This window comes from Lupinus angustifolius, chromosome LG13, assembly GCF_001865875.1.
Source record: "Lupinus angustifolius cultivar Tanjil chromosome LG13, LupAngTanjil_v1.0, whole genome shotgun sequence".
NCBI classification, from domain to species: domain Eukaryota; kingdom Viridiplantae; phylum Streptophyta; class Magnoliopsida; order Fabales; family Fabaceae; genus Lupinus; species Lupinus angustifolius.
Genome location: NC_032021.1, coordinates 17,359,456 through 17,431,544, shown reverse-complemented (window position 1 = coordinate 17,431,544; position 72,089 = coordinate 17,359,456). Strand labels below are relative to the sequence as shown.

Below are 72,089 nucleotides of genomic sequence, written 5' to 3'. Positions count from 1 at the left end.
CTCAAAAAGACTAAAACAAGGTTGCATCAATCTAGAGTAACCTATAAATTTAAATTTTGTTGTCCAATAATCCTGAAAATAAAATGATATATAATAACTATATTTGGAAAATATCATTAACTTCAATATTGTTGTATGCATGAAATGACATGATAGGTTCAAACTATCATTATGTTAAATTTCATGTGCATGACCCATTAATAAAACACACCTATGTGCTTAGTACCACCAATAGTCTTCTTAGCATATTGATATCTGGGGATGGTTTTTGATGAAAATAGAGTACCACCAATAGTCTTCTTTGCATCATCACCTAAATTATCTTCATTATCATAATCACCTCAATCAAAATCTTAAGAATTATCTATTTAATGTAAAATATTATAAATATAATAATAAATAATGTGTTACATGACTATCTATCTAAAACCTGTAAAAGATTATAATATGGTTATGTTAGACTCATATACAGGACCACTAAATAAAACTTAAATGAGTTGTGCTAAATAACACTAGTCCCAATATCAATCCTGTTTATGGTATAACAATATAAAGATTCATTAACAAAAACCTAAATTAGGTCAAATATTTTGTTCAAATTTTGTGTTGGAAAAAAAACGTGGAAACCATAACTATTTTTAGGCATGAAATAAGCTAATAAAGAAAGTAACCCACTCAAATGATTAGCATTGCTTTCTTCATGATGAGCCAAGACTTGGGAAGATAGGAACACAAAGAGGAGAAGGCCGAAGAAAAGAAACTCCTTTGAATTTAACATACTATTACTCATTGGTGAAGAAAATTAACTAACAAGGAGACAATGGTGGAAACACATCGATGTTGTTCATTCTATTTATAGTCTTGGACCCTTGAACAATAAAAAGAAACCTCAACGAATCATGATTCGAAAGATGTATATGGCTAATCTAGGAAGCAAGGGAGCATAAAATAAATTATTTTGTATGGATTAGAGTATTAAGATAAAAATAACAATGATTCAATTAGACATTAATGTAAAAAGTTCTTCTCTAGATTATGACATTAGTTTAATGAATAGAATACAAAATCTAAGTTAGATGCATGAAGATTGTTTATTCATGTTTTCAAACATCTTTATTAGGTTATCCCAAATACATATTCCGATATTTGTAAGTTATGATACTTTCGAAATATTCAAAAGTTTCTTAAAATAATACTCATCATTCTTCTTTAGATTGTGACATTATTTTAATCATTAGAATACAAAATCTTAGATGCATCAATATTGTTTAATCATGTTTTCAAACATCTTTATTAGGTTATCCCAAATACTTATTCCCATATTTATAAGTTATGATACTTTCGAAATATTCAAAAGTTTCTTAAAATAATACTCATCGTTAGCCTTACTAAATGTGTTCTTTAAAGGAAGCCAATAGTCAAGGAAATAGTAAGACCAAAACACGTGGCGGTTTCATGAAGATTAGACTAAAAAAGTTCTTATAAATAAAAAATTATTAAAAAAGTCCTGATTGTAAGGGAAAGAGTGAGTGGCATTCATGATTTTATTTTCAACTAATAAATATATAACAAAATTTTTAATACATGTAAATGTAAAACTCTCACTTGTTTAAATTATTAACTCAGAGAAAAAAGTAAAACTCATTTACACTAGTATGCATGCCAATTAAATTCATACCAAAGTTATTATTTGCTTAAGTTTATATATTTTTTTTATGGGCAAAAGATGATTTGATTAAAGTCCAGAGGTATAAGAAGTTACAAAATGATTCTATAGGAACACAAAAATGCGGCTACAGAGAATATTAAGTACAATAAGATGTCAACATCCTGTTCAAAGTATGACATTATAATTTTTTCACTCTTCCCTTTAATTCACAACCAAGATTTCACATTTTGCAGTCTCCACAATTTATTGGGTAGACACCTTAAAAGAATTTAATATAACCTCATTCCTTGCAAGCTAGATAGGCCAAATTGTCGAGAGTCAATTAATGCCCCAAAATTTACTACATTTTTTATTGGTTGATAGACTCATGTGCATTGAGAAGCTTCCTCTCAAGTCTTGGTGAAAGACAATGTCAAAATAAAGCTAGTGATAAATCTTTTTTTTAAGGAGATAAGTAAACCTACAAGATGAGAAAAGATGACGAAAGGTTTTAGGTTCATTGTTGCAAAAACGACAAACAGTTCCCCTTGAAATTATGTCACCGCTCTCCTTTGTAGAGTGTCCATGGTTGGTAATTTATCTTGAAAAGGTCTCTATGTGAAGACAATTACCTTTGAGGGGGCTTTAGACTCCCACAAAAGGTTGGAGATATTGTGATCATCCTTCTTTTTGTTAACTTAGGGTGAAAGAACCTTGTAAGCATAGTTGACAGTGTAATGGCTAGTTTTTGCGCGGCCATTCCTAGTGGTCCCTAATATCTCTCCGTAAGGTAGTATCTAAAAATCCTGTATGAGATTATCAATTAACCTAAGTTCCCAAATGAGAGGAGGTCTTCTCCAAGATATGGACCACTTCCACTTCCCACTCTACCAACATCTAAGGTTACTTGATTTCGAGTTGATTGGAATCTAACCACATATCATGTTAGAAGCTTGTGTTCTTCTCACCCTCACCTTTCTTTCTATATTTTCCCAAAACCAATAAGTATTGTTAAGGCCCTCTGGATCAAGCTTGTCTAGGTCCCTAAACCATAAAGATCATTTCTTTAGAGGAATAAGTGAATTGGCCCCCATATTTTTAAGGCCCAGTCTCCTATATTTAGACTACAAAACTCTACATCAAAGACTATCTCTCTCAGTAAGCGATCTCTATTTCCATTTTCCTACGAGGGCTTGTTAAAGAGTATTATATCTTTCATCCTTTATCTTCACTCTGCTTTTTGTTCTACACACTTTCGACTAATCAATTTTACTTACACCCCCGATCCCTCTCGAAAGAAACTCTCTTTGAATTTTTTGAATAGATTACACGATAGTGAATTAGGCTTTGTAGAAGGACAGGAGGTAAACATGTAGAGCAAATAAGACAAAGTTAATTAGAACAACTCGACCTCCAAAAGAAATGTGTTTCCTTTTCCAAGGTGATAACCCTACCTTCAATCTCTCAACATAGGGCGTTTAGACCTTAACTTTTCGGTGATTGACTCCCACCGAGATTACCAAGTACAAGAAGGATTGAGAGTTGGCTTATAGTTCAAAAATTAAGATAGAAGAGCAATATGGTCAGAATTGACATTTAGTCCCGCTAATTTGCTTTTTCTATAGTTTACCTTTAGACCATATGAGATTTCAAACAAAAAAAGATGTATTTATTACCGATATATTTTAGTCTGAACATTTTCCAACAAGAATAGCATCATTGGAAAATTGAAGTAATGAGACACCAACCTCGTCAAAACCCACCTTATAGGGTTTGAATAGTGCTTTTTTGATAGCATGCTTCATTAGTCCGGTTAAGCCTTCTACAAAAATAAGTAAGAGGAAGGGTGATAAGGGATCCCCTTGCCTTAAACCTCTTTGGAGAGAAATTTCTTTGGTGGGACTGCCCTTAACCAACATGGTGGTTGTTAGGTCTGAAAATTACCTTAACTTATAAGGCTAATTTAAAATCTTTTAGTTCTAAATACTAACTTTATGAATTCATATTTGGCATTTTGATGAATTATTGCACTAATCCTATAAATCAAGTTTCCACAATATTTCAGGACTTAAAAGAGCAACAGTGAGGAAAGATTGGTGCCAAGAGGCCAAATTTGACTAAGGTCATGATCAATTGAACTATGCCCAACGCAATAGTCGTGCTAAGTGCAGTTGCGATGAGCGTAGATGATGCACCAAACACAACTTGGTCATGTGAAGAGTCGATCCAAATGAAAAAGGTTGACCTTAGCGCACCTCCCCGACTCTCAAAGCCAATGTAAAATTTCAGATTGATAAAAGGGATCGAAAAATCTTAGAAGGGATTCAGATTTTAGTTTTCATACTATTTTGCTGTAAGTTACAATGTTTTCGCATTCCTTAGTTCCTAGGTTAGTATAGGCTGGAAACAAGATATAAAGGTGAAAGAGTATGATTGATGGAGTTGAGGTATGCTCATGGAGAAAGTATCACTTCTCTTCGAGTTGTATTTTTCTCCATCTTTCTTTGCTTAGTTTTGTATGAAAATGCTTAGCTAAGTTTCTCCTTTGCTAGGATTGATTGTAATATCCATTTGATATATACATTTGGAACTGATATATGTTAATTATGAGATATTGATTTTTATGAGCTATCTTTGTTTTGCTGCTTATATGGTGAATGACGATTCTCCTTGTATGATTTGGAAGTTGAACACATAAAGAAATTTTATAGTTTCATAGCCTAAGCTAGATGTTTATCTTTTTAGTGTAACAATAGATGTAGTTTTATGTTTAATTGACGCATGCGTGCCTGTGTTGATATGATTTCTAGACATATATTCATATGAGCATTTAATAACTCTCAAACTTATTAGTATAGACTACTAGACATAGATATATGCTTAAAAGTTCATATAGCTTAATCTTGTTAATCTAATTGCTAGACATAGAGATAGTTTAACAAGCTACTAGTATGACCAAGACATTGACAATTAGTAGAATTGAAGTGTTGTACTTAACTCAACATCACATGCATGACTACTAGACATAAATGTATATTATACGGGTCATAATTCTTAATCTTGTTGTAAAGTTACTATACAAAGAGTTTTATTGCATGAATTGCTAAGTTGTCTAAGACATTTGATCTTGAGGTCCATTATTGTATAAGAGTCATTCCTAATTTATTTGTGATCAATTTTAGTGCATATGGATAATGAATAGATAAAATCAATCCAACATCTAAAATTCAGGACTTTTATATCATAAGTAGCAAGCCTTATGGATATGACAACCCATTTACTTATAATTATTTGTGAAACTGTTTGGTAATTTTTATACCAATTTGCTCGGTTAGAAATGGTGATGAATTCCATAATCTATATTCTCCAAGTGTTATAGTATCCCAACTGATACGTCATATGTTTAGAGAAGCTCCAAGAAACAAAATCGAAAGGCTTTTAGAATTCTATTATGACGAGAACACATTTCTTTGCATTTTTCTTTACATCATCAATAACCTCATTTAGAATTACTAATCTATCAAAGATGTGTCTTCCTTGGATGAAGGCATATTGATTGTCACCAATAACCTTCTCAATTACTTCATGGAGTCTGTTTGCAAGGAATTTGAAGAGGCATCCAATCAAGGAAATAGGTTTGTAATCTACCATGCTTTAGGGACTATCCTTCATAGAACTCCTAGGCCATTATGATGATGTCATCTTTCATGAGGTACCCAAAGGATTTTAAGAATTTGAAGTTGTAACTGTCTAGTCTAGGACTTTTGCCACTATTGCATCCCTAAATAACATCTTTGATTTTTTATTCATCAAATACTACACTTAACATCTTATTGATAGAGGTTGATAAGGTTTAGAAGGAGACTCCATCAAGGGTTGGGTGGTTCCTATTTTTGTTTAGAGAAAAGATCCTCAAAATGATTCCTCACCTCGTTCTTGTCCTCTTCGAAATCTTCAGTCCATTTTCCCTTGATCCTTAATCACTGAATGTGGTTCTCACTTCTGTTGTTGTTTAAAAGCTCATGGAAGAATTTCGAGTTATGTTAAGTGCCAAAACTACCTTAATTCATAAGACTAACTTAACATGTTTTGATTCTAAATACTTACTTCATGTAATCATAATTGAGTTTTTGATGATAAATTGTAATAATTCTATTTCCTAAGCTTATATATGTGTTTCAGGCTAAAAAGGATGAATTGGGCCAAATTGAGCTAAACTTGCAAAAGCCTCAAATCAGCGCCACTACGCTCAACGTAGGACCTGAGCTTAGTACAGTGGTGTTGAGCATGGAATGCAACACTAAGCATAGAAGAAGCCGAGCGAAGGGTCTGATACAAAAAGAGGTGTGCTCAGCGCATCATTGTTGCGCTCAACGCAAGAGGAGAAACTCAGAAACATAAAAAGAGACCCAATATGTCATTTGAAGATATAGATTTACCTAGAGAGTCAGGAACCAAATTTTTAACAATGTATTTTCTTAGAATGGTTTCTAATCTTCTTAGTTGGTAGATTTATGTAAGTTGGCAATATGATATAAAAGTTAGGAAGTATGAATAATGAGGATATTTGATGTTCATGGAGAAATTGACACTTCTCCATAAACTCAATTTCTGAATTCCATCTTTATCGAGTTATGTATGAAAATAATGAATAGATTGTTTCATAGTTGAGATTGGTTCTATTTATTCATTGATGTAATTTGAACTCAACTTATGAATGAAATTTATATGTTTTTTTTGAATTATTATTGCTATACTTTTAATGCTTACCATGTGTTTGAGGAAATGCATAGTTTGATTTTACGAAAAGAACCTTGAGAAGAAATTCTGGTTCGATAGTCCAAAGCGAATAATTATTCCTTTATGCATAAAACTAGACGTAGTTGCATGTTTAATTGTCACAATAAATGTCTTTGTTCATATGTTTGCTAGACATAGATTCATATTTGCATTGAAAACACTCAAACTTAATGGTGTGTTTCTAGACATAGAGGCACGCTTGATGGTTCATAAAATATAATTTTATCAATTTAGTTACTAGACATACATCTAAGTCAATAAAGTGTTAGCATAGACCAAGAAAGTGGCGGTTAACACAATTGAGTGTGTGCATTAATCTCAAAACATATGCATAGTTACTAGGAATAGAGGTCTACATGTGTGTCATAACCATTGATCTTGTATTTAAGGTTTCAACTTTATTTCATGAGTTTCTAAGTAAACTAAAGTATTGGTTCTTTATGTTTTTTGAGGTCTAATAGTGTGAAATTGTATTTACTTCATTGCTTGACAATATACTAAGATGAATAATGAGCCAATCCCATATCCTAACCCCAACACTTTTAGTACCAACACTTTTCATCAAAACCAATCAACAAATTGTAAAACTCTTTTGGTAACCAACTTAAAATTAGTAATTTGATTTTGAAAGGTTGAGTTAGCAAGTCCTTGTGGATATGACAACCTCTTACCCTTTTTACTTGTTTACGACACCATAGGTAGTATATTTACACCTAATTGCTTGGTTTACCAAGTTAGAGTCCCCTTCTTTTAACCATTTGGATGAGGATTTTTGGAAAGGCAGAATGTCCTTAAAATTCTTAGCTTGTCATAACTCAGTCTAATATTATGACCTTCTTCTTAAGTCATCTTCAAAAAGAGGTTTCAGTTCTCTCTTGAGGTCCAGCAAGTGGATTTGTTCTATAACATTGTCAATTTTTTTATCAGTGGCCCCAAAGTGATCAGTATTTTAGGTATTCAAGGACACCTTAAGATTTTTAAATTTTTCCTTCATCACAAACATGCCCCAACTAGATACGGTTGAGGACTTTTTAATTCCTTTTAACAAGACCTTTGAACCCTCTATCTTCAAACCACACATTGATGATTCTGAATGGTTTAGGTCCCAGTCCTTCATGTTGTTAGAGATAACAACTTAATAATGATCAGAAATGGTTCTCATGAGGCCTTTTTGCACAACATTTTGTCATTTAAGCAACCACTCTTCCAATATTAGAAATCTGTCAAGTTTGCTCATAATTAGTGATTATTAGTTGAACGACCAAAGAAGCTAAAATTGGTTCTGAGACATTAAAAATATTTTCGTGATAAAAATATTCTTATGGAAGTCACAAAGAATATTTATAAAATTTATGGTATCACACAACACATGTGTTATCTCCAACTCACTCATCACTTTACTACTCACATGAGCCTGGTTTCACATAGGTGTTATATGAATCATTGAAGTATCATTTAGTTAGCGACTATTTGAGCTATATGGTTATCTAGGAATGATTTTATCTTCAATTCAGTCCAACCATCTCTTTAGAAAATTCTTGATTCTACTAGGGTTAATTCTTGGCTTTGAATCAATGGGCAGATGAGTAATGATTTAACTACTTTCTCGGACTGGGTTTCTAACCCCATTTTTTGCCTCAATATTGTTTTGTAATGAATTCTCGCCTTTTTATTTCTTCTTTTGAAGTAATAAGAATCCTTGGGAGATTGGTGCCATGGTGTCTAGACTTGGTCTATACCACGGATAAGGAGCTTATATGGTTGGGAGAAGGAGGATTATGAATCCATATTTATTTGTCTTTAGGGTTAATCTTTGCCTAAACTAGACATTGAGAATAGTTGGGTATGGATTCATGATAAGTGTGGGCTATACTCAGTAAGGAATGCATGTCAAGTTCTGCAAAAAGAGGAAGTTGGCATGGGGCATGTTTTTTTCCCAAGAATATTTGGGTAAGTAATGTCCCATCGAAGCTGAAGTGCTTAGTGTGGAAGATTTCTTTGAATGGAGTTCCAACCAGAGTTAACCTTGCCAAGAGAGGAGTTTTAGAAGCTCAAGATGCTCTTTGGTGTCCTCTTTGTGGTGAGTTGGAGGAATATACTAATCATGTATTTTTCTCTTGTTCAAAATCCTACTTGGTGTGGCAAGCGTTATACTCTAGATTTGGTCTTAAATTTGTTCTTCATGCGGATATTAAGACTCGTTTCTCAATTCACCAGAATATGCTATGGATGGAGAGCAACAAGAAAAAGTTGTGGGTGGCTATATGGTTTGTTACTATTTAGAATCTCTGGCATATTAGGAATAAAATTGTCTTCGAAGGTGTGCGGTTCAATCTTGAGGAGGTATTAGATCTTATTTTCTTGCATTCTTGAAGGTGTGCAGATCTTTTGTATGATGGGTGCATGTGACATCCATTGAATTGTATCTTACATAGTTGATCTTAGAGATTTTGTGGGTAGAAGTATCACTTGTTCTCCTACTTTTTAATCTCTTTATTAATAAAGTTAATTGCTGATAAAAAAAGGATTGTTGGATGTTAATGAAGATAAAAAACCTTAGGGTTTGAGCCTTTTTCCCTTTTCAATTTCTTTGCATTTAGAGAAACTCTCTATGGCATCCACATTTAAAGTGATAGCATGTGTGTTCATATTTCATTCCAATGCTGTTCATGGTACTTGCACTATTCACCATCTCATTTCAATCATATAGGTCGTTATAGAACAACCAGCAACATTTTTTGATAGCATTTTCAGTCCAAACATTTATTTCCTCCTATATTATTAAATAGTATACTAGTTTACAAATAATTTCATTTTCTTATTTGGAAAAGCCATACTCATTTAATAATTTTGAGTTCAAAGTTTAAGTAATTAAAACAGTTTTAATTTAATAAACAAAACACCAAGAAATATTCATATAGCATCATACAAGAAAAAACATATATAACATTAAGTATTGTATAAACACATAATATTGCTTGTAACACAACATATGGAATTAATAACATCCAAATTATTAATTTATATAATTCTCACAATACAGATACTAAGGCACACCAAATTATTTATGTAGTAGATTCCATGTGTAGTACTTCATCTTCTATCATTTGCACACTAACGTCTTCCACTTAGGGATTATTATCACTTATTTCTCATGGATTATTATAATAACTTATTTCTAATGGATTATTAAACTTATTTTTTCACCCTTCTTCATCCTTGGACTAGTTTTCATCAAGAATGCCGACGAAGTCTTTCGATCATTTTTTGTAGCCTTTGTGCTATCATGGCTTTCTAGCTCTGCATTATTATTTTAAACCATAATCACAATCAATTACAAGTGAAAAAATTAATAATTAAAATATAAATTTAAAGTGAAAGGAAAACTTAATATTCATTGAAAACTTAGGAAGTATTAAAGATAAAATCCATCCATAATGAGAATGATAGAATCATAGTTATTAGACTTGGTTTGGATTGGCTAGTTAGATAGGCTCAATTGATAACTAGGTCCTTAACCGTTCCGATTGTTTATCTGATCGGTCATGTACTAAAAGCGACTTGATCGATTTAAACATAAAATTGGTGATTCAACTGGTTGAACAAGTTGACTCGACTAGTTCAACAATTTAAAAAATAAATACTAAAACTATGTTGTTTTGAGATGAAAAATATGTTTTTTAACTTATTTGTGATTATGTTTATTATGATTGTTATTTACTAGGTTATGTAATAATACAATATTAGTTGTTTAGTTGAGTTTTAAATTTATTTATTTTGTTTTGATGTGTTTAAAACGTAAAACAAATGTTGTTTAATGATGTTTTTCAACTTATTTATGAAAACTTGTTGTATTAAAATTTTGATTATTGATTGTTTAATTGTGCACTTATGTGATGATAATGTTACTAAATTTGGTGTATAAATTTATTAAATAGTTTTAACAAATATTATGTTTTTTAGAATATATTTAATGTAGACAAAATAAACTAGTAATGAGCCAATGACTAGTCCAAGTTAAATGACACTAAATAGAACACACGAGTTTCAAATTCTAATGTATCACACCAAGATTGCTTAACATTTGGGGATAACAACTAATTGATTAAATATAATAGTCCTTATATAGTTTTAATTATAGTTTCGGGATTCAACACATAAGTTTCAAATTCTAATGTATCTCACCGATTAGGACGAAACTTTGATGGATTGCGTTGAAATGATTGAATATTTTGATCTCTATCATTTTCATCACCAGTTGGACCATCATCACCACCTAAATAATATTTTTATCATAATCATTAATCATAATTATAATTATTATCTATTTTGTGATGTAAGAAATATATAACAAATGTATTAGATAACTATATCCATAAAATCTGCAATGGATGAAAACAAGGTTTGATCAATCTAGAATAACAAATAATATTGATTGTAACTGTAACAACTATAACCTATTGAGTTATAATTATAGACTAATTTAAAAACAGGAAAATAAAATGAAAATGTAAATATAAAAACTTAGTCAAAATTTAATATGTCTCACCAATTCGATTTATCTTTGATGAGTTGTGTTGAGATGATCGAGTATTTTGATATCTAGGATCCTCGTCATCACCTGGACCATCACCTGGACCATCACCTAAATAATATTTTATCATAATCAACAATCATAATTGCAATCATTATCTATTTCATGATGCAATAAATATATAACAAATGTATTATATAACTACATCCATAAAATCTGCAATAGATGAAAACAAGGTTTGATCGAACTAGATTACTAGAATAACAAATAATAATGATTGTAAGTGCATCAACTATAGCCTATTGAGTTATATTTGTAGACTAATTTAAAAACAAGATATTAAATGAAAATGTAAGTTTAGAAACTTAGTCAAAATTTAATGTATCTCACCGATTCGACTCAACTTTGATGGGTTGTGTTGAGATGATTGAATATTTTGATATCTAGGATCTTCGTCATCAGCTGGACCATCACCACCATCTAAACAATATTTTTATTATAATCAACAATCATAATTGCGGTTATTATCTCTTTCACCATGTAAGAAATATATAACAAATATGTTATAACAACCATATTCATAAAATCTGCAGTAGATGAAAACAAGTTTGATCAATCTAGAATAACAAACAATAACTATTGTAAGTGCAACAATTATAGCCTATTGAGTTATAATTGTAGACTAATTTAAAAACAAGAAAATAAAATGAAAATGTAAATATAAAAACTTAGTCAAAATTTAATATGTCTCACCAATTCGACTCAACTTTGATGGGTTGTGTTGAGATGATCGAGTATTTTGATATCTAGGATCCTCGTCATCAGCTGGACCATCACCTAAATAATATTTTATCATAATTGTAATCATTATCTATTTTATGATGCAATAAATATATAACAAATGTATTACATAACTACATCCATAAAATGTGCAATAGATGAAAACAAGGTTTGATCAAACTAGAAAAACAAATAATAATGATTGTAAGTGCATCAACTATAACCTATTGAGTTATATTTGTAGACTAAGTTAAAAACAAGATAATAAAATGAAAATGTTTATTTAGAAACTTAGTCAAAATTTAATATATCTTACCGATTCGACTCAACTTTGATGGGTTATGTTGAGATAATTGAATATTTTGATATGTAGGATCCTCGTCCTCAGCTGGACCATCACCACCATCTGAGCAATATTTTTATCATAATCAACAATCATAATTATAGTCATTATCTCCTTCACGATGTAAGAAATATATAACAAATGTGTTAGATAATTATATTCATAAAATCTACAGTAGACAAAAACAATATTTGATCAATCTAAAATAACAAATAATAATGACTGTAAGTGCAACAACTATAACATATTATGTTATAATTGTAGACTAATTTAAAAACAAAAAAGTAATATGAAGTTTTAAATATAAAAACTTAGTCAAAATTTAATATGTCTTACCAATTCGACTCAACTTTGATGGGTTGTGTTTAGATGATTGAATATTTTGATATGTAGGATCCTCATCATCAGCTGGACCATCACCACCATCTAAGCAATATTTTTATCATAATCAACAATCATAATTGTGGTTATTATCTCTTTCACGATGTAAGAAATATATAACAAATGTGTTAGATAATTATATTCATAAAATCTGCATTAGATGAAAACAAGGTTTGATCAATCTAGAATAACAATTAATAATGATTATAAGGCAACAATTAATTATAACCTATTGAGTTATAATTGTAGACTAATTTAAAAACAAGAAAATAAAATGAAAATGTAAATATAAAAACTTAGTCAAAATTTAATGTCTCACCAATTCGACTCAACTTTAATGAGTTGTGTTGAGATGATCGAGTATTTTGATATGTAGGATCCTCACCATCAGCTGGACCATCACCTAAATAATAATTTACCATAATCAACAATCATAATTATAATCATTATCTATTTCATGATGTAATAATAAATATATAACAAATGTGTTACATAATTACATCCATAAAATCTGCAACAAATGAAAACAAGGTTTGATCAAACTAGAATAACAAATAATAATGATTGTAAGTATATCAACTATAACCTATTGAGTTATATTTGTAGACTAATTTAAAAACAAGATAGTAAAATGAAAATGTATATTTAGAAACTTAGTCAAAATTTAATACATCTTACCAATTCGACTCAACTTTGATGGGTTGTGTTGAGATGATTGAATATTTTGATATGTAGGATCCTCGTCCTCAGCTGGACCATCACCACCATCTAAGCAATATTTTTATCATTATCGACAATCACAATTATAGTCATTATCTCTTTCACGATGTAAGAAATATATAAGAAATGTGTTAGATAATTATATTCATAAAATCTACAGTAGACGAAAACAATGTTTGATCAATCTAAAATAACAAAAAAGTAATATGAAGTTTTAAATATAAAAACTTAGTCAAAATTTAATATGTCTCACCAATTCGACTCAACTTTGATGGGTTGTGTTTAAATGATTGAGCATAGTATTCATATCTAGTTGAAGGTAAGACTTTTCGTGAAACTACAATATGATGAGTGTTCTCCTCTCTATCATCATCTTCTTCATCAAATGGAGTACCACCTAAATGATCATTCTTATCATAATCAAAATAGACATAATTGCAATCATCATGTATTTAATTAAATAAGAAGACATGTAGCAAATATGTTACATAACTATATCCATATAATCTTGAGTAGATGGAAATAAAGTTTGATCTATAAAAAACAATAAAGATTGTATGTGCAACAACTATAACCTATTGCATTTTGATTGTATACTAATTTAAAAACAGCAAAATATAATGAACTATAGTTTAAATTTAAAAGCTTAGTCAAAATTTAATATTTCTCACCGATGCGACTCAACTTCGATGGATTGTTTTTAGATGATTGAGCATTGTATTCATATCGAATTGAAGGTAAGTATTTTTGTGAAAGTGGAAGATCATTACTATTCTGATCTCTAGGATCAGGGTCATCATCAGCTGGACCATCACCACCTAAATAATCATTCTTATCTTAATTAACACAAACATAATTGCAATCATATGTCTATTTAATGAAGTAAGAAGATATATAACAAATGTGTTACATAACTATATTCATATAATATGCAATAATGATGAATACAAAGTTTGATCAATCTAGAATAATAAATAACAATAATTGCAAATTAAACAACTAAAAGTCTAAAACCTAACACATTATAATTGTAGACTAATTTAAAATAAAATAAAATAAAATGAAACTATAATTTTAATTTTGAAAACGTATTAAATTATAATTGTAGACTAATTTAAAATAAAATAAAATGAAACTATAATTTTAATCTTAAAAACTTACTCAATTTCCATAGTTTTGTTTAAAATGAAGAAATGTGCTAAAATTTCCAATATGTTAAGCCTATATAAAATACCTTTTATAAAACTCACATATAAAACTCTCAACCCCTTCTTTTCTTTTGAACGAATTCAATAGGAATAGGCTTTTATTGCCTAATTATTGATTCAAGCATATATAACCTTCTCTTTCTTTCAATGAAGTTCTTGGGTGTGCCGTCACCCTTGTTTTAAAAAAAATATATCTATTAACAACGTTGAATATAATTTAGATTAAATAACATACTTTAAATTTTAAAAACAGCAAAATAGTCTGAACTATAGTTTAAATTTAAAAGGTTAGTCAAAATTTAATATTTCTTACCAATGACACTCAACTTGGATGGATTGTTTTTAGATGATTGAGCATTGTATTCATATCGAATTGAAGGTAAGTATTTTTGTGAAAGTAGAAGATCATTATTATTCCGATCTCTAGGATCAGGGTCATCATCAGCTGGACCATCGCCACCTAAACAATTATTCTTATCTTAATCAACACAAACATAATTGCAATCATATGTCCATTTAATGAAGTAAGAAGATATATAACAAATGTGTTACATAACTATATCCATATAATATGCAATAGATGAAAACAAAGTTTGATCAATCTAGAATAATAAATAATAATAATTGTGAATTAAACAACTAAAACATATTACATTATAATACCATTTATAAAACTCACATATAAAAAATCCTCTGCAGGTATATATCTATTAACAACGTTGAATATAATTTAGGTTAAATAACATACTTTAAATTTTATCTACACCCAAATAATCTAGGTTATCATATGATTGTACCATTTTTATTAGTCCACATGGAATGATTATACCACTAGTGTTCTGAGACTAAAATTCATCAATGTTGATTCTTGTCTTAAGGAATCAATTTTCCTCATTTTTTGCTAAAATTTGGTAAAATGATTATACCATTTTTCCTTATTATTTGACCATAATAACCATATTCAGTTCTACGCAAGGTTTTATGTGAAACTAGAGGATCAACGCTAATTAAGTTGAATAATTCTTAATAATGATTTGGGAACTTCTAAAAATAAAAATCAACAATACTATGTATTGCCTTAAAAACTCATTCGACCTAATTCTTTTTGGGGAAGGATGATAAAATACACAAATCTCAAATTCTACTATATCTTACTCATGTAATTCAACTTCGATTGTGCTCTGGGGATGGATTTTGAAAACAATAAATTACCACCAATAGTCTTCTTAGCATCATCCCCATAACCACCATCACCTAAATTATCTTCATTATCATAATGAACTCAATCAAAATCATAAGCATCATCTATTTAATGAATAATGATATAAATATATAATAAACGTGTTGCATATGAAGGATGTGCGTTAAACCGATCGACTTGCATTAATTTATGTTAGTTATCTAAAAACTATACGTGAATGAGAGTACTACTTATTCTCCTAATTTTATTTCTTTTTATTAATATTTCGGATCAAAAAATAATAAACCGTGTTACATATATATCTATCTACCTCTAAAATCTGTAAAAGATTAACATATGGTTATGTTAGACTCATATACGTGCTAACTAACGCTAGTCCTAATAATAATATGTGTAAGATCAATTAACAAAAACCTAGGTCAAATGTTTTGTTCATATTTTGTGTGTGTTGGAAAAAACATGGAAACAATAACTATTTTAGGTATGAAATAAGCTAACAAAGAAAGTAACCCACTCAAATGATTAGCATTGTTCTCTTCATGATGAGCCAAGACTTGGAAAGATAGGAACACAAAAAGGAGAAGGCCGAAGAAAAGAAACTCCTTTGAGTTTACCATACTATTACTCATTGGAAAAGAAAATGGTGGAAATACATCGATGTTGTTCATTCTATTTATAGACTTGGACCCTTGAACAATAAAAAACATATTAAAACCCCCTATATGAATCATAATTCGAAAGATGTATATGGCTATTCTAGGAAGCAAGAGGGCACAAAGCAAATTATTTTGTATGGATAAAAGTTATCAAGATAAAAATAACAATGATGCAATTAGATATTAATGTAAAAAATTCGTTAATAGATTATGACATTATTTCTATCAAGAGAATACGAAATCTTAGTTAGATTCATCAACATTGTTTATTCATGTTTTCAAACATCTTTATTAGGTTATCCCAAATACATATTCCCATATTTATAAGTCATGATACTTTCGAAATATTCAAAAGTTTTTTAATATAATACTCATCATTAGCCTTATTAAATGCGTCCTTTATAGGAAGCCAATAGTCAAGGAAATAGTAAGACCAAAACACGTGGCCGTTTCATGAAGATTAGACTAAAAAAGTTTTTATATAAAAAAAGTGAGAGTTACACTTACTCTAAAAGTAAGTTAAAAATCTTACTCCACATTTTAGTCATTTATTCTATAAAAATCTAGTGATTCAAATCCACTCATTACATCAAATCATTAGATTTTTCTAGAATGAATAACTAAAATATAAAATATTTTTTTTAACTTACTCTTGGAATAAGTGAATCAGTCTAAATAAAAAATATTAAGAATTTGATAACCCTCATTGTAAGGGAAAGAGTGAGTGACATTCATCATTTTATTTGTAATTAATAATATATTACAAAATTGTTAATACATGTAAATGTAAAACTCTCACTCGTTTAAATTATTAGGCTCATAGAAAAAAAGTAAAACTCATTTACATAGGTATGCATGCCAATTAAATTCATACCAAAATTATTATTTGCTTAATTTTATATTAATACCATATCAATTATTATTTTTTCATGATTGGCATTTTGTTGTTGAACAATATATTTATCATGGTTGAGATTTGAGAGTTTTAGATTTGATCTCTACAAGCTATCAAATAAGTATTATTATGGATCATTAGATTTTATTTGAATGATCAAAATTATAAGACAAATATATTAACCCTTTCAAATGATCAACCAACTTTAAATCTTAATCATCCAAGTATAGTTGTGCGGCTAAATTATTTTTTTGGGTTAGCAAAGAAAGTAGGATTTTATTAAAAAAGTAAGAAAAAACATGAAGGAAAAGTGATACTCCATTTCACACAGATTCATCGTCTCGTCTATGTGAAAACTTTTATTCTAAAAAACAACATTGTTTCTAACATGCCATATAATCCAAATGATTGTAAACCATACAGAAATTACACTTACTTCTTTTTTTCCAACAATTGAATCATGTCCTCTTGATTTAAAAATGAGTCTTAACATCTTTATGGAGTACAGAATTAAGGTCGAACCATGAATATGATGTTTGTCAAATATCGACTTTGGTCATGACAAGAAAACATATTGACTGATTCATCCAAGTATCCACACAAAGCACATATTGTTAGAATCCAAAGTGTCTCTTCTGTTCAATTCTACTTTTGTAGGTATATCGTTCATGATGATATTTCGTGCTAGATATGTCATCTTCGTCAGCATGAACTTTGTCCCTAATTTTTTATAAATATTGTTGTCACTACTTCCTTCTTCTTGTGGATGTGTTTGATAAGTATTATTAACCATATAGAGACCATCCTTATCATGGGTCCAAATCTTGTATCAACTCCATCTCACTAGGTATTATTAACCCAAAGATTTTATGTAAATCTTCAACTTTAGTTTGTTCCCATTGGTAGAGGTTTCTTGGCCATTGAAATTTCCAAAGCCACTCTCCATTGCTCCATTTACATGAGTTGCTTATTATGACTCTTTTATCCAAAGCTATATGATAGAGCCTTAGAAATGGAATATTAAGCTACTCTTCTCCTACCCATAAATCCTCCCAAAACATAATATCAATTCCCATTCTCAAACCCCTTCTCACGCCTTTATCAAACCAATCACACCCCACCCATCCCTAGTTAGATAAAGATTTCCTAACTCTTTCTACCAAGAAGTGCCCTATTAAAACAACTAGAACCTAGAAAAAGATCACCCCTTAAAAATCCATCCCCATAAATAGAGACTGACTCAAAGGACCACTTTTGCATTAATCATTTTCCATTTCCTAAGAATGAAAATTTAAAAAGGTTCAAATTTTTATACCTAACCCATCCTCTTCCTTTGGCCTACAAGACTTCTTCCAACTCACCTAGAAATTTTTATCTTCTCCCCTCCCACCCTAAAGAAAATGTCATTGAATTTTAAAAATTTCATTTATAACTGAGATAGATGCTCTATACAAAGCAAGAAAATAGATAGGTATAGATAATTTCATTTAAAGAGAGTCACTCGATCACCAAAAGAGATAAACTTGAGCTTTGAGAGAGAAAATTTATTTTTAATATTGTCAATGACATGAGTCCAAGTGGAAAGTCTTGTAAGATTAGTGCCAACTAGAATTTCTAAGAGTTTAAACGGGACCGTACCAACTTTGCACTTGAGCTTTTGTACTGCCTTTCTTAAGAAATCATCATGATCCAACTTAAACCATGAGACTACTTTTATAGAAGTTTATTTTTTGGCCTGAAACCAATTCGAAGCACTTCAAGGTACTTTTAATCACTAGCATGTTCTCATATGATATTCCCCTTTTAACAAGGTATCGTGTGCATACTGAAAATGAGAAATTATAATGTCTTCTTTACCAAACTTATTTCCTTTGAAAATATTCTTTTGCACTACTTCTCTCATAATCCCAATAAGGCCTTCTACTATTATCAAGAATAAAAATGGTGTCATTCACAAAGATGATTTCTCTCATAATTCTTTTGCATTGTTTCTATCTTTTTATTCTTTTGCACTGCTTCTCTCATAATCCCATTGTGAATTTAGTAGTTGGTCTAGGCTTTCATTCACAAAGATAGAAACGGTTTCCAATTGCAAATAACTTTTAATCCAACCCCTCCAATTGGGACTGCACCCCATTCTAGTCGTCATATAGAATAAAAATTCTCAATTTATCGAGTCATATGCCTTTTCAAAGTCTATTTGAAAATAATGCAATCATCCTACTTCTTCTTTGTGGCCAAATTTATTGTTCTCATAATTTTTATATGTGAATTGTTTTCACTTGAGTCACTTCCATAACTTTAGTTACTACCATATATTTATGAGATTTGATCATCATAATGTGTAGACTTCTCTAAATAGATTTAAAAAAACTTTAACTAGGAGGTCATCTTCCATCTTGTTGTGCAAGGCCCTATTTTTTATTAATCAATATCTACATGACTTAGGATGACGAAGAATGAAATTTTGACTTCTTAAAATTAATTTGGAGTCTATACTACATTTTCTGTAGTCAAAACATATAAACTACTCTTTCATTCACATTTTTGAAAATATGGTCATTGAACCAAAATTCTAAGCTTGGGAGTTGATTACATATCGAGAAGGTATTAGAACCTCGTCCATCTATATTAAAATGGTACTCTCGCTAAATGCATAGACTAAATTATACCCTCAACTTTTTTATAAGTTATTTATTAATTAAAACAATATAATATTTTGTTTTGCATTTTTCTCATATGTATCCCTATATGTAATAAGAAAATTACGATTACGAAGTTTTGTGTTGAAAATTGATTAATAGATTGTTTGGTTTTTATTAATCGATGTTACATGATAAAAAGAAGATTGTAGACATCACTCCCTAATTTGGGAGATGTCAATACCAATGATTATGACCACTTCTCAACTCAAATAAAAAGGAATTAGATAATATTGATTGTGATGTTCGTCCAATTCTCAATTTTATTTAAAAAGAATTTATATTAATATTAATATTTCATTGAAATATAATTAATAGCATAAAGACTAAATAGGTTGTGAACCGCCTTTTTTGTAACATCCTAATTTTACTCACAAAATAATAATAATAGCAATGCGCTATGTGGAAGTTTAGTTAACAAACTAATAATAATGTTCTTAGTAAAAAAATTCTATAAATCTCATTAAATACTAAATAAAATATATTATGAAGATACATTTGTTTTTTATAATAACACGCCAATCTAAATAAAAGGGTAGAACAAAGTACACAATTATCTTCAACTTAACACAAACCTGCCAAAACTTGTATAGTAAAAACTATTTTATAAAAAAATCATGTGCATAATCTCCTGACAATGGATCTTTAAGATAGTTTAAACCCAAAATCCTTAGGCACGTCACCATAATTGGTCGGGAGAACCTTTGGTCCAATCTTTCAACATTCCCCAGGTTTGGCACTCTATCCTTAAGGTATCTGTTGCTGATTTTATTCACGAATCCAAATGGACCATTCCTAATTGGTTGGCTCAAGGCTTCCCTCACATAGCTCTTCAAATTTCAAGCACAATCACTTCATTCAAAGATGAAAAGCTCATCTAGAATAACTCAAGTGATGGAGTCTAACTCTTAAAGACGCTTATATCTGCATTACTCCTACCACTAATCCTTTAAACTGGTGCAAATCAATATGGTATGCTGCAATTCCTCCTTCTAAATCCTTCAGAACTTGGAGACTCATCAAAGGGAAAATGCCAAATGATGATAACTTGCAAAAAAGAGGTTGCTCCTTGGTTTCTCAAAGCAATCTTTGCAAGGCTAGCATGGAAAGCTCTAAACATCTTTTCCTGCTTTGTCCTTTTGCAGTCTCTCTATGGCATTGGATTGGTAGTCTTTTTTCTCTTATCATTGACACGAACTCTTTATCAACCATTATTCTAGCTTGTAACAAGAGTTTCAACCCCCAGGTGAGGCATCTGGTGGCTGCTGCTATAGTTCACACTACCAACACTATTTGGTATTGTAGAAACCAGGATAGATTCCAAGACATAAGCATATCTTTGCAAAGAGCTATGATCAGGATTAAGGCTGTAATTACTTTATCTGGAAACTCATCTTCAGCCACGACTAATGCTTCCTTGCATGAGTTTGCAATTCTCAAATCTCTCAACATCAAAATTAACTTCAAATCTGCTCCCAAGATCATAGAAGTCGGGTGGTTTCCTCCTACGGGTTCTACTGTGAAAATCAACTCTGATGGAGCTGCTAAAGGTAGTCCTGATCACTCAGGAGGGGATGCTATTTTCAGGAACTCCAGGGGCGATCTCATAGCTTGCTTTGCGGATTACTTCGGTGTGCATGATGCCTTATTTGCTGAGCTTAACACAGCTATGTTGGCCATCGAATTTGCTAAAAGAAATGGTTGGAATAACATTTGGCTTGAGTGTGATTCATCCTTGGTGGTTGATATCTTCAAAGGGCATAGCATGGTCCCTTGGAGGCTTCTAAATAGATGGATGAGATGTTGTACTAAAATCTCTTCTATGAACTTCTCTATTTCCCACATTTATAGGGAAGGAAACTCTTGTGCTGATAAACTTGCTAATTTTGGTATTTCGTCTAAGATTTTTTCTTTATGACATGAAGTTCCAAGCTTTGTAGCATATGATTTCTTTAGAAACATGGTTGGTCTGCCCAACTATAGATTTAACTCCATGTAATCCCCTTCTTCTTTCTTTTAATATAGTTCTTCGGGTGTTTTGTCACCTTTGCTTAAAAAAACCTAGAAATGTAAAAATTTCAAGTATAGTGAGATTAAAATCTCAGTAACATTGTTTTAAAAACTTTCAAACTATGACATTCCTAGACGTCACAAGTACGAAAAATCTCTATAATTAATAGTAATTGAGATTAATAATCATAGTACATCATCTTATAATATAACTAATAACTTAAAACTTATACAATATCAATTAGAAAATAAGTCACACAAAAATAATATCACATTCAATTGGCATATGAAACATTAATTATCTCAAATCCTAAGTCCATTATTAAAAGTATATACAAAGCACGTCTACAAAAGGTGCATGCCCATCACCCATCATGAGTTCATATAAATGTCTTACCTCATTTTCAGGAAGAATATCTTAATGCAACTCCAAATTTATTTGCATATGCCTAGGCCAATCAACTAATTCTAATATCCCATTAATAGTCAATACAATTAGATCATAAAACCCATCAACAGTCATCAATCAATATAATTAGTTTATAAAAATAAGAAGAATATAAAATTAGAGATTAACATAACATGATATACGTGTAGATATATAATTATTGATGAAAATCACTAAATATAGGAATAATGAATAGCAAATAGGAAAGGATATAAGATATGTCATTATTATATATATTAACATGCATATGTATATAAGACAAAAATAAAGTCTTTGTTAAGTTTCATGAATATATAACATTATTGTCAAATATTAATAAAATTGAAGAACAATCTGAATTATAATCATATATTGTATGTAACTATAATTATATATAATATTCTTTGTTTCCTCTTTATAATTAAAAGACAATAGAACAAACAAGATTTTCTCAATTCAATGTGTTAGAATAAACATTAATGCACATATAGATGTATGTTTGTGAAAACATTATTTCAAAATTACTATTTTATAGAGTTTTAGGGTTATAATGTTACTTATGATTGATGGAGAGTTTCTACCTATTACCTTTGTTTCAACTTTTATCTTTTTTTATCTTCCTCCTCTTCCATCTTCTCTAGCTACTAGATTTTTTTTGTAGTTAGAGGCTAGATTCTAAGTGTGAAATGTTTTTCTCTATTATCATTCTTTCAATAGTCACTTAAATCTCAAGTAATCCTAATTAGAGATAGAGTTCGACCCGTTTTGTCCGTGCCCGCAAATGTCCATAAAAATTTAAGCGGGAGTGACGTGCCCACATTGACTAAGCGGACAAAATTCAATGTTCTGCCCGGTTTAAAATGGGCTAAAGGGCTTGCGGGCGGCCCGCATACATTGTTGAATAATTAAAAATAATGATGATACATTAATTTGTATATTATTTGGATTTTTTCTCACAATATACCATATTTTGTTTAACTTAATTGCATTTATCACATTTTTTGTTTAAAAAATTACACTTATTTCTCATGCAGGAGTGCTCAGTGTAATGAAAGTATAAAAATTTGGGGAGTTTGTGTAGGTGTAGAAAAGTGATGGATAGTTTGTGTAATTTCACTAAAACTCAGAGAGTGTCAGTGTAATTAACTCTTTTTTTAATAGCATTTGTGTCCAAACATTTATTTCCTTCTATAATATTAAATAGTAAACGACTTTACAAACATCTCCATTTTCTTATCTTGAAAAGTCATACTCATTTAATAATTTTGAGTTCAAAGTTTAAGTAATTAAAACAATTTCAATCGAATATACAAAACACCCAAGAAATTAAATATTCATATAGCATCACACCAGAAAAATATATATAACATAAGTATGGTATACACACATAATGTTGCTTGTAACACAACATATGGAATTAGTAACATAACCAAATTATTAATTTATACATTTTTTTACAACACTGATAATAACAAACACCAAATTATTTATGTAGTAGTTTCCATGTGTAGTACTTCATATTCTATCATTTTCACACTAATGTCTTCCACTCAGGGATTATTATTACTTAATTTTCACCCTTCTTCGTCGTAGGAGTAATTTTCATCATGAATGCTGACGAAGTCTTCCTATCATTTTTTGTAGCCTTTGTGCTATCATGGCTTTCTAGCTCTGCATTATATTTTTTTACCAGAATCACAATCAAACACATGTCAAAAAATTAATAATTAAAATATAAATTTAAAGTGAAAGGAAAACTTCATATTCGTGAAGTAAAAAAAAACTTCATATTCGTGAAAACTTGGGAAGTATTAAAGATAAAATCCATCAATAATGAGTTTCATCCTAAACATCAATCTGCATAATTATTTTGAGGGAAGGATAACATCACCATAATTGTTAAACTCAACTCGGATCGACTAATTCAACCTGCCCAACCGATAAATGGGTATCTGATCAGTCCAAGTTGTTTATCTGATCGACCATGTACAGAAATCGATAAGAACCAGTTCAGCTTTATTGGTTTAAGCATAAAACTAGCGACTATACTAATTGTACCAGTTGATTCCAGTAGTTCAATCATTTTAAAAAAATATCAAAACTTTTGAGATGAAAAATCTATACTTTAAACTTATTTGTAATTATGTTTAATTTATCATTATTTTAGTTATGTTTGTTACTTATTACCTTAAGTTATAACAACATATTAGTTTTTTAATTGTTTTAAATTTATTTATTTGATCTTGTTGTGATTAAAATGTAAAATCTATATTGTTTGATAATATTTTCAACTTATTTGTGAAAACTTGTTATATTGAAACCTTCATTGTTTGTTGTTTAATTGTGCACTTCTACAATAATAATGTTTTTATATTTGATGTATAAATTTACTAAATAATGTTAACTAATATTATAATTTTTAATTTTTTTTTAATTTAAACCGAATAAACCAATCTAACCAATAATCAAATAGTCTGACTAGTAATTCATTAACCGAGCATTCTAACTAAGTAAATAATCGGTCTGAGTTTAAACACACTCAATAGGACATGTTTCAAATTCTAATGTATCACACCAATGTTACAAAACATTTGGGAATAATAACTACTTGATTAAGTATAATAGCCATATAAAGTTTTAATTATAGTTTGGGGATTCAACACATAAGTTTCAAATTCTAATATATCTCACCGATTGCGACGAAACATTGATGGGTTTTGTTGAATTGATTGAGCATTCGCATCCCTAGGATCCTCGTCATCAATTGGACCATTTTTATGATAATAACCACAATGATAATTCTTATTTTCATCTATTTCATGATGTAAGAAACATATAAAAAAATGAGTTAGATAACTATATGATAAAATCTGCAATAGATAAAAACAATGTTTGCTCAAACAAATAATAATGGTTGTAAGTGCAACAATTATAACCTATTGACTTATAATTGTAGGTGATTTAAAAACAAGAAAATAAAATGAAAATTGTAAATTTGAAAAGTTAGTCAAAATTTGATATATCTCACCAATTCCACCCAAATGTAATGGATTGTTACTAGATGATTGATCATGATTATGCCAATCTTTAGGATCCTCGCAATCTAAACAATCATTGTTATCATAATTAACACAAATATAATTGTAATCATGATCCATTTAATGAAGTAAGAAATTATATAACCAATATGTTAGATAACTATATTCAGAAAATATCGAATAACAAATAATAGTGATTGTAAGTACAACCACTATAACATAGTGCATTATGATTGTAGACTAAGTTAAAAATAGGAAAATAAAATGAAATTATAATTTAATTTGAAATTTGTAATCAAAATTTAATGCATCTCACCCATGATATGAAACTTTGATGGATTGTGGATAGATGATTGAGAATTGTATTCATATCCAATTGAAGGTATGTGTTTTTGTGAAACTAGAAGATTGGGACTATTATGATCTCTAGGATCGTCATCATCTGGACCACCAATACCTAAATAATTATTCAAATGATAATAAACATTATCATAATTGCAATCATCATCTAATTCATTATTATGTAAGAGAATGTATAATAAATGTGTTTGATAAATATGGAATCCATTATTTGTCTCAAAAAATGTATTACTTCATTTACAATTTTCTATGGTTGGTCAAAAAATAATTTAATCAAGTTAAAAGTATAATAATTAATTAATTTTCTGACTAATTACTGGAAATAATATATATAGTAGTATACTTTTCCGCAAGATGTGATATTCATCCATCTGTATATTTATATAATATGCAATAAATGTAAACAAAGTTTGATTAATTTAGAATAATAATTGCAAGTTAAACAGATAAAACATATTTATTATAATTGATGTACCCAAAAACATTACCAACAAAATATTATTATAATTGTAGACTAATTTAAAATAAAATAAAATGAAACTATAATTTTAATTTCCAACTATAACTCCCAATGGACTTCTATCAAGGATACTCTTAAGTCTACAAAGATAAAGACATGACTTTGAATCAATGGAAAAATCTCATAAAAACCTATGATTTATGATGATTAGCTTGTAAATCTATTGAATTGTCTTAAGCATACTTCCTATTCTTCTTTCCTCCTTTTTCTTTTTCTTTCTTTGTATCAATTGTAATCTTCTAATACCATTGGTACATTTTTTTAATAAAATTTATATTTGCCGATCACAAAAATATAAAATACCATTTATAAAAGTCACATATAAAATATCCATAAGATATATATATCCATTAACAATGTTGAACATAATTTAGGTGAAATGACACTGTCACTATATTTATCATCAATGTTATTGCTCATCAGCACAATGATAATCATAATCATCATCTATCTAATGATAAACATGGAACAATATAAGCCATATACTTAAAATCTCAAATAGACTAAAACAAGGTAGCATCAATCTAGAATAACATATAAAATTAATTTTTGTTGTACACTAATTAAAATCCTGAAAATAAAATGATATTATAACTATATTTTAAAAATGTCATTAAGTTTGATATTGTTGTATGCATAAAATGACATAATGGGTTCAAACTATCTTTAATTTCTATTAGTTATCTAAAAACTATATATGAATGAAAGTATCACTTGTTCTATGAATTTTCTTTCTTTTTGTTAATAAACTTTATTGCCGATAAAAAAATAATAAACGTGATACATTATATCTACCTAAAATCTGGAAAAGGTTAACATATGGTCATGTTATGCTCATATATGTGCTAACTAACGCTAGACCCAATATCAATATTATTTTTTTATAAGCAAGAAATTGGATAAACGCATAAGGGGTGCTAACCCAAGAAGAACAAAGAAACAAGTGCAACAATCACAAAGAACCTAAAATGTACAACCAAAGATCTACACACTAATTAGCAAAAGAAAACAAAGTGGAGTTGATCATGGGATAACAATGTGTAAGATCCATTAACAAAAACCTAAATTAGGTCAAATATTTTGTTCATATTTTGTGTGTATTGGAAAAAACGTGAAAACCATAACTATTTTTAGGCATGAAATAAGCTAAAAAAGAAAGTAACCCACTCAAATGATTAGCATTGTTCTCTTCATGATGAGCCAAGACTTGGAAAGATAGGAAAACAAAAAGGAGAAGGCCGAAAAAAAGAAACCCCTTTGAGTTTAACATACTATTACTCATTGGTAAAGAAAATTAACTAACAAGGAGATAATGGTGGAAACATATCGATGTTGTTCATTCTATTTATAGACTTGGACCCTTGAACAATAAAAAAACATATTAAAGAAATTCAATGAATCATAATTCGAAAGATGTATATGGCTAATCTAGGAAGCAAGAGGGCACAAAATAAATTATTTTGTATGGATAAAAATAACAATGACGCAATTGGATATTAATTTAAAAAGTTTCTTCTCTAGATTATGACATTATTTTAACCAATAGAATACGAAATCTTAGTTAGATGCATCAAAATTGTTTATTCATGTTTTCAAACATCTTCATTAGGTTATCCCAAATGCATATTCCCGTATTTATAAGTTATGATACTTTCGTAATATCCAAAAGTTACCTAAAATAATACTTAATAGCCAAGGAAATATTTATTTATAGTAGGTATTAGGCGCCGTATGATGCACGGATTTATCGTATATTTCAAAATCATATTATTTTACATGTTCAATTGTTGACAAAAGTATTTGCAAGTTATTATTGTTGATTACTATGATGTCATATTTAATTTGAAATGAGATAAGAAGTGTTTAAAATATATTAAATTTTGATGACATAGTAATGCACATAACTAAAATATTGTTCATATATATATATTCTTATCATATAAAATTGTTTTTTTGCAATGTTTTGGTAGTTCTTTTTTTCATTTAGGTGCATGGTTAACGAGGTTTGTGCATTGTGTAAAATTAAAATTTACTCGTACATTATAAAACTAGTATTTTGCAATGTTAGCGTACAATTTTTTTTTCCACTTATGCGCACGATGTTTATCATGTTTCTTTTAGATCGGCAAAATTAATTATGATAATGTAATTACTTTGAGATGAATGTCACTTTAAGATTAATCAGTGTTTATAAAATGAAACACACATAATGTACCCAAACACACGTATCTAGAACTGAAAGGATGACAAATTAAGGGATATTTTACAAATCAGCTTATAAAATACATTTATCCAATAATTGAGAAACAATGTTCTAAATTCGGACATAGGTTTAGCTCATTTTATTTTTTTCGGCACAAGTAATAATATTAATAGTCACACTAAAAATGTAAAGATGGTACAAGACTGTGATGGTAAATAAAAAACAAATACAAAATAATTATGAAAGACACTGTAAAGGATTCGTGACTTGATAAGTGCCAAAAAAACCACACTTTAAACATCATATTTTGCGCACTTTAACTCATGAACTAGTACAAAAAATCGACAAATTGCTCTTGAACATAATATATTATGTGAATTGTCAAAATTTATCTTTTAGAGTGTTTATGCAAGCCAAAATCGGAGGAAATAATGCAAAAGATCAACTTTTCGAACAAAAGCAGCATAAGCCTAACACAAAAGGCATGTCGAGCGGATTTGATAGAGCAGCGCAGGAGTCGCGTTGAGCAAAAATCACAGAACTTGGATGTTGCGCTCAGCGCAACCATTACGTTGAGTGCGGTTTAATTTGTTGCACCTTTTCATATGAATTCACCCAACCAATCACATACGCCCATAGATGTGTTGCTAGACATAGATGTGTATTAATGGACTATAAATCTTCATATAATTAATATATTTGCTAGACATAGAACTATATTAATGTGATACTAATATGACTAAGACATTCATGATTAGTACCATTGAGGTGTTACACTAAAATCTCAATTTCACAAGCATAATTGTGAAGCATAGAAGTATATATGTGGATCATAATTCTTTATCATGTGAGTAGAGTTGCTAGACATAAAGCTTTATTTATAACTTATTGAATTTACTAAGACATGAAAGAATCATAGTTGATAAATAAATGTTGTTAAATCAAGTGTATATAGATACTAAAGTCTAATACCAACATCTTTATTCCAATAGTTTATTAAATCATCTAGCTAGTTTATTTTCATAATCAAACCAATCAAACTCACTTCAAAATCTAATGAGAATGACAATTGTTAGTTGAACGACTTAGTGTCAATCAAATCCTTGTGAATTTGACAATATTTTATACTTATTTGTGATAATCCAATTTGATAATTTAATTCGCCAATTTCCAAGTTAGCATGACCCAGTCTGGATAAGATATTGGGGTAGTGCCCCTTTGCCCATTGACCCATAGCCGAAATTTTACTCTCACTGATTCTAAGATTCGCTGAAGAGAAGGGTATATTGAGTTAAAAATAATATCATTTCTAGATAACCAAATAACCCATATTATTGTTAACCAAATGATATTTTAGAGTTTCTAGCATTTCCTCTGATTCACCATGTCCATGTGTGTAGTGAATACGTAAGATGTATATAAGAGAATAGGTGTTGAGTATATTCTAAATTCCTTGGGTTAGAGATATTCCTCTCCTTAGTAGTGCTTCCTTTGTTGATAGTTTGTCCTATAAAAGTCTCCATTCAAATGTAGTAACTATCCATCAGTTAGTTTAAGTTCTCAAGTAAAAAGTTGTCTTCTGTAGGTTAAATTCCATTCCATACTCATTAATACGCGCATACCTAACCAAACTAAGATTTAGAGTCTCATAAACCTAGAAAATAAGTTTATATACTCAAGTCATTTATCATGCCAAAAACTAGTAGTAGGATCATCTCCTACTCTATGGATAACATCATTCTAAAACCAATGAGTGTTATCTGAACCCTGGATTTGAATATTACCAAGATTCCTTAGCCAATGAGATTTTTTTTTAAAAGGAGAGGTTCTCTTCCTAACCCCTAAAGGATTAGAGATATTTAACCCATATTTAGATCTCAACACTCTACACCAAAAACTATCTCTCTCAATAAGTAGACATCATTTTCATTTTCCTACAAGAGAAATATTGAATAGTAGATATCTTTAATACCTAACCCTCCCTCAGACTTACCTTTGCATACATTTTCTCATTTAACCCAATTAGTCACCTTTTTCTATCAGTCCCTTCAATAGAAAATCCCTTTGAACTTTTTGGGTAGATTGAACTACAGTTAGAGGGGTATAGGAAGAACATATAAGACAACATTAATTAAGATAACCCATCCAACTAAGGAAGTCTAGTTCATTTTCCATGAGGAAAATCTTGATTGGAGTATATCGATGGGTGGTTTCCAAGTTTCATGTCTTTGGTGATTGACACCCACCATAATTTCCAAATAAGAAAAAGAATAAAAAAATTATATAGTTTTTATAGATATTATGTACTGTTTTTACCATACCATAAAATAAATTATGAATTTTGTACTTGAGATTAACATTATTGGCCAATTTGATACTTTTTTATCAGCAAACGACAATATTATTAAAAATGCAATAGAGGTAGAAGAGTAATGCATGAGTGATACACAGTGATGAAAATGAGACTACACAAATGCAAGTAGGTCATATTTAAACTATCAGATTCAAGACAATTGAGTATGATATTTGCGGGGTTGATAACACAATTAGAATAACACATTGCAGACTTGCACCTCCTTTCATTAATCTATAGTCATGATTTCACATTCATTGATTCTTTGATTTGCTACATAGAAGTTTTGTTTGAGTTGAAGATAGCATTGTTTCTAGCTAATTAGATGAACCATATTGTTACTAACCAAATGACATTTTAAAGTTTCCGAAACTTTCTATAGTTTGGCATACCTATGTACATAATAAAGTGACTTATTGGTTCTAGTGGTAGTTCATTGCTCCAATCAATTATATAGTTGTTGCCTAACTGAATATATGAACTTGCATGTAGAGAAAAAATGTTGAGAAAACTATAGATGTTTTAGACTGTTAAAGGGTCCATCTATATGTGATGATATGATTCCCCTTCTAAGCAAGACTTTTAAGGTTATCACTTGAAAAAGTCTTCAAAGCAATAACCTTTAATGATGCTTTAGATTCTCATAATCGGGTACTTGAAATAACAAAAATATCAAATTTGTCTTTGATGAAAATAATTAAGATTCAACAAATGATTAAATTGAGTCAAAATTTCCAAAATGGGGAACCAAATTGATAGAATTGATGTCTTACTCGTATTTTTTTATTTTTAAATAAAAAATGGTGACGAATGAAATTAAGTCAAATAAAATATGGTATATTGCGAACACAAGTCCAAAGTCCAAATATTATAAAAGTCAATGTCTATTTATTATTTTTGGTTCGTTACAAAGTTCACCAATAATTCTAAGAAGATATTTAAACCACTTTAGATATTCAATCTTATACTATATTGACTTGTCTTCATAATATATCGTATTATATTTAACTTAATTACATTTATCACTATTTTTTGTTTAAGAAATTACATGTATCTCTCCTAGAGGGGTGGTCAATGTAATATATGTATATAATTAAGGGTAGTTTATGTAACAATTAGGAATGATTTGTGAAGGTTTAAAAAATGGATAGTGATGTGTATAATTTTACTAAAACTCAGAAGATATCAATGTAATTTATTCTAATTTTTATAATTTATCAACATCTTAATTATGTTAGCATAAGTCAAATTTTTCCACAATAATTTATAGGTGTTGTGAACCTAACAAAACCATGAATACAATCATAATTGTAATTTAAAATCTTGCATCATAAATAATATTAGCTAATCAAGGAAAATCCTCCTTAAACCAATGAAAGACACACTAGGACCATAATGATTTGAGTAGTAGAGGACATTGATAATGTGAGTACGTAGGACCATTGATAATAATATAAGTAGGACTAAATAAATTCATTTTCCACCTTGGCATTCCACTCAACTAGAACCATTGATAATGATGTGAGTAGAAGATGACACACAAAAGGGTTTAGGATATTCTATAGTAATATAGAGGAAAATATCTATAAAAAACAACATGAAAAAAATAAAATAATAGGACAATTTTATCATTTAGATATAATGATATAATATTTTTACCATTAAATAAAATACAAAATCAAGAACTTATCTCTCCAATAATGAAGAGTATATTTTTAATTTTTAGTATTTATTAATATATTATATATATTCAGTCATGTTTCTCCTCCTGCTTCAAATAAATAAGCATTGTTCATTTTTAACACACCACAAGCAACCATAATATTTTACACAAATTTCTCCACTTATCATTAAACAAGTCTAAGATATATATAAACATTAATCCAAAAGCAAAGCATGAGAACTTGTTTAGAACGATTCACCCACTGTAATCAACATTGCAATCTTCCCAATTCCTAATATTGTATTTGTTACTCCTTTAACAACTTTCCTCAACTTGTTATGCTTTATCTCATCTAAAATCACAAGCACCGACACTATTAATGCAAGGTCCACGTTAGCTTCGATCATCACTTCCATGATGCTTCCCTCCATCTACATGCATTCATTCATTAATGTCCCACTTCAAAAAAATTAACTTTGCAAATATACAACACAATAATATTTGGTGTATAGTAGAATCAGTAAATTAATGAGGGAGAGAGGGAGTGAGAGAGGGGTTGGTTTCAGGGGAGTAAGTGGTGTTACTGGTGGTCAAAAAAATTTCAATTCTCATCAATTCTCCAACAGGGATGACGGGTTTCGGTACAAACCTAGAGGTTTTTTCATGTCTCTTCAATCATCTTGTACTACTTTCTTCTTCACTAACATTCCGGAAAGCCATGGAATTGCTGAAATGTGGACTGTGTTTGCAAAATGGGGAAGTGTGGGTGATGTGATTATCCCCCAGAAAAGAGACAAAAGGGGGAATCGCTTTGGTTTTGTTAGATTCAAACAATCAGATGAGGAGGACAAACTTCTAAAGGCTCTTGAACAAGTTTGGATTGGGAACTACAAAATCAAGATCAATAGCCCAAGGTTTAAAAGAAGGGAAGACATGAACTTTGAGAAGGGAGTGCCCTCAAGAATGATTCTGAAGCCCATTGTGAATCATTCAAAGGTAATTGCTAAAGATGGGATTCAACTATCCTGGAAAGAAGTTCTCCTTACTGATAAGCCTACAAAAAGATCAATTGTAACAGAGCAAAATGAATCACTACTTTACACAGCCCTAGAAGAGGTTTTAGTGTCCCTCAACAAACAGTTAGTTGGAGAAGTATTAAATTGGGAAGATATTGATACATTGCAACAGTCTCTTCACAGAGAGGGGGTTCTTTCGGTGTAGACAATCCCTTTGGGAGGAAAATTATTTATGCTAAAATCGGAAAGCCAAGTGAACATCCAATAGATTTTCAGTGATGAAGAACAATGGTGGAAGTCGATCTTCAAAGAAATCAGATTCTAGAGCCCCTCGATTCATCCTCAAGAAAGACTGGTTTGGATCAATTGCATTAGGATTCCTGCACATGCTTGGTCGGTAGAGTTCTTCAATATCGTTACTAAGAATGTGGGTGTGTTTATTAGGATGGATGAGGATACTAAAAATATGGCGAGAATGGATGTTGCTCGTTGCTTGGTAGCTTCGAAATTTCTGAACTAAATCAATACTTCTCAAAAAGTCATGATTGGAGATCTGGAATGGGAGATTAGACTGTTGGAAGATTACTTTTTCGACACTGGCCATAGACACACTGTTGGGGGAGATGAATCAAGTGTCTCAACTCCTCTTGACTCTAAGGACGAAGAATGGTGGCCGGAACGAGAGATCGGAGGCACGGAGGAGGCTCTTTCGGTTAGTGAAGAGGATGACGTGGCAAAAGGACAAAACTCTGTGCACAAAGATCAGAATGACAACCTCGGGGGAAGGAAAAAGGAATATAGGAGGGTAGGAGGCAATCCTCTATCTGTCAACCTTTGTGAGACAGATTCAATGGTTAAAGACTCTTGTTTCTAAAAAAAGGAGTCTGTCCGTTCTGGTGTTCTATACTTAAAGACCTAACTGACATTGGGCCTAACCATGTGTTTGGGCCAATAAAGGATGGAGCTTTTAATTTGGATACTTTGGCAATCAGTGAACCAGGTCAGCATGTCATACATTTGGAAGTGCACGTGCCAAATAACTCAAATTCTAAAAGTCCCACTTTGGATGTGACTCACGTGAATGCCTTGGGCCTTCGTCCATGCCCTCTTGGTCATGGGAAGGACCCAACGTTGGTGGTTCCAAAGGCAAAACAAAGAACCCAGAATAATAAAAAGCTATCCATGTTGCATAAAAAATTACAGAATCCATTTTTTCTTCCAATAAGACAGAAAGGTGGTACAAAGCTTAAAAGGAAGGATTTGAAGAGGAAGGTTAATTTGGACCATGGAGCTCTTCTGCCATTGGAGTCATCTGATTCATCACGGGTGATGGAGTCTTATTCTAGGGACTCTAATATTAATTCTATTGCTCTATCGGTTGCTTCGGAAGAAATTAAAAGTGGCGGAAATAAAGCTATGAAGATGTGGGAATTGAGTAAAAGTCTGGGAGTGTCATTTGAAGGGGAAGACAGTGTTATGATCAAGAGTTTGGAAGACTTGGAGGAAAGGGATAGGATTGGTTTTGCCAATTCTAACCAAAGGGAGCATCAAGGTGATCAATGAATTGTCTCTCTTTTAATGTAAAGGGGTTGGGGAGTAGTTTAAAGAGAAGAGGTATTAAAGGGGTTATAAAAAATAATGATGTGGATTTTATTGGGCTTCAAGAAACAAAATTAGAAGAGTGTAGTGTGAACCTTTGTGTTAGCCTTTGGGGGAACAATGATTGTGAATTGGATTTTATTCCGTCAGTTGGAAGGTCGGGTGGTGTTCTTAGCATTTGGGACAAGAACAAATTTCATAAAAGTAATTCTGTTCACGGTATTGGTTTTCTGGCAATTATTGGTACTTGGGTAGCCGGTCCTGTTAATTGTTGTTTGGTTAATGTTTATTCTCCTTGTTCTTTGTCTCAAAAAATTCAACTCTGGAATGAGCTTTCGAATCTGAAAGCTAGCCTGGGAGACATAAATTGGTGTTGTTTTGGTGACTTTAATTCTATTAGAAGTATTTCTGAAAGGAGAGGTGTCGATAGGGCTTTTTGCAATAAGGATATCCAACTGTTTAACATCTGGATTAGGGAGATGGAGTTGGTGGATATGCCGTTGAGTGGAAGGAATTTTACTTGGTAAAAGTCTGGAAGTGATTGCATGAGTAGGTTGGATAGATTTCTTCTATCTGTATGGTGGTTTACGAATTGGCCGGATATAACTCAGTGGGCTCTTAACAAAGATATTTCTGATCATTGTCCAATTATTATCAGGCAAAGGAAGTTGGAGAAGGGCCCGATTCCGTTCCGGTTCAACAATCGTTGGCTTAAGCATCATAGCTTTGCTGATTTGGTGTCTCGTTCTTGGGGTGAAGCCGATATTGTTGGGAGGAAGGCTTTCATTGTTAAGGAGAAGCTAAAGTTTTTGAAAGACAAACTAAAAGTGTGGAACAAGGACTCGTTTGGTTGCTTGGATTCAAAATTGGGGCAATTATCCTTTGATATTCAGGAGTTGGATATTTTGGGAGAGATTTCAGCTCTTAGCTCTGATCAAATCTCTTTATTCAAAAAGCTTACGGCTGATTGGTGGGAAGCCACAATCCTGAAGGATAACTTGTTGAGACAAAAGTCTAGATGTCAATGGTGAAAGGAAGGGGATGCAAACACTAGCTATTTCCATGCTTGTATCAACAACAGAAATCGTAGGAATCAGCTTAGAGGAATCTGGATTAATGAGGTTTGGCATGAGGAGGATTCAATTATGAGAAGGGAGATAACTAATTATTTCAAAAGTTTGTTCTCGGCTAGGCCTTTGATCAAGCCGAAACTGGATGGTGTTGTTTTTCAAACCCTTGATGATACTCAGATTTCTGCCTTGGATGTTGATTTTATTGAGGAGGAGATTCGAGTGGCGGTTTGGAGTTGTGTTGATGATAGAAGTCCCAGACTTGATGGCTTTAACTTTAAATTCTTCCAGGAATTTTGAGATGTTGTCAAAAGGGACATCATTCTCTTTATCAAAGAGTTCCATGATAATGGTAAAATTCCAAAAGGTTTGAACTCTTCTTTCATTGCTTTGATCCCGAAAACGAAGAATCCAAACAGAATCCAGGATTATAGACCGATATCCCTGGTTGGTTCCTTGTATAAAATCCTTGCAAAAATCTTGGCAGCTAGGCTAAAAGATGTCATGGGTTCCATTGTTTCTCCTTCTCAAGCGGCTTTTATTCATGGTAGATATATTCTTGATGCGCCTATGATTATAAATGAGGTTATCCACTCTGCGAAAAAAGATAGGAATGGTTGTTTCTTGTTCAAAGTCGATTTTGAGAAGGCTTACGACTCTGTGGATTGGACATTCTTAGATTATATGCTTAGCAGGTTTGGGTTTTCGCTAAGGTGGAGAAAGTGGATCAATGCTTGTCTTTCTTCGACCACGATGTCGGTTTTGGTGAATGGTAGTTCAGCGACTCAATTTTCTATTTCTAGAGGTATTCGTCAGGGAGATCCAATGGCGCCCTTCTTGTTTCTTATGGTGGCAGAAGGCTTTGCAGGTTTGGTTAGGAAGGCTAGATCTATTGGGGCTTTTGAGGGTTTCAAGATTGGTAGAGGTGGTGTCGAAGTTTGTGATCTCCAATTCGCGGGCGATACTATTATTGTGTGCAATCCTTCCGATATAAATCTTTTCTGCTTGAAGACTATTCTTAGATGCTTTGAGTTAGCTTCGGGGCTAAAGGTCAATTCAAACAAGAGCTCTCTTTATGGGATAAGGTTATCTGATTCTTCTATCTCAGTTGCGGCGAATTTCTTTTTTTGTAAGGTTGGTTCCTTTCCTTTCATCTATTTAGGTATTCCAGTTGGGGCTAATCCCAGGAGGTTATCCACTTGGCAAGGTATGATTGAGGTTGTGGCTAAAAGGCTTGCTTCTTGGAAAGACAAGCATATTTCAGTTGGTGGTAGATTAACCTTGCTGAATTCAGTTTTATCTAATATCCCTACTTATATGATTTCGCTCTATAAAGCACCTAAGAAGGTCCTAGATAAAATTGTTAGCTTACAAAGAAGCTTTTTATGGGGAAATAAGTGGGGTGGAAAATGTATTACATGGGTGGCTTGGGATGTGGTTTGTAAGTCTAAGGAGTTAGGAGGCCTAGGTGTGAGGGATCTCTCTCGCTTTAATCTTGATCTGTTAGGGAAATGGAGATGGCGTAGGCTGCAAGATAAGGAAGCTTTTTGGGTGAAGGTAATAAACTCAAAATATGGTCTAGAGTGGCGTTCTCACTCGAATAACTCTGCTTCGAGGTGGTGGAGAGACTTGGGAAAAGTGGGCTCTTCTGTTGAGGATTCAGGGGGTTGGTTTGTGGATAATGTTTGGAAGGATATTGGCAATGGTCTTCAAACTCTCTTTTGGCATGATATTTGGGTTGGTAATCAGAGTCTCAAATTGGCTTTTCCTAGATTATTCAATCTAGCTTCTAATCATGGCACTTGGGTGGGGGACAATGGTTATTGGAAGGATGGTGTTTGGGTTTAGGAAATTCCTTGGAAGAGAGACTTGTTTGGCAGAGACAAATCTCTAGCCAAGAATCTTTATGATCTAATTAACCACCATTTGTGTAAGCTAGATTCTAGTGACACTTGGAGATGGGGTCTTGACAGATCGGGTGACTATGTGGTGAAAACATCTTACTTGGCTCAGATGAATGAACACCAATCTTCCTTAGGTATTGTGTTAAAAAATTGTTGGATTAATTGTTTGCCTTCAAATGTTTGTTGTTTTGTCTGGAAACTCTTAAGAGGCCGGCTCCCAACAGGAATAAGAGGAATATTATTGCTTGTTTTGTCTGAAAACATCTTACTTGTTTTGTTGGATTAAGAGGAATATTATTGCGAGGGCAGAAGATATGGTTTGTATCTTTTGCAATAATCATATTGAAACTATTGACCACTTGTTTATAGCTTGTGACTTTGTTGCAAGTGTATGGAAATGTTTTTACACTTGGCTTCAAGTTCCTATCACAATACCTTCAACAATTATGGATTTTTTCAAGCTTCATGATACTTTTAAAATCGGTACTTCTGTTAAGTTATGGAGAATGCTTTGGTTCGCGGTGGTTTGGTAAGTGTGGATTATGAGAAATGAAGTTATCTTTCAGGAGAAGACTGCGAGCTATGTGCATTTAATTGATTTGATTCAAACTAGATCGTGGATTTGGTTCATCTCTTTTGTTTCTCATAAATCCTTGTCGTTTGCTAATTGGTGTATGGATCCTAATCTTTGTATAACGTTAAGCCCGACTAAGTTGTGATTGTTTCCTTCTTGTATTAGGTGGGCACCCCTTGTGCTCCTTTAATACAATTTTTCTTTATAAAAAAAAAAGCATCTCCAAAACAACCCTGAGAGAGAATTATCCCATACCAATGAAAATATGTCATATCGTTAGCATAGAATAACATATAAGATAATATCTATGACAACATATCATTGTTCCAATAATGCATATGCATTGTTCATCTAAATTATAATGATAAGGATATGCCCTAAATAAAAGGTATGAAATATCATGGTAGTATTAATTTATTAACAAATTTAATGTTAATAAACTACTTTATGTACTTCCAAGTGAATTTTTTTCAAGAGGGTCCTATAAAAAAAAGATGATAGTAGGTGTGATTAATGAGCAGGATCCTCTCTAGGAAAGGGTAATCCTCATTTTATTCTTAGTTTTAAGAACAACAATATCATTATAACTATAACTAGAAGAATATAATTGTTATTACATTTTATTTTTTTGCTATTTTCTATAATGCACACTTCTCTCTCTACTACTGAAGAGAAGTATGGCGGGTGATTAATACATGTATAGTAAAAAATCAGGATGATGATCAATTATCTCTAAGCATGTCCCAAAACCTGAATGTTTAAAAAATCGATAAAATCATGAATGTTTAAATTTTTTAATTGATGTGGTACATAGTGATTGACAGAAGATCCTTGTTCCAAAAACCAACATCATTTTAGGTATCATTAACGGGTGTGTATACTATGTTAAATAAAATGCATGATGGGTATAACAATACGTAACATAATTAAGACATTGTTATGCAAAATGCAGAAAACTTACAAATATCAAAAATATTTCACATTAAACAAGTCAAAAACTTTACCTTGGTTTTGGCAAGAGATCGTGGGCCAGCAATAATTTCACAAATATCATCTGTGACATTCACCTTACAAACACGTTCTTCTGTATTCTTAGCAAGGAATATATCTAAATGAAAACATTTTTCGCTCATAATTATTGATGGTCGCTTCACTATAAAGCACAGTTTAGCAGATTTATCACCATTGTATTCACCCTTGTAAACTTTCCATCTACCATGGAGTGTACCCTTCTGCATAAATAGCAAAATTTATAACCCTAGATATAATTTTTTTATAGGGAAGTCAATTTTATTAAAGATGTACTTGAATATACAAAATATTATGAGAGACAAACAATGATGAGAAAGTAAAAAAATAAAATAAAAGAAATAAGTACAAGGAGAAGAGGTTGAAGGGGAAGTTAAGACAGATTTAGAAGACAATTGCGAGGATTGGCAACTCAGTAGGGATAGGAATTGCTGATCTGCCCTTTTTCGGATGATCCAACGCCAAGACTTCATTTTTGTTGCCTCTATCACCTCTGTGACGTCTGAGTTGAGTTGAAGATGATATCATTTTTATTAAATCTAGATAGACCAATTTATTGTGAGGCAAATGATGTTTTTTTATTTTATCAGCCAAAGAGAAGTTTATTAGAAAAAAGTAATAATTACAAGAGAGTTCAAAGGAAAAGAGATGAACAAAAGCAATTACAAGACGATATTGAGACATACTAAGGGATTAGCTATCCAATCGGAATAGATAATTGAGTTTGCTTCACACTGACCCTTGATCAAAAGCCAAGATTTTACCCTCGTTGATTTCAGAATCTGATAAGAGAGAGCTTAACAAAATTAAATATTAGGTCATTCTTAGATATCGAAATTGCCCAAATTGTAGCTAATCAGACGTCACACCCTCGTTCCAACATTTCATGTGTTTCACCATGCCCATTTGAGTTGTAAAGTGGTAAGTTGGAATAAGAGGCAAAACAACACTGATATCCAACCATTTGCAGATACGTTACCAGTCTAAGTAGGCGATATAGCACGAAAAGAATAGGAGATGAATAGATACCCATGTGAATGATAAAATTGTTTATTGGATCACTAAATCTTTACTTATTTATTAAGAAAATGTAGAGGATTTGGTTATTTATTAAACAAAACTCCAATATTTAAGATCTTTGAATTAAGCTAGAAGCTAGAAGTGAACCCATCAAGATACATGGCATCATAAATAAATAAAAAACTTGCTCAGAATATATGAACAACCAAGAATGACCAACCTTCTTGCGCATAGTGCAAATATATTCATGAGAAGAAGCATCTAGCAGAACACGGCGACGGTGATGGGAGAAGTGTTCTTCCATAACAAAAGTGTGTTTATTGCTCCAAGCTGCACCATCTTCCATATCAATCTTCATGATGATTGGAGTGTAACCACTATTGTAGCCACCTTCGAATACATCTGAAAGATCCTCCATACAAGAAAGTGACATACACGAGTTCTTCTTCAAAACAAGAGTATATGCAAGAAACTTCTAGTTCATGGAGTATATACTTCCTTCTTATAAAAAGAATAAAGTATCCCTTTTTTTTAACTTAAAATGTAACTTTTAGAAAAACGCTTTTCTCCAAACAAATATAAGATAAGGGGTTATCATATTCTGAAGGAGTTGTTAGATTTAGTTTTTCAATTAACAATTAATGTTTTAAGTGAGAATTTGATGGTTGTTTGATTGGTGATACAAATAAATCATAATTGTAATATAATGAGAAAGAAAGTTGGGATTGAACTTCACACTCGCTATTCGTACATATTTGATTCTTAAAGTAAATTCATTTAGTAACGATTATTCCATGCAATACCTCAAAATTACTAAAAGCTAATGTCTTAGTCAATTTAGTAACTTATACAACAAAACTTTATGTCTAGCAACTTTACTCATAAGATTTGTATTAATATAATTTCATCCATTTCAGTTGATTAAGTAGTTATGATATCATAAAAAAAGGTGTATAATATAAAATCAATTTGACACTTAACAAACTCTCCCCAACTTAGAACCTTGTTTGTCCTTAAACAAGAATCCGAGATGAAGTTTTTCAAACACATATTTTGAGTTTTCAAACATATGTTTTGGTTTTTCAAACACATGTTTTGGTTTTTCAAGTAGGACTTACACATCAATTACACGACATACAGTCAAAGAATATGTTATTCACACAATTAGACAAGTGTATTAAAGAATTTCAAACTCAAATCAAAATATAATATCTAATTTATGCAAGTCATTCCTAACTACATACTCATTTGAAACTTCATTATTTAAACATTTTATATGCCAATAAATGAGGAAGTGTAAGCTCTCAAGTATTTGGTAGTATTGTCTCTTACAAGCATGCAATAAACAAGCAACAAAGTCAATTTTGGTATTATCCCATGATTAATCAAAAATGATATAAAGAGGTTCTAATAGGCTAAGATAGCACATTGTAACTTCATGCTATCACTTCTACTTGTGCTACGTGCTACTTTTGTTTTTCCTTTTTTTCTTTTCATCATTCCACCACTCATCTTTTTATTTGTTTTCTTTCTTTTGTAGCATTTTTCTTTTTGGTTCATAAGATGAGTGGTGGTTAAACCACTTTCATACATTATTTTCCCCCTCCCCAACTTGATTATACAATTATAATACTTAGCTCTCTTATCATACTAAAACTATGACTAGATAATAATTTTCATTACTAGCTAAAGATTTCAACCAACAAACAATTAGGATCAAATGGGCTATAAGGAGTAATAATGTCATTGAAAATGTGTTTAAGCCGAATAGGTTTAGTCAAACAATACTTTTGATTATATTCATATTTTTCTATCAACTTAGAAAAATTAGAGATACAAATAAAATCAACGGTACATGTCATTCAGCTTTTCAATAAAAATTATGCAAAGATAGATGATAAGATAGTGCCATTATTTTGACTTCAAGAAGGAGACATTGTAAGGGTAAAAGACGTTAAGGTGGGGTATATTTTCCCTCCACGGTCTTCTTGAGGGTATGATCAATTATACATGGTTATTGTTGAATGGAGTTCTTTGACCTGGCATTCCAATCCACATGTTAAACCGATAAGATAATCAATTTCAGATTGGATATGCACCTCAAAAATGGATGGACATCTTCAGTCTCAAAAATGTATCACTTCATACCACTATTTATGATTGGTTAGAGAAATATATAATTACTAAAATTTTAATTTAAATACATTTTTTCAATTAATCACAAACAATAACACACTTTGTCGGTTACAGATGTGCTTCCCTAAAAACATCGGTTAAAGTGTTAAACTAATATTAGTTTTTTTGTAGGCAAATAACACACTTTGTCGGTTACAGATGTGCTCCCCTAACTCACTTGTATTATATTAACTTCTAAAAAGATCAATATTTGATCTTTGTCTTGTATTGGGTTAGCACCTATTGTGCTGCTTTTAATACAATTTGTTTAACGAAAAAAAAATATTAATTTTTTTGTAGGCAAATAAATTTTATTAAATGAATGTCTAAGATACGAGAGTAAAATTTGGAAGATAAAATCTAAAGGATTAGCATCATTCATGTAAAGTTAGGATTTCACCTTCATAATTTCTTGTAATATTAATTTTATTATCAAACTAAGTATAATTAAACATCTTACAATTAATGTAAATAACAAGTAGTAGTAACTAATAATGACAAAATAGCAGTCCTAAAATAGCAGTCTCTTTAGTTCGTGTCCGAAAATAACATAAATAAATGATAAATAACACTAATTATATATGAATCTTTATATTATATAGATATTATACTCATAATATATATTAATCATCAAAGAGGGTTTAATAATACTAATTGACAGAATCACTTCATTAATGTAGTACAAGTTGGTCACTGAATTATGAATTACATCACATAGATGACCTCATCATGCATGACGTATATATACTTGAATATGAATCTGTTAATTAACCATGTAGCAAACTTTTCGAGTACCTTAATAAAATAAATATTTTTGCCGATAAAAAATAGAGTCTAAACAATTCATATTTGATTTAACTTCACAATTATTTAATCGATGTTGGCATGGAAGGTAGTAAATTCCAAGAAAATAAATACTTTTAAGTCAATATGATGATTCCATAACTTTAACAAAATTTGTCTGAGGGCTAAAAAACACAAGACTATTCTTGTTCACACGTTACAAGGTGAATAGCATCACTTTAAATTCAATGGGACCAAAGCTATGACCACTTCAATCACATAATGTTATGTGTGAAATGCAAGTGGAACTATGAGACAAAATCATTCTATTATAAAAAAAGAGTAAAAGAAAATAAATGCAAATAAGATTCTTGTCTTAAAATGTTATTAATTAAAGTGTAAACTATAACATTCCAATCTACTAAATTGATCAATTAAGGTGATCAATTGATAAGAGTAAAAGATTAAGGGAGTAGAGTAATAAGGAAATTGAGCATTCATATCTCACTCATCAAAATTATTAACCTAGAAGATTTGCCTATAAAAAAATTAGTAGAATTGACTAAGGTTCTAAATTTTTAACCTTCCTAATCTGTTGGGAACCTTAATTTAGTGCATACTATAAAAATAACTCAAAATCTTGAACTAATTTTTTGAAAGATCAATATCTTATTCTAAAACTCAATTAGTTTAATTTAATTAGAAATTATGTGGAGTCATGTTTATCTTTGATTATTGTATATTTTATTATCTTATATTTTAGAACGATTTTGACTATATAATAAATTATATGATTAGATTCTTACCTGAATTCAACCATCATTTCCATTTACAACATTATTATGACTTCAAAGCTAGTTGTGATTTAAACTCAAATGATATACATCTCTTCAACCTTCACCACCTCCACCTTCAAATGCCTTTCACCTTTTTAATGAAAGTGTGTATTTTATAAATAAGAAAATTAAACCATTAATTTTATTAATAGTTATGATCTAGAGCTCATTTGAAGAATGTGATAGGATAAGGATGAGATAAAATAAAGAGCATTGCAAACTCTTATATTATTTAGTGTTGCAATATGATGTTCAAGTGTGAGAACATGAGGGGGAAATTGCACTATTCTATCTCATTCGATCATTTTCAATTCAGATTTTTCCATGAGATAGATAATAAAGTAGCTGAAGAGGAATTAGATTAACCAACATATAATAGCTTTATCCTATAATATTAGCTCACCAAACTACGAAATTACAATAGGATATGGCAAATTATCTTCTTTTATATTGAGTTTTGCAAACTTGAATATATGATATTCAATATTTTCGACTTGTACTTAACTTGAACACAAAATACATACAAAAGGGGTTGTTTTTACATATTCTCAGCTCATAAATGGAAATTGTATATAGTCCATATAATTATACTATTTTTTTTTTTACTTTTTCTCACATGAAATGAGTGTAATATCTGTATACTAATTATGTAAAAATTTGTATGCATTCAGTGTAACATTCACCATTATTTATATTATTTTTATTTAAAAGTCAACAATGATTAAAAAGGAATGATAGATGATGTAGTGGTAGAGTAAATATATTATATTGAGACATGTGTCACAAAATGATACTTTGTTTATTAATGATTGGTTTATAAGTGACATATATCACTTTCTTATAGATAAGGGAATTTGTAGAAGATTTTAATAGAATGATATAACATTACTCTAAAATGAATACGAATAAATATGAAGTTGCTAACTATAGATTTTCAACTTGGGTTGATGATAACAGATGAAATACCTAAATTATTTTCTCTAATTACTAAAATCATAACATCTACCTGTTTGATTTTTTTTATCAAATTTTTTTTTTGAACACTAAAGAAATAGTACAAATATCACAATTTTAATACTAGTTGGATGAAATATTACCTAAAAAGAATGTTTAATTCCTTCACTTTTGTCCCTATTTCTCTTAATTTTTCATAAATAAACTTTTATTTATAGGGTATGGAAATATATGCATACTATAGGTATTGCTTTTTTATTTTTGTTGACTGTTCCTTTATATTGTTTTTTACCCATATAGCACAATTCAAATTAGAAGTGTTGCTTTTAGAGAAAAATATCTAGATAATGATTATATTATCATTTCATCATCTATTGTTAAAATAATTGTGATTGGCTTTTAAATATAACTAATACCATATGAATGATAAATTATATAATAATTGTCTATAAATCTTTACAATAATAATGCATAAATATTATACTCTTAATTTTATTCTATACGTGAAATAATACATTTTTCCATAAATATTAAACTCTTACTCCTTTTACTTCTAAATATATCTATAAAGATTTAGACACGGTTAAAAGTATTTTAAGGGTTTCTTAAGTTTCTAAGGTTTGTTTTACCCACAATATAGTTACAATATAGCCATTAGATAGGTAGTTAAGTCGGTTAGTGTTGTTGCTTGTTTATCAAGCAATCCATCCTATTACTTGTAAATTATATATAAGTCCTCTTTCGGGTTCTGAATAATCAATGAGAATCAGAATGAGTTACACCAAATCGTAATAATATGATATCAGAGCCTTCAATTTTGAAGGTTCTGGTTTACCCCGGGTTGCGCATCCATATTCTTTCTTACCAAGATTCTGGCTAGTGCAACCATCCTCTTCCTCCAACCTTCATTCTCCTCCTACCTCTCTTCTTCATCCTCCCTCATTGTTTTCACTTCTGCATCTTCATGCGCCATAGGAAAATGTATTAAGTCATATCATATGGTTGTTATCTATGAAGAAAATAAAAAGGCATTTGTCTTCCATTGCAGTCATATTATCATATAGTTATTTTCACATCAGAGGATTTGTTTGAATGTATGTGTTCCAAGAAAATGGAACTTCTAATCTTTGTGTAGAGAATATTGAGAGTACCAAAGTTCCTGCTAAAAGAGTTTGCAAAACTACAAAGGCCTGTGAAAAGGCACCATAAGAAATCATTGATTTGTGGAATGATACGACATATATGTGAAAAATAAATAATCATTATCATGTTTAATTGTTTTACAATATTGTGAATATACAATTTAATGAGCTTCGTGATTATTTCTTCGAGACAAATACTCAGTTGTTTCTTTGTAAGTCTTGTCTTAGTCTAGCAAAAAAAAGTTCTTTTTTTTCGTTAAGCAAATTGTATTAAAAGCAGCACAAGGGGTGCTAACCCAATACAAGACAAAGATCAAATATTGATCTTTTTAGAAGTTAATATAATACAAGTTTTTGGATCGTTACACCAATTAGCAAACACAAGAGAAGTTGGAGCAACTTTAGAGAAAAACCACGACCAAGATCTAGCTTGGATTAAATCCAAAATATGCACATAACTCATAGCCTTGTTGGAAAAGATCAAATCATTCCTCATAATCCAAATGGACCAAACGACAGTGAACCATACCATCCTCCACAAACTTGCCCCTTTTACATTCGGTCTAAGAGCATCATGCATTACTAAGAATTCCCCAATCGAATTTGGAAGTTGAATGGAGACTTGTAACCAAGAGTAAACTCCTCTCCACACAGCAGAAGCAAAATCACAAGAAATAAACAAATGATCAACAGATTCCGCATGGTTCAAACACATAGCACAATTAATGTCCTCAATCCTCTGAATAATCTTCCTTTTAAATAATTCTACCTTTGCAGGAATTCTCTATCTAATGAGCTTCCAAACAAAAAAACATATTTATGAGGGAACACAATTAATCCAACAATTTTTTAACAAGTTACCTAAAGGAGAAGTACTTTGGTCCACTTGACTGAGATAAATGGATTTGATAGTATATCTCCCAGATGCATCCAAACTCCAGCTCCAACTGTCTGCAATAGCCCTCTTGCAAGAGTGATTTTGAATCAAGGCATACAAGTTCTCAATGATATCCTTTTCTCTTTTTTTGATATGAGAAAACTGATTGAATTTGCAAAGTTTTATCTATGTGATTTTTGTTCAACTAATTTGGTGGTGTTTGATAATCAACTTGAGACTTACATCATTGACATGCATAACAATGTTGATTTTGCTTCTTTGAAAGGAGTCAATAATTGTTCAGATAAGTTGGTTGATAGTGGAGGACTCATTGTTTACCTATTAATTTATCTTTTTTGAAGTTAACAATATAATTATAGAAAGAGTTTCTTTAACTATGAAAATTATGAAAAATGGGTTGTGTAAACGAATCAGAGATGCATGGACAAATGATTGTCTAATGACTTATATTTAGCGAGAATTGTTCAATAATATTAAGAACAAATTGATGACATAAGATTAATAAATAACATTAGTTTATCATTCAACGATCTCTAAACGTGGAATCACGTAAGATTAATTATGAAATATGTAATTTATTTGATTAAATATATTAAAATTTTGCAATTTTGATACTAATATTTTCATCTTTTTATAATTGATGATATTTATTATTTTTATTTTGAATATATATTGCACATCATGCCTTTGGGTCCTAGATCTGTCACTGGTCAAACTCTAAGACATGTAATGGCAATATCTCTCTAGACATTAGAGAGATAATCTCATTTTAAATAAGAAGTTGAATATCATCATAATGAAAGTTGTTAATTGCTAACAAACCCATGCAAAACACGGGCATCAAAATGGAGGGTGTAACACTAACATTAGTTGTGATTATAGTACATGTACGTCTTGCATTTGAAAGTGCACGAAGCTAAGAAAATGTTCTCCTTTTTCATTATTGTGCATATACTTTTGTTAATGCTAATATTTTAAATTTATATATACAATATTATGTTGTAAAGAACAGTCAGGATAAGGCTCCTAAGATGTAAATTATATGTCTACAATTATACAATTCATACGGTAATTTTCTCTGTATATAATTCATATATTGTTTATGTTAAGTATATATTATACCGTTCTTGTTTAATATTTGTTGTTGTTTTTTCAGGATATAAGTTAAATATATTCATTATGGAGGGGTCAATGACATAATTGTCATTACTATTGAGGGTACTCAATTAAGTTGATTTTTGAGAGAATTTTAGAATCAGTTGATTAACATGGCAACATGAAAATAAACTCTCACTTGTATCATGTCAAACTTTATTATCGGAAAAGAACGCTAAGTGCGACAAAGTGATGAATTGTTTTCCTTTCTTGTGTTGGGTGGGCATCCTTGTATTTCTTTAATACAAATTTTTTTATTAAAAAAAATAAATAATAAATAATAATATCTGAAAAGAAGTAAGACATTCCTACAAATTATTGACGAAACACCTCTAATAAGCATCCAATGTGCAAGCAAGGATCCTCTAATAGAGAGGCAAGTACATGTTTTTGTACTTATTTATAATGACAAATGTGTAATTTTATTATAATTAAAATGCTAGATATGTCATTGGAAATTATATTTTCTTTAGTTTTTTTGAAGCACTTGCGGATCCTAACTCGCTTTTAATACATGGGTTGTCATTTTTTATAACCAATAAGGGTAAAAATAAAGAATAAATTGTGCAACCTTTATCGTAAGTTAGAGGTTCCCTCAAATACTTAATCAAAAATGAGCTTGTAATATAATAATTTATTTACATAAGCTCATTTACCATATAAGCAGGTGAATTAATGTTTTTCTAAATAAATTGCCATTTTTTTGTTGCGAAAGCAAAAAATTGGATATAAAAGCACAACTGGTGCACAATCTTTTTTTTTGTACTACTTTCATCACTTTTTGAGTAAGGAATTAATATATTTTTAGGTATATGACTGCTCCTCCTAACAAATGTCGCTCTCAAAAATCGAATTCTTGAACTTTCGAAATTGATGCACAATCTAATACAAGTTATGTCACTGCATCAAAACAAGAAAGAGAAAAGCTAGAGGACTCCATAACACAAGACCATGGATTATTATAGCAAAGTGATAAACTCAAAAAATTCTTCCTCATTTTACTACAAAACATGTCCATGATCTAATTTTAACACACCACAACGTATACCATAACATTTTACATGCATTTTTAATTTTCCATAAAAAAAAATCATGACACTATAGACTAGTTAAACCTATGTAAAAGCTTAAGCTATGGTTTTAATAGTTTTCCGATGGTATCAACATCATAATTGTGTTCGCATTAATCATATTTTCCCACAATAACTTATATTTGTTGTGAACTTAATTAGCATAACCATGAATACAACCATAACTAATTTAAAACCTTACATGTTAAATATTAGAAGCTAATCATGGAAAACTCTTTAAACCAATGAGACAGAAACATGAACCAGCAATGACTTATATTAATTAAGCAATCTATGGTCTAGTGGGCATGATGTATGAAAATAAAGATAAGTGATAATAAATAAATTCACATTTCAAGAACATCATTTTTATTAACTATACATGCAACTCTTTCACATTCCACTTAACTAGGACCATTGATAATGATGTGAGTAGTAGAGGAGAATATTAATCAAATATATTAACGTGATATAAAAGAAAGATAAGATTTTGAATCCTTTTTAGGATTCACTAATATATTATATTCAGACACGTCAATTTTCTAAGCTAAACTTGTTGACATTACATTGTAAAAGTAAAAGTTATAATTAAATAACAAAATAAATTATAGTGGTTTATGTTCGTTTATCATCAAAATGGGGGTTGGAGGAGATGAAGATACCAATGGAAACCTAAATTCACATAATCTACCATGAAATATAATATTAAAAGGATCTTTAACACACCACTACCAACCATAATATTTTACACAAATTTCTTCACTTATCACTAAACAAGTGTAAGGTATATCATCAACAAGACGTTGGTCTACTTATGTAAGGTTCTCATTAAATCTCTAAGATCGAGGGTAAAACTTGTTTAGGATGTTCATGGGCAGTTGATTCCAGCCATGGCAACCACCATTGCGACCTTCGCAGTCGCCATTGTGACCTTCGCTACGCCTTTCACAACTTTATGGAATTTGTTATGCTTTATTTCATCTACAATCACAAGCAGTGACACAATAAATGCATGGTCCACGTTAGCTTCGATCATCACATCCATCACGCTTTCCTCCATCTACATACATCCATTCATTAATGTTATACTTGAAAAAAATTAACTTTGGAAATATACAACACAATAATATTTCTGTGTATAGTAAAATCAGTAAATTAGCATCTGAAAAAAAAACCCTAGAGAGATGAGAGAGAATGAGAGTGTGTGGACTGAATTTATATAGATATCTCGTACCAATAAAAATATAATATATCAATTAAAAATATTAAACTTTTATTATTATTATTGTTTTTACTTCATTATCATTAACATGGAATAACATATAAAACAAAATCCGAGGACAACAAATCTTTATTCTAAAAGTGTAAGTGCATTGCTCGTCTAAATTGTGATGATAAGAATATGAAATATAATGTAATGGTGACAGTGAATTAAATATGCTGGATCACAAAGTATTTGGTGGAAATTTAGCCATTAAAATTGACATCAAGAAGGCTTTTGATACCATTGATTGGGATTTCTTGCTGCTTACCCTTCATAAGCTTGGTTTCAACCACAAGTTCAGGAATTGGATTAGAATCATCTTACACTCTGCAAGACTATCCATTAATGTTAATGGCAAAATGGTTGGGTTTTTCAAGTGCACTAGAGGTGTAAGGCAAGGAGATCCTCTTTCTCCTCTCCTTTTTTGCATTGCTGAGGATGTTCTCAGCAGAGGCCTATCAAAGCTGAAGGTTGAGGGGCAAATTAGCACTATTGAGGGTCCTAAAGGCATTAAAACTCCTTCTCATGTGCTCTATGCTGATGACATCTTTATATTCTGCAAAGGAAAGAAAACTGAGCTTCACAAAATCAATCAACTGCTCATCAAGTACTCAGAAATATCTGGTCAATGTGTCAATGCCTCTAAAAGTAAGTTCACTTTGTCGGTTACAGATGTGCTTCCCTAAAAACATCGGTTAAAGTGTTAAACTAATATTAGTTTTTTTGTAGGCAAATAACACACTTTGTCGGTTACAGATGTGCTCCCCTAACTCACTTGTATTATATTAACTTCTAAAAAGATCAATATTTGATCTTTGTCTTGTATTGGGTTAGCACCTATTGTGCTGCTTTTAATACAATTTGTTTAACGAAAAAAAAATATTAATTTTTTTGTAGGCAAATAAATTTTATTAAATGAATGTCTAAGATACGAGAGTAAAATTTGGAAGATAAAATCTAAAGGATTAGCATCATTCATGTAAAGTTAGGATTTCACCTTCATAATTTCTTGTAATATTAATTTTATTATCAAACTAAGTATAATTAAACATCTTACAATTAATGTAAATAACAAGTAGTAGTAACTAATAATGACAAAATAGCAGTCCTAAAATAGCAGTCTCTTTAGTTCGTGTCCGAAAATAACATAAATAAATGATAAATAACACTAATTATATATGAATCTTTATATTATATAGATATTATACTCATAATATATATTAATCATCAAAGAGGGTTTAATAATACTAATTGACAGAATCACTTCATTAATGTAGTACAAGTTGGTCACTGAATTATGAATTACATCACATAGATGACCTCATCATGCATGACGTATATATACTTGAATATGAATCTGTTAATTAACCATGTAGCAAACTTTTCGAGTACCTTAATAAAATAAATATTTTTGCCGATAAAAAATAGAGTCTAAACAATTCATATTTGATTTAACTTCACAATTATTTAATCGATGTTGGCATGGAAGGTAGTAAATTCCAAGAAAATAAATACTTTTAAGTCAATATGATGATTCCATAACTTTAACAAAATTTGTCTGAGGGCTAAAAAACACAAGACTATTCTTGTTCACACGTTACAAGGTGAATAGCATCACTTTAAATTCAATGGGACCAAAGCTATGACCACTTCAATCACATAATGTTATGTGTGAAATGCAAGTGGAACTATGAGACAAAATCATTCTATTATAAAAAAAGAGTAAAAGAAAATAAATGCAAATAAGATTCTTGTCTTAAAATGTTATTAATTAAAGTGTAAACTATAACATTCCAATCTACTAAATTGATCAATTAAGGTGATCAATTGATAAGAGTAAAAGATTAAGGGAGTAGAGTAATAAGGAAATTGAGCATTCATATCTCACTCATCAAAATTATTAACCTAGAAGATTTGCCTATAAAAAAATTAGTAGAATTGACTAAGGTTCTAAATTTTTAACCTTCCTAATCTGTTGGGAACCTTAATTTAGTGCATACTATAAAAATAACTCAAAATCTTGAACTAATTTTTTGAAAGATCAATATCTTATTCTAAAACTCAATTAGTTTAATTTAATTAGAAATTATGTGGAGTCATGTTTATCTTTGATTATTGTATATTTTATTATCTTATATTTTAGAACGATTTTGACTATATAATAAATTATATGATTAGATTCTTACCTGAATTCAACCATCATTTCCATTTACAACATTATTATGACTTCAAAGCTAGTTGTGATTTAAACTCAAATGATATACATCTCTTCAACCTTCACCACCTCCACCTTCAAATGCCTTTCACCTTTTTAATGAAAGTGTGTATTTTATAAATAAGAAAATTAAACCATTAATTTTATTAATAGTTATGATCTAGAGCTCATTTGAAGAATGTGATAGGATAAGGATGAGATAAAATAAAGAGCATTGCAAACTCTTATATTATTTAGTGTTGCAATATGATGTTCAAGTGTGAGAACATGAGGGGGAAATTGCACTATTCTATCTCATTCGATCATTTTCAATTCAGATTTTTCCATGAGATAGATAATAAAGTAGCTGAAGAGGAATTAGATTAACCAACATATAATAGCTTTATCCTATAATATTAGCTCACCAAACTACGAAATTACAATAGGATATGGCAAATTATCTTCTTTTATATTGAGTTTTGCAAACTTGAATATATGATATTCAATATTTTCGACTTGTACTTAACTTGAACACAAAATACATACAAAAGGGGTTGTTTTTACATATTCTCAGCTCATAAATGGAAATTGTATATAGTCCATATAATTATACTATTTTTTTTTTTACTTTTTCTCACATGAAATGAGTGTAATATCTGTATACTAATTATGTAAAAATTTGTATGCATTCAGTGTAACATTCACCATTATTTATATTATTTTTATTTAAAAGTCAACAATGATTAAAAAGGAATGATAGATGATGTAGTGGTAGAGTAAATATATTATATTGAGACATGTGTCACAAAATGATACTTTGTTTATTAATGATTGGTTTATAAGTGACATATATCACTTTCTTATAGATAAGGGAATTTGTAGAAGATTTTAATAGAATGATATAACATTACTCTAAAATGAATACGAATAAATATGAAGTTGCTAACTATAGATTTTCAACTTGGGTTGATGATAACAGATGAAATACCTAAATTATTTTCTCTAATTACTAAAATCATAACATCTACCTGTTTGATTTTTTTTATCAAATTTTTTTTTTGAACACTAAAGAAATAGTACAAATATCACAATTTTAATACTAGTTGGATGAAATATTACCTAAAAAGAATGTTTAATTCCTTCACTTTTGTCCCTATTTCTCTTAATTTTTCATAAATAAACTTTTATTTATAGGGTATGGAAATATATGCATACTATAGGTATTGCTTTTTTATTTTTGTTGACTGTTCCTTTATATTGTTTTTTACCCATATAGCACAATTCAAATTAGAAGTGTTGCTTTTAGAGAAAAATATCTAGATAATGATTATATTATCATTTCATCATCTATTGTTAAAATAATTGTGATTGGCTTTTAAATATAACTAATACCATATGAATGATAAATTATATAATAATTGTCTATAAATCTTTACAATAATAATGCATAAATATTATACTCTTAATTTTATTCTATACGTGAAATAATACATTTTTCCATAAATATTAAACTCTTACTCCTTTTACTTCTAAATATATCTATAAAGATTTAGACACGGTTAAAAGTATTTTAAGGGTTTCTTAAGTTTCTAAGGTTTGTTTTACCCACAATATAGTTACAATATAGCCATTAGATAGGTAGTTAAGTCGGTTAGTGTTGTTGCTTGTTTATCAAGCAATCCATCCTATTACTTGTAAATTATATATAAGTCCTCTTTCGGGTTCTGAATAATCAATGAGAATCAGAATGAGTTACACCAAATCGTAATAATATGATATCAGAGCCTTCAATTTTGAAGGTTCTGGTTTACCCCGGGTTGCGCATCCATATTCTTTCTTACCAAGATTCTGGCTAGTGCAACCATCCTCTTCCTCCAACCTTCATTCTCCTCCTACCTCTCTTCTTCATCCTCCCTCATTGTTTTCACTTCTGCATCTTCATGCGCCATAGGAAAATGTATTAAGTCATATCATATGGTTGTTATCTATGAAGAAAATAAAAAGGCATTTGTCTTCCATTGCAGTCATATTATCATATAGTTATTTTCACATCAGAGGATTTGTTTGAATGTATGTGTTCCAAGAAAATGGAACTTCTAATCTTTGTGTAGAGAATATTGAGAGTACCAAAGTTCCTGCTAAAAGAGTTTGCAAAACTACAAAGGCCTGTGAAAAGGCACCATAAGAAATCATTGATTTGTGGAATGATACGACATATATGTGAAAAATAAATAATCATTATCATGTTTAATTGTTTTACAATATTGTGAATATACAATTTAATGAGCTTCGTGATTATTTCTTCGAGACAAATACTCAGTTGTTTCTTTGTAAGTCTTGTCTTAGTCTAGCAAAAAAAAGTTCTTTTTTTTCGTTAAGCAAATTGTATTAAAAGCAGCACAAGGGGTGCTAACCCAATACAAGACAAAGATCAAATATTGATCTTTTTAGAAGTTAATATAATACAAGTTTTTGGATCGTTACACCAATTAGCAAACACAAGAGAAGTTGGAGCAACTTTAGAGAAAAACCACGACCAAGATCTAGCTTGGATTAAATCCAAAATATGCACATAACTCATAGCCTTGTTGGAAAAGATCAAATCATTCCTCATAATCCAAATGGACCAAACGACAGTGAACCATACCATCCTCCACAAACTTGCCCCTTTTACATTCGGTCTAAGAGCATCATGCATTACTAAGAATTCCCCAATCGAATTTGGAAGTTGAATGGAGACTTGTAACCAAGAGTAAACTCCTCTCCACACAGCAGAAGCAAAATCACAAGAAATAAACAAATGATCAACAGATTCCGCATGGTTCAAACACATAGCACAATTAATGTCCTCAATCCTCTGAATAATCTTCCTTTTAAATAATTCTACCTTTGCAGGAATTCTCTATCTAATGAGCTTCCAAACAAAAAAACATATTTATGAGGGAACACAATTAATCCAACAATTTTTTAACAAGTTACCTAAAGGAGAAGTACTTTGGTCCACTTGACTGAGATAAATGGATTTGATAGTATATCTCCCAGATGCATCCAAACTCCAGCTCCAACTGTCTGCAATAGCCCTCTTGCAAGAGTGATTTTGAATCAAGGCATACAAGTTCTCAATGATATCCTTTTCTCTTTTTTTGATATGAGAAAACTGATTGAATTTGCAAAGTTTTATCTATGTGATTTTTGTTCAACTAATTTGGTGGTGTTTGATAATCAACTTGAGACTTACATCATTGACATGCATAACAATGTTGATTTTGCTTCTTTGAAAGGAGTCAATAATTGTTCAGATAAGTTGGTTGATAGTGGAGGACTCATTGTTTACCTATTAATTTATCTTTTTTGAAGTTAACAATATAATTATAGAAAGAGTTTCTTTAACTATGAAAATTATGAAAAATGGGTTGTGTAAACGAATCAGAGATGCATGGACAAATGATTGTCTAATGACTTATATTTAGCGAGAATTGTTCAATAATATTAAGAACAAATTGATGACATAAGATTAATAAATAACATTAGTTTATCATTCAACGATCTCTAAACGTGGAATCACGTAAGATTAATTATGAAATATGTAATTTATTTGATTAAATATATTAAAATTTTGCAATTTTGATACTAATATTTTCATCTTTTTATAATTGATGATATTTATTATTTTTATTTTGAATATATATTGCACATCATGCCTTTGGGTCCTAGATCTGTCACTGGTCAAACTCTAAGACATGTAATGGCAATATCTCTCTAGACATTAGAGAGATAATCTCATTTTAAATAAGAAGTTGAATATCATCATAATGAAAGTTGTTAATTGCTAACAAACCCATGCAAAACACGGGCATCAAAATGGAGGGTGTAACACTAACATTAGTTGTGATTATAGTACATGTACGTCTTGCATTTGAAAGTGCACGAAGCTAAGAAAATGTTCTCCTTTTTCATTATTGTGCATATACTTTTGTTAATGCTAATATTTTAAATTTATATATACAATATTATGTTGTAAAGAACAGTCAGGATAAGGCTCCTAAGATGTAAATTATATGTCTACAATTATACAATTCATACGGTAATTTTCTCTGTATATAATTCATATATTGTTTATGTTAAGTATATATTATACCGTTCTTGTTTAATATTTGTTGTTGTTTTTTCAGGATATAAGTTAAATATATTCATTATGGAGGGGTCAATGACATAATTGTCATTACTATTGAGGGTACTCAATTAAGTTGATTTTTGAGAGAATTTTAGAATCAGTTGATTAACATGGCAACATGAAAATAAACTCTCACTTGTATCATGTCAAACTTTATTATCGGAAAAGAACGCTAAGTGCGACAAAGTGATGAATTGTTTTCCTTTCTTGTGTTGGGTGGGCATCCTTGTATTTCTTTAATACAAATTTTTTTATTAAAAAAAATAAATAATAAATAATAATATCTGAAAAGAAGTAAGACATTCCTACAAATTATTGACGAAACACCTCTAATAAGCATCCAATGTGCAAGCAAGGATCCTCTAATAGAGAGGCAAGTACATGTTTTTGTACTTATTTATAATGACAAATGTGTAATTTTATTATAATTAAAATGCTAGATATGTCATTGGAAATTATATTTTCTTTAGTTTTTTTGAAGCACTTGCGGATCCTAACTCGCTTTTAATACATGGGTTGTCATTTTTTATAACCAATAAGGGTAAAAATAAAGAATAAATTGTGCAACCTTTATCGTAAGTTAGAGGTTCCCTCAAATACTTAATCAAAAATGAGCTTGTAATATAATAATTTATTTACATAAGCTCATTTACCATATAAGCAGGTGAATTAATGTTTTTCTAAATAAATTGCCATTTTTTTGTTGCGAAAGCAAAAAATTGGATATAAAAGCACAACTGGTGCACAATCTTTTTTTTTGTACTACTTTCATCACTTTTTGAGTAAGGAATTAATATATTTTTAGGTATATGACTGCTCCTCCTAACAAATGTCGCTCTCAAAAATCGAATTCTTGAACTTTCGAAATTGATGCACAATCTAATACAAGTTATGTCACTGCATCAAAACAAGAAAGAGAAAAGCTAGAGGACTCCATAACACAAGACCATGGATTATTATAGCAAAGTGATAAACTCAAAAAATTCTTCCTCATTTTACTACAAAACATGTCCATGATCTAATTTTAACACACCACAACGTATACCATAACATTTTACATGCATTTTTAATTTTCCATAAAAAAAAATCATGACACTATAGACTAGTTAAACCTATGTAAAAGCTTAAGCTATGGTTTTAATAGTTTTCCGATGGTATCAACATCATAATTGTGTTCGCATTAATCATATTTTCCCACAATAACTTATATTTGTTGTGAACTTAATTAGCATAACCATGAATACAACCATAACTAATTTAAAACCTTACATGTTAAATATTAGAAGCTAATCATGGAAAACTCTTTAAACCAATGAGACAGAAACATGAACCAGCAATGACTTATATTAATTAAGCAATCTATGGTCTAGTGGGCATGATGTATGAAAATAAAGATAAGTGATAATAAATAAATTCACATTTCAAGAACATCATTTTTATTAACTATACATGCAACTCTTTCACATTCCACTTAACTAGGACCATTGATAATGATGTGAGTAGTAGAGGAGAATATTAATCAAATATATTAACGTGATATAAAAGAAAGATAAGATTTTGAATCCTTTTTAGGATTCACTAATATATTATATTCAGACACGTCAATTTTCTAAGCTAAACTTGTTGACATTACATTGTAAAAGTAAAAGTTATAATTAAATAACAAAATAAATTATAGTGGTTTATGTTCGTTTATCATCAAAATGGGGGTTGGAGGAGATGAAGATACCAATGGAAACCTAAATTCACATAATCTACCATGAAATATAATATTAAAAGGATCTTTAACACACCACTACCAACCATAATATTTTACACAAATTTCTTCACTTATCACTAAACAAGTGTAAGGTATATCATCAACAAGACGTTGGTCTACTTATGTAAGGTTCTCATTAAATCTCTAAGATCGAGGGTAAAACTTGTTTAGGATGTTCATGGGCAGTTGATTCCAGCCATGGCAACCACCATTGCGACCTTCGCAGTCGCCATTGTGACCTTCGCTACGCCTTTCACAACTTTATGGAATTTGTTATGCTTTATTTCATCTACAATCACAAGCAGTGACACAATAAATGCATGGTCCACGTTAGCTTCGATCATCACATCCATCACGCTTTCCTCCATCTACATACATCCATTCATTAATGTTATACTTGAAAAAAATTAACTTTGGAAATATACAACACAATAATATTTCTGTGTATAGTAAAATCAGTAAATTAGCATCTGAAAAAAAAACCCTAGAGAGATGAGAGAGAATGAGAGTGTGTGGACTGAATTTATATAGATATCTCGTACCAATAAAAATATAATATATCAATTAAAAATATTAAACTTTTATTATTATTATTGTTTTTACTTCATTATCATTAACATGGAATAACATATAAAACAAAATCCGAGGACAACAAATCTTTATTCTAAAAGTGTAAGTGCATTGCTCGTCTAAATTGTGATGATAAGAATATGAAATATAATGTAATGGTGACAGTGAATTAAATATGCTGGATCACAAAGTATTTGGTGGAAATTTAGCCATTAAAATTGACATCAAGAAGGCTTTTGATACCATTGATTGGGATTTCTTGCTGCTTACCCTTCATAAGCTTGGTTTCAACCACAAGTTCAGGAATTGGATTAGAATCATCTTACACTCTGCAAGACTATCCATTAATGTTAATGGCAAAATGGTTGGGTTTTTCAAGTGCACTAGAGGTGTAAGGCAAGGAGATCCTCTTTCTCCTCTCCTTTTTTGCATTGCTGAGGATGTTCTCAGCAGAGGCCTATCAAAGCTGAAGGTTGAGGGGCAAATTAGCACTATTGAGGGTCCTAAAGGCATTAAAACTCCTTCTCATGTGCTCTATGCTGATGACATCTTTATATTCTGCAAAGGAAAGAAAACTGAGCTTCACAAAATCAATCAACTGCTCATCAAGTACTCAGAAATATCTGGTCAATGTGTCAATGCCTCTAAAAGTAAGTTTTATTCAGCTTCTTCTTCTCACAGGAAAATTGCTTCTATAGCTCAGGTTCTTGGGTTTTCTGCTGGCAGTTTGCCCCTAACCTACCTTGGAGTCCCTATTTTCTTGGGGAAACCAAGAAGGATTCATTTACAGAAAATTGCTGATAGGATAATTAGCAAGCTGGCTACTTGGAAAGGGGCTCTGCTATCAATCATGGGCATGGTGGAGCTAGTCAGATCTGTAATTCACAGCATGCTGCTTTATAGTTTCAATATCTATGCTTGGCCTAACTCTCTTCTTAAGCATATTGACAGTGAATTAAAGATGATAGTTAGTTGATTAATGAGCGTAAATCTCTCATAGACCTAGAGACCAACCCTTATTTTACTCTTAATTTTAAAGATATAGATGTAAATAAAAGAATATAATTATCATTACATCATGTTTATTAAAATGAAGTATGCATAATGATTGAACAATGATCTTCTACATTATTTGTTATTAATATGTAAAGTCAGAAACTTATATATCATCATATTGATGGGGTGTATACTATGTTAGAAATACAATGCATGAAGGATATAATAATATATGTAACATAATTATGACATTTAATAGTTTTGGGTACTTTACCTTTGCTTTAGCAAGAAATCGTGAAGCAGAGATTATTTCACAAATATCGTCTCTCACTCGTACCTTACAAACACGTTCTTTTTCATTCTTAGGAAGGAAAACATCTAACTCAACATTTTTTTGGGTCCTGTTTATTTTTGGTCGCTTCAACATAAAACATAGTTCATCAGATTCATAACAATTATTGTATTGACCCTTGTACACGTGCCATCGACCATGAGCAGTAGCCTTCTGCAAAAATAACAAAAATAATCGAGTTTTGATCAGCAATGAAAACTTTATTAATCAAGAGATAAAATATTAGAAGAACAAGTCGTACTCATATCCACTGAATCTCAGAAATTAACAAAGAGAAAGACGAGTTGATGGATGTCTCATCCAATCAACATAAGAGTAAGAGAAGAAAGGAAAACGGGCAATAATAAGATTTTATTTATTAAACAAAACTCTAATAGTAGTTGATATGTTTGAATTAAACTAAAAGTTAAACAATAAATAAACAAAAAAATAATATTGTTCCTGAAAATATATGAAGTTATGAACAACAAAAACCACTAACCTTCTTGTGCATAGTACAAATAAATTCATGAGAAGAAGCGTTTTTTAGAACACGGCGAAAGTGATGGGAAAAGTGTTTTTCTATAACAAAAGTGTCTCCATCATTGCTCCATGTTTTACCATCTTCGGTATCAATCCTCATGTTGATTTGATGGTAACCACTATTATAGCCACCTTCAAATACATTTGAAAAATCTTCCATGGAAGAAAGTGGAACAAGAGAATATCCAAGATAACTCTAGTTCATGGACTATATCTTTGCATTCTTATAAACAGTAAAAAGAATCCTATTTTTGAAAGAGAAAAAAAGTATATGGATCTAGATTTATGCACAAGAAAAGATTTATGATGTCATAGTTTTACTTGTTACATGTAATGTGATATGATATTTCTACTCTTAAATATAAATGTAAAATCAATAACTTGTATCTCCACTACTCAATATAATTCTAATTCTTTTACATCGGATGGATAATGAATTAATTTTGTTGTGGGATCTATTGAATGGAATTCACCCAAAATGTACAGGAACTACCTAGTAATAATTATGCAAAATTACACCTATCTTAATTCTTAAGGAATGCAATATTTATTTAGTTATTAAAATAAATGTAGAAAATAAAGTTGTAATATGAGGAATGGTGCAGTATTAAAATACATGTGATGATGTATCAATGTTGAGAATAGACTAACACCCCAAGAGGGTTGAAAGAATAGATGGCAAAATGAAACAAAACTAGGTAATCTGTCCCAAAATAATTTTTGTCACCATATTCCAAATTAATTAAATCCTATTAATAATATCAACAAAATTATTTTCCTTTTTTATGATTTTCCTTTTTATGTAGATAACAACTTTTAATGGGATTGAACACAATTAAGACACAAAAAATTGGAAAAATAATCTTCATTCCACACAATCATTGGTTTAGACTAAAGTTAATTAAGAGAAAAATTTTATTAGTAATATATAAATTCACATTTCAAGAACATCATTTTCATTAACTATACATACAACTCTTCCACTTAACTGGGACCATTGATAATGATGTGAGTAGTAGAGGACAATATTAATCAAATATATTAACCTAATATAAAAGAAAGCTAAGATTTTGAATGATTCACTAATATATTATATTAGTGGTTTATGTGCTGTTTATCATCAAAATGGGGGTCGGAGGAGATGAAGATCCCAATGGAACCTATATTCACATAATCTACCATCAAATATAATATTCAAATAAATAAATATTGTTTATTTTTAACACACCACAACCAACCATAATATTTTACACAAATTTCTCCACTTATCACTAAACATGTGTAAGATATATCACCAACAAGACGTTAGTCTACTTGTGTAAGGTTCTCATTAAATCTCCAAGATCGAGGATAAAACTTGATTAGGATGTTCCTGGGCAATTCATGCCAGCCATTGCAACCACCACCCCAACCTTGGCCGTCGCCATTGCTGCCTTTGCTACGCCTTTCACAACTTTCCTCAATTTGTTATGCTTTAAAAAGTAAAAAGTAAAAAGTTCAAAAAGTCTTTAAATTTACAATTTTACATCATATAATGTATCTGTTTATAATAAAAATCTTGATAACTTAATTTATACCAAAAAATGCTAATATACAAGTGCATTTGTGCCATTCAATATAGCATTAATTACGCTTTCCGTCATTTTCTTCTTATATTGCATGTAACTTTTGATCAATTCCTATATTAGAGAAATGATAGTTATCTTTGTTAATTTTTATTAAATCTTTATCAACCTATATTTATAAAATATTTATTAATCTTTAGAGGAGAGGTAGTTTGTAATCTTTTCCCCTATATATTAAGTTATATTCATTAAACTATTCAATTCAATACAATCTCAATTAAATCTTCTTCATCCTTTCTTACCTTTTTCACATCCCACACGCAGTAAGTGGAACACATCAAAGCATAGCTAATAATGTCCGTCACCTTTTGCTAATTCTCTTTTTTTAAAAGAAAGTAAAACATAAAACGAACATAAGAAGATAGATAGAAAGTTAAATATTTTAAATATTTTTTATGAGAGAAATAAATTTTTTTTGTTGAATATACAGTTATGTCTCTGATCTATTAAAAATAATAAGTTGTGACAAAACATAAGTTATCTTAAATATTATTAGTTACATACTCTTCAACAATCAAGTTCAAATAATCTAAGGTGCATTTGGTAGAAAGAATGTAAATGTTTTATATAAAATTAGAATATAAAAAAAGGTGCCAAAAGAAATAAAAACCGCAATAATTCTAGTGTGAATATATATTTTTATTTTATGAAATAAATGGGAAACAATGCCCAACAAAAGAGACTAATTAAGCTAAAACAAATGTAGATACTCTTTCCAAATGTGAATCTAATGTTTTTTTGCTAAAATTCATAATAACAGTCTTTCAAACCTTTTTCCTAGAAACCTAAAATATGTTAGTTTGTATGGGAAGAAGTATATTTGGTAAACTAATAAATATTTAGTTTATTTTTTTTACTAAAAGTTTACCTTATATACTTCTTAACCATATTCCAACAAAACCGAAATAACAATGTTTGAACTATAGAGAATATATTTCTGAATAAATTTTTGATGGAAAAAAATGACAATTCATACATATAAATACATGTGAAGATAACATGTGTCATAATATAATATATTTTTAGTCACAACCTTCTACCAACAACTATACACTTTCCTTAGCTTTTCTTTTGACTAAAACCTTCTAATGACAACATCGAAGTAGTGATATAGTTAATTAATCCTAATACTACATTTTTGTGCATTTTTTTTAAACAAGAATTTCATTATTCAAACATCAAAGTTTGAAAATCCTATTTAATATTGTATATATTTATTTATGTTACTCACTAATTTTTTATCTCATTTATATATAAAATACATAAAAACAAAACAAACAAAAACTCAGGGATGCCACATTGTTATGAAGCTTTTGATATCCATACATAGTGACAAGTAAGGCCATAATTGCCCCCACACAGTTTCAAAATATTTTTATGTTATATTATATATCATATCTCTTCTATAAAGAAATGGCACTTACAAGTAGACAAATTAAAAAGATAATAATGAATCTCCAGGAGATAATTTATCTCCTTTTGCTAGTAAAAATGTGACATCTGTGCTATTTGGTTTATTTTTAAAAATATTTTTATAGAAAATGATGAAATATGACACGTGTCATGATTTCACTGACAGGAGAAGATAACTTATCTCCTTATACCAGGAGATACTCTATTCTCAATTAAAAAATAACTAAATCCTTCTAAGTTCTATCCCATAAGTATCTTACTTTATTATTTTACAAAGCCCAAAGCACTCATTCACCTACTTCTTGAACCTAGTTTGGAGCATTCCATTCCCTCTTTGCTTCTCTATTACTAAACTTTTTTTGTAACGTGGTTTGATGAAAATCCCTAATTAGCGGCTACATAGGCTACAGAATTATGCCATTCATTTTTTTGGAGTAGCAATGTGAGGAGGGTGTGTGTTGTATTTAAGTCTTAATCTTATTATTCCCGTAATTGTTTAAATATCTGTTGGACTACTTTTCTCACTATTGATTAGTATTGTGATGAAACCTTAATATGCTATTAGAGTCATAATCCAACTTCACCCTGATTATCATGAGTTAAAATATGTATTTAGTTATCGATCAAAGGTAATTATTTTGTCTGGTCCGGAAGAAACATGTTGAAATTAAGTCTCACATTGTCGTAGAATTGGTTACATGAGTTGAATAACACCATAATGATATATCATAAGTCATATATGTATGGATCTAATTAAACTCATTCTTAAATTCTTAAAACCAAACTTTAATATAAATTTATTAAATAAATGTAAAATATCCACCATTTATCATACTTAATAATCTAGATTAATGCACATTAAACAAGATGTACATTAACATAACAATGTCACCACAAGAAAAGATTATTGCACTAAAGAACCGTAGCAAAAGGGAGTGGCCACGGTTTGTTCCTGTGTAGCAATTAAGGGCGTTGCAAAATATTAGCCACAGTCCATATGTTTTATAGCTATGGTAACAACAAGTGTGGTAACATTTGCTTAACCACGGCTTGTTTCTTTTTGCCATGATTTTGACCGTAGCTAATATGTTAATTAAATGTTTTAACCACAGATCGCCCGTAGCAAATTTATCAAATACAATTGCAGCAAATTTGTCACATTTCAATAGTAATGAAATATTTGCTAACTCATAATAATAGTAATGAAAGTGTCATACTATATTAATAAAAACAAGTCTTATACATATACCAAATATTGAACATTTATAATTCCTAACAATAAATCAAAATGCAAAATATTGTCCGACAACTTTACTTCCAAAGTTGGCACTTCTTCAATATGTTGACTACAACCACTAGAACTCATACAACAAGAAAACTTCACTCGATGGACAAATACCAATTCCCAAACCATGCAGCTGACTTGAATGTTCAACTCTATTGACTTTCCCAATTGCATCATTAGGATGAGCCAATATCTTTGATGAAACACCTGAATTAGAAGCATATTCTTGATCTTGAGGTAAATACTCTGATATTTTATCCTTTAATAAGTAAAAAAGTCGATATTAATTGAAGTAATACTAAGAAATTGAACAATCACTATAGATATCACATGCAATCAACATATTTATTAAATATTTTGCAAGCTTCACTGTATTAGCAGAACTAAAATCAGTTTTGGAACCTTCATTGTATTGATTGAGTTCTAGTAATTTGTTTGAGTCATTAGCATAAGTCATATAACCAATATGAAGGTGTCATACCTCTCCTCTTCAATTCCTTCATAAATAAGGATTCTGGAGGTTCTTTCTGTGAAAATACGATAGCAATTATAAATCATTGATTAACAATTATGTGATAGTATCATATCACGTGGTTAATAATAATGTTTGAATTCTTTGTTTGCCCTGGAAGTGCAAAAAAAGAACTAGGCACTAATTTAAACCACACAGAAGAAATGATTCTAAAGGGTATTTATCTCTAGTTTAAACAAAAATGTGTACAATCACTTTATTTCCGATAGTAGTCCCTATAACCGTCGTAGAAGATTTGCACTTTATAGGAAGAGTAATGGACCACAGGGACCACAACTTCACTATTAGCCCTCTTTACTTTCTATATTTATGTATATGTCATGTGGATCTACATAGATATATAAAATCATGTTGCATTCGAAATAAAACTGAAAACCACCAAAGTTGCTAGTTGACTAACCTCTACAACATGAAATTTATAAGCTCTGGGGTGTTGTGTCATGAGACGGTTTAGATTTGATTATAACCCGAGCTAGCTCTTGAAGAAAGCCTGATGAATTAAAATCAAAATTGTTAATCAATGATTTATAATTGTATCAACATAAAATTCTAAGGTGCGTTGCAAGTGAGAAAAAGTTCTTACTCTATACCATTCAACAATCATTGTCACTAAAGTTATAAAATTTAAAATGTTGCTAAAGATAATGGTGGCCTAAACAGTTGAGGTGATACACATTTAATGGTTCAGTATAAGAATTTTTACTTATATATGGGTCAAATATTTGACCATCCCATCTAACCAGTTGTGCACTGATTAGTAAACCTTTACTAATTGAAGCAGATACTAAAATAGGCAATAGAGGCCTGCAACCAGAGCATAAGATCTAATTATTAATTAAGCATGGCTTCACGGGCAGAGTGAGTAATTAAAGTTTCCCATATCTCATAGGATGTTGAATTCTAGTCCAAGTTGTCACACTATTTAATACTTATCACCAATCACTATTCCTATACAAAAGCAACATTCTTTTCATTATACAGCAAAATACATGTAATGCTCCTGAAACTGAAAACATATTAAAGTAGATTATTTCAAAGAAGTATCGCTTAGCCACATATACTAAAAAAGATTCCAAATTATTCAAATTTCAGAGAATAATCTAATGCTCACAACTTATACATCATAATTTCAAAATGCAAAACCAGAAGCACATGTTATATCTAGGCACCTAGCATTACATATTAAAAAACATTGCAAATTATTCTGGCACATGTGTCTCTTTCTATTTTCTTTTATAAGTAGCTACACTCTCCCATACCAATAAATGCATCATCATTCAAAAGTAATGTCTCAAATGGAATCCAATAACTAAGAATGTGTCATGAATCATTCTGTCAACAAGCAAGACTTACCACATGACAATAGCTCTTGGTGATGTCCAAGAGAACACTTAATGTGCAACATTTGGAAAATAAGTAATTTATATTAAAGTGAGCATATATTTCAAAATTAAAAGACTTAGTTTGATGTAGACACTATACCTAAAGAACAACAATGAAGAAAAACACATCATCCCATTAAAATTTGAGCAAAAATATATGTTAACTTCAAAATTTCATCATTGTTCAGAATGTTCATATGTATCAGAGATTTGATATTCAATAGAATCATACACATTTGATTCTTTGCTAGAAGTTGATTCATAAGCATTGGGTCCTTCAGAGCTGTCAAAAGCAAATCAGGGTTTCCTTATACCATAATGTGTTTCTGTTAAAACCAAAGACCATCCATCACCATCTACTTGTTTTGTTGTTTCCAAATGATATTTCTAGATGTAATATGCCTGCTGAAGTTCTGAAAATATCATGGTCCTTCTTAGGTGTCAAGTTTCGCAACTTCAAACAAGTTCAGTGCAGTCTATATGAAACAAAAAAGTTGTAAAATTGTTCAATGTCTAATCTCAATATAAGAGATGGATATTATCAAACCAAGAGTTGGATTCAAACCATTGTAAGCAAAATGCATATAAACAAAATGCAAAAACTTGTAAATCAAATCTGAATTGAAACTTGTATGAACCATAAATGAAAAGCGAGTGGAAAAACTCACAGGTTAGGGATTTCTATATATTTGGGGAAATAAAAAAAATTTAGAAAACGTGAAATTAGAGATTTAGGATTAATGAGCATAGTATAAGAATCAAGAAATTAGATATTTATAATCAAAATTGAAGAGAACTAAACCTCATATGAAACTTCAATTTGAGTTGGAATTGATGGCAACGATGATGAATGGCGAAGACGAAAATGAAATGATGGATTTCTGGACATGTATCTTCGATTACAAATTTCTTTATAATTCAATTTCGATTACAAATTGAAAGTAGAAGAAAGTGAGAGAGAAGAGCGATTCAGAGAGAGAGAAAAATGAAAAGAAAAAAGTGCCATGAGCGAGTGTCGAACTCGGGTACAATTTATTAATAGAAACAACTCAACCGTTAGGTCAGGAGAAGTAGACTTCTCTATTTTAACGTGTGTTTAATATTTTAACCACAGTTATAAAAATTGTGCTCTTTCTTGTGTGGCTATTGTGCATATTTTTTGTAGTGTGTGTAGCTAATTCATGCTCACTTCGAATTTATGTTAATTATATGAATATAGTTAAAAGTTTCAAGGTCCAACCATTTAGTGTATGATTAATTATACATACTTGTTGTTGGATACACCTCTTTAATTTCACTCCACTAGGACCATTGATAATGATGTGAGTAGTAGAGGACAATATTAATCAAATATATTAACGTGATATAAAAGAAAGATAAGACATTACATTGTCAAAGAAAAAGTGAATTAACTAACAAGTGAAATTATAGTGGTTTATGTGCTGTTTATCATCAAAATGGGGGTTGGTGGAGATGAAGATTCCAATGGAAACCTAAATTCACATAATCTCCCATGAAATATAATATTAAAAGGATATCTTTATATTCTCCCGAGGCTTCAAATAAATAAATATTGCTTATTACAATGGGATCTGACTAGCCCATTAATTCAAGTTAAACTGGTAAGCTAATAAATTTCAGATCGGTAATTAACCATTTAGCATTAGTTTTGTCATACCGTTAGGAGTCCTACATTGAGTATAAAAGTAAAATCGATGTGGTACTTAAAGTCATGAGGCTCTCTCACCTAATAAAATAGTTTTTTGGGTTGGACTCTCCTCATGTATTTAAGTTCTAATATTAATATATATATATAGTTTTGTCATATATATATATATATATATATATAAATAAAGATAAGGAATAAGTAAAACTTAGAATATGGAAAAGAATAAAAAAACGAAAAAAAACACTGATGTAAGGAATAACAATAATTTCTTGTGTTCCTGGTACCTTAATAAATATTTGTACTGATAAAAAATAGAATCTAAACAATTCATGTTTGATCTAACTTCACAATTCAATTGATGTTGGCATGCAAAGAAGTAAATTCCAATAAAATAAATACCTTTAAGAAAATTTAATGTTTCCATGACTTTGACAAAATTTCGGTTAGGGCTAAAAAACACAAGATTATTCTTATTGACACGTTACATGGTGAATAGCATCATAACTTAATCATATAATGTTATGTTGGAAATGCAAGTTTTAGTTCATTAATAAACTTTAGTAATAAGGGAATGGAACCTTCCATTCATTTTGATTGAAAGTGGAACTATGAGACAAAATCATTTGGATTAATTCTTATTATAAAAAGAAGTAAAAGAAAACAAATGCAAATAAGCTTTTTTGTCTCAAAATCATTCCAACCTACTAATTGATCAATTACTTCAATTGACTAAGGTTCTAAATTTCTATCCTTACCTAACCTTAATTTAGTGTATACTATAAAAATAACTCAAAATCTTAAACTATTTTTGTGATAGAACATTACCTTAATCTAAAACTGAGTTAGTTTAATTTAATTAGAAATTATGTTGAGTCATGTTTATCTTTGATTATTGTACATTTTATTATCTTATACTTTGTAACAATTTTGACTATATAACAAATTATGTGATGAGATTCATACCTGAATTCAACCATCATTTCCATTTACAACATTATTATGACTTCAAAGCTATTTGTGATTGAAACTCAAATGATATACATCTCTTCAACCTTCACCACCTCCACCTCTATGTGGTGAAAGCCTATGCCAACTTAATGGATTGCCTCTTCAAATTTCTTTAACTTTTTTAATGAAAGTTTGTGTTTTTATAAATAATAAAATTAATCCATTAATTTTATTAATAGTTATGATCTAGAACTCATTTGAAGAATATTATAGGATAAGGATTAGATAAGATAAAGAGCATGATAAACTCCTTTTTATTGTTTCATGTGCACCCGATAATAATAACATTAACGGGATGATTGTGGTGATATTGTAGTGACAGTAATGCAATACTAGGGGTGTTCGCGGTCTATTTGTATCGATTTTTAAGCAAAAAATCATCCGATCCAAACGCATAATTAGTATGCGGTTCAGTCCGGTCCAGTCCATTTATATCAAAATGTCTGATCCAATCCGGTCCATTTATATTGGAACAATAGTATTTGAGTGTGAGGGCGTGAGCGGAAAATTGTATTATTTTGTATCATTCGATTATTGTTAAGGTTCTATCTCAAAACCAATTGGCAATGAGAGGAGTAACCCAACATGTATTTAAACCATTATCAAGACAATGAGGTAGGCAATGTGGGACTTACTTTCCAACAATCATTTGTAATTCAAATTTTTAATGAGATAAACAATAAAGTAGCTAAAGAGGATGAGATTAACCAACATTACCAAACTATGAAATTGCAATAGGATATGGCAAATTATCTTCTTTTATGTTGATTTTGCAAACTTTAATATATGATATTCAATATTCTCCTCTTATACTTAACTTGAACACAAAATAGATACAAAAGGGACTGTTTTGACATATTCTCAGCTCACAAATGGAAATTGTATGTAGATCATATATAGTTATACAATAGTTTTTTCTCACTTGAAATTTAATAAAAGAAAGAGCAACAATAAAAAAGTTAGAGTGATGCTAATCTCAGAAATTTAACTCTATTATTTGATTAAATCTGATTAAAGATATTTTTGAGGTTATTTTTGGAAGATGATTGTTGGTTAGGAAGTTAAGAATTAGCTAGTTAAGTTTGTGTTAGTTGCTTGTTTTACAAGCTTTCTTTCTTCATCTTTTCTCTTGTATAAATAAGTCATATTGAGTCACTTTTTCATTCAATTCAATAATGAAAATATTATAAAGTATCATTCAATACTCTAGTGTCAATTCTCTTTTTTTATGGAGCTTGAATTTTTACTCTTTTTATTCCTATTTTAAATTCGTTCTTTTTAAGTATGGAAAACCATGTTTTAACAAATCTACGTGCCATTGCTTTTGTCCTTCCAAGATCTCTAGCACCTTTTTTGTTTGAAGGTTTAAGCCTATAGGGCAATCAATTTTTGGGGTCCAATAAAATGGAAAACTTTTTTCACATTAAACTTTTGTTTTACTGTTAAATACATATACGTTAATACTCAACCAAGGTAATATTTACTTAGTTATTAAAATAAATGTAGCAAATAAAGTTTTAATATGAGGAGTGGTGCAATATTAAAATACATGTGGTGATGTATCAATGTTGCCAATGACCTCTTGACTGGGTTGAATAGACCAACACCCCACAAGGGGTTGAAAGAATATATGCCAAAATGAAACAAAACTAGGGTCGTGTGATAAATCTTTTTATT

General features: G+C 30.2%; 5 protein-coding genes across 5 annotated transcripts in view; all 5 read right to left on the bottom strand.

Moving 5' to 3' along the window:
- Window positions 1–1,480, bottom strand: part of LOC109325434 — a 2,453-nt gene extending 973 nt beyond the window's left edge. Inside the window, exons 1-2 of the mRNA XM_019557814.1 lie at window positions 676–1,480; window positions 212–340 (exon numbers count right to left, since the gene is read on the bottom strand). Of these exons, the coding sequence (XP_019413359.1) occupies window positions 212–340; window positions 676–790 (244 nt within the window). The 5' untranslated portion in view covers window positions 791–1,480. The remainder of the gene's footprint in view (window positions 1–211; window positions 341–675) is intronic.
- LOC109363654 lies at window positions 9,351–13,708 on the bottom strand. Its single transcript, XM_019609909.1, has 11 exons — window positions 13,700–13,708; window positions 13,460–13,616; window positions 13,165–13,254; window positions 12,884–12,889; window positions 12,442–12,531; window positions 12,157–12,168; window positions 11,736–11,819; window positions 11,373–11,462; window positions 9,641–9,748; window positions 9,573–9,590; window positions 9,351–9,494 (listed from the first exon to the last, which is right to left on the bottom strand). The coding sequence occupies exons 1-10, from the start codon at window positions 13,706–13,708 to the stop codon at window positions 9,577–9,579; spliced, it is 660 nt and encodes a 219-aa protein (XP_019465454.1). The 3' UTR covers window positions 9,351–9,494; window positions 9,573–9,576.
- Window positions 24,993–27,510, bottom strand: LOC109363652. The gene is made up of 4 exons (XM_019609908.1): window positions 27,391–27,510; window positions 25,660–25,800; window positions 25,334–25,408; window positions 24,993–25,117 (listed from the first exon to the last, which is right to left on the bottom strand). Exons 1-4 carry the CDS (start codon window positions 27,503–27,505, stop codon window positions 24,993–24,995), a joined length of 456 nt encoding a protein of 151 aa, XP_019465453.1. The 5' UTR covers window positions 27,506–27,510.
- On the bottom strand, window positions 32,555–41,152 carry LOC109325431 (protein LURP1-like). The gene is made up of 3 exons (XM_019557812.1): window positions 40,875–41,152; window positions 39,610–39,837; window positions 32,555–32,873 (listed from the first exon to the last, which is right to left on the bottom strand). The coding sequence occupies exons 1-3, from the start codon at window positions 41,085–41,087 to the stop codon at window positions 32,688–32,690; spliced, it is 627 nt and encodes a 208-aa protein (XP_019413357.1). The 5' UTR covers window positions 41,088–41,152; the 3' UTR covers window positions 32,555–32,687.
- LOC109325433 (protein LURP-one-related 13-like) lies at window positions 59,148–61,696 on the bottom strand. Its single transcript, XM_019557813.1, has 3 exons — window positions 61,458–61,696; window positions 60,899–61,129; window positions 59,148–59,426 (listed from the first exon to the last, which is right to left on the bottom strand). The coding sequence occupies exons 1-3, from the start codon at window positions 61,656–61,658 to the stop codon at window positions 59,235–59,237; spliced, it is 624 nt and encodes a 207-aa protein (XP_019413358.1). The 5' UTR covers window positions 61,659–61,696; the 3' UTR covers window positions 59,148–59,234.

Excerpts from the sequence above, each read along its gene's own strand:
- LOC109325431 (XM_019557812.1), bottom strand. The coding sequence starts at position 41,087 with ATGTCACTTTCTTGTATGGAGGATCTTTCAGATGTATTCGAAGGTGGC. Across the intron at positions 39,838-40,874 it reads TTTGCACTATGCGCAAGAAG|AAGGGTACACTCCATGGTAG; the intron begins GTTGGTCATTCT and ends CTATTTATGCAG. Across the intron at positions 32,874-39,609 it reads GATCTCTTGCCAAAACCAAG|ATGGAGGGAAGCATCATGGA; the intron begins GTAAAGTTTTTG and ends GAATGCATGTAG.
- LOC109363654 (XM_019609909.1), bottom strand. Across the intron at positions 13,255-13,459 it reads ATCAAAGTTGAGTCGAATTG|ATGGTGGTGATGGTCCAGCT; the intron begins GTGAGACATATT and ends AATATTGCTTAG. Across the intron at positions 9,749-11,372 it reads ATCAAAGTTGAGTCGAATCG|AGCTAGAAAGCCATGATAGC; the intron begins GTGAGATACATT and ends ATAATAATGCAG.
- LOC109363652 (XM_019609908.1), bottom strand. The coding sequence starts at position 27,505 with ATGAGTAATAGTATGTTAAACTCAAAGGGGTTTCTTTTTTTCGGCCTT. Across the intron at positions 25,801-27,390 it reads GAACAATGCTAATCATTTGA|GTATTGGTGGTCCAGATGAT; the intron begins GTGGGTTACTTT and ends ATAATTATTTAG. Across the intron at positions 25,409-25,659 it reads ATCAAAGTTTCATATCATGG|ATTGCGAGGATCCTAAAGAT; the intron begins GTGAGATGCATT and ends ATGATTGTTTAG.
- LOC109325433 (XM_019557813.1), bottom strand. The coding sequence starts at position 61,658 with ATGGAAGATTTTTCAAATGTATTTGAAGGTGGCTATAATAGTGGTTAC. Across the intron at positions 61,130-61,457 it reads TTTGTACTATGCACAAGAAG|AAGGCTACTGCTCATGGTCG; the intron begins GTTAGTGGTTTT and ends TTATTTTTGCAG. Across the intron at positions 59,427-60,898 it reads GATTTCTTGCTAAAGCAAAG|ATGGAGGAAAGCGTGATGGA; the intron begins GTAAAGTACCCA and ends GGATGTATGTAG.